Source organism: Miniopterus schreibersii (genome assembly GCF_964146895.1).
Source record: "Miniopterus schreibersii genome assembly, chromosome: 10".
Taxonomy (NCBI): domain Eukaryota; kingdom Metazoa; phylum Chordata; class Mammalia; order Chiroptera; family Miniopteridae; genus Miniopterus; species Miniopterus schreibersii.
The window spans coordinates 62913357-62984261 of NC_138110.1; the positions used below are offsets into that span (position 1 = coordinate 62913357).

A 70905-nucleotide genomic window follows, 5' to 3' on the forward strand; every position below is an offset into this window, starting at 1 on the left:
CACAGGCTTCACACCAGGTCCAAGAGTTTTGAAACGGCCCAAGTGCCCTTCTGCCAGTTCTGCAGATGACACTGAGGCCCAGGGAGGAGCAGTGATATCTCAGATCTTCTTACTGACCTGCTAACTGACCTGTGGCACGCAGCCCGAGTCCCTCAGTTTCCTTATCTACAGGGCAGGACAGTGCTGACAACCCTCCCACCCCATCTCCTCCAAGGACCCCCAGCAAGTAGAAGATAGGATAGAGGGCAGAAGAGCCTGGTGATCAGCAAGGCTATTGTCACTGTCACTCAAGGGCTCCTAGTTAATTGGTGGCAAAATTAGGCCTTTCTAGAACTCAAGAATCCCCTGATTTCTAATTGTGGCATCCTCTACAATTTATTTGGGAGGGAGGACGAGATGACAATAACAATAAGGTCTTCTGACCTAAGAGTGCTACCTTCAGTGCTTTACGAGAAGGGCAGCTTCACAGAAAAGAGCAACATTCTGCAGTCGAGCTGACCTGAAGCAAGCACATCTCTCTCTGTTTCCACGGGTGAAAAATGAGGGTGTTAATGGTGCCCTACTAATGAGCTTATTATGAGGATGGGATGAGAGTGTGTGTGCAGGAGTTTAGAATTTATCGTGGAGAGCAGATGTGCGCAAACAAGGCGCTTTCTCCAACTGTTCTCTTTGCCTCTCTGGATATTTGATCGCAGCCCACCTTGCAGTACAGTGTGGGATGTGTGTGCATGTTCTGCCTCATTGACTAGATTGTGACTCCAGCTCCAGGTGCAGTCCAAAGAATGCATTTGGAAATTTCTAGTGTGTGATGGGAGCCAGGTGATGCTGTGGTTAAAGAGCAGGTTCCAGAGGCCTTGGCAGGTTGCTCAATCCAAAGGGAGCAAGGCTGCAGCATTACAGCTGGTGGTGTCCTTAATTCCTCCAAATCCTGAAGAGCAGTCCAGGCCTATGAGGTGGCTCACTTCTGTTCCTTCCTCGGGCTCCCCACTGAGAAACCTGCCCAAGGTCTTACTATTTGTAAGTGATGGAGCCAGAATTTGAACCTAGGAAGTCTGACCTTGCATGCTTCAGTCTTCAAGACCTGGACTTCAACCCAAGTTTGTTCTTCTCCACTGTGTGACCCTGGCCAGGTTACTTAACCTCTCTGAGCTACTTAATCTTTCATGGACTAGCTAAGAAAACTGAATTAGATAATGAAAGCCAAGTGCCAGACACATGGTAAATCCTCAACAAACAAGCAGCTGCTTTTCAAGGCCTTATTATCTCAAATAATGAGCCACCACTTAGAGCCCCTGACTTGTGTCAGGGTCTATGGGAGGCACTTTAGTGGCATCATCTCCAGGAATTTTCCCAACCCCTGGGGAAATCCCATTAGAATCCCTATTTGACAATTGAAGCGATTGGACCTAAGTTGCTCAGAGGGTAAGCAAAGAGGCCGATATGTAAACCCAGGTTGGTTCACTCTAAGACCTAGACACTTTTCCCCTCTGTACATTCACTAATTGGGTTCTCTGAGGGCTGTCTCTCCTTGGAGTCAACAATGTCCAGAGCCCAAAGCAGGTATTTTCGTGCATGAAGACTGACTGCATTGAGGCCAGAGCTTGCTCTGGGCCCCCCGTCTAGAGCTCCCCTGAACCTGCTGGTAGTCAGGATAAAGGGGATATGCACCTCACTCTGCATGGCTGCCGCTGGTGGGCATTGGGTGGGCCGGAGCGCCCTCTTGTGGCTTCCCTTGTCGGCATGGACCCTCCGTGTGTCTCTGGTTGGAGGGCCTTCCATGCTTACGTCATTTCTCTGTACCCAGCCTGGACCCTTTCCTCTATTCCCAGCCTTTCTTGCCTCCAGCCCAGGCCCGAAAATCTCTCTCACCTTTTCCTGTGTAGACCTCAGAAATCAAAGCGTGGCACCTGCCAGCCCCGGTGCTGCCATCACGGCACAGCCGGGTGGCGCTGTAGCATATAGGCAGACCATCTGGTTCAAATTTTGACTGCATCACTTAGGAGCAATTGTGCAACCTGGCTGTGCCTTACATTTATTATTTTTAAAATGAGGGCCTTAATTTATTTTTGTTTCAAATCTTTAATGAAACATACTGCGAAGATGAAAGAGCAGGGGTTTTGTGCAAGCTGGTTATGGGTCTATTTCCTAAATTATTTGCTGATGAGCTATTATTCGCAATTTATATTACCTTTCTTCTGTCCTATCTTAAATCCTAGATCATAATGCATACTCAAAGTATGTTTCAAACATAGAATCTAATGTACATATTAAGCAGTTTTAACTTTGAAGAACTTAGTGAAAATAGTACACAAAATGGTTTTTTAAAATTAGCTTTTATTGGTACACACATCTATTTTAAAGAGTCAAATGGTTCTACGGAACTTCATAATAGTTTCTACCTGAAAGAGTTGTGAGAATTAAATGAGCTAATACTCACTGTCCAATTTGTCTGTTAAGACCCCAAACAGTCCCTATCTCCACCCACTCACACACACACCTTCTATGCCTCTCCCCTGTGTTGCAGGGGCCTGGAGCCTGACATTTTCCAGGATTCTGGGTTAAATTCAGCCAACAGGAGGCAGCAGAGGCACATTATTGCTTCTCCAACAGCAGTGGCAGAATCCAGTTTCAGGGTTCAGTTTTGCAGCCACGTCTGCAGGTTTTGAACTCTGCCCCTGGACAGGAGGGCAGCTGTGGTCCTTGCTGGTGCTTTCCTGAAGTCCCTGCAACTTCCAGACTCTCTGAAAGCTGCCTCCAGCCTAATCCTTACACCCCAACCCACCCAATGGTTCTGTAAGCACCAATTTTTTTCATATTAAATCCCTTCCTGCTGGTGTAGAGCAGCCAGGTCTCTCATTCATTGCTTATAGGAGTATACAATGGTACAACCACTTTGGAAATCCACTTGGCAATTTCTTATAAACACACACTACTCGCAGCCCCACTGTAAAAATTTATCCAACAAATGAAAACATACGTCCACACCAAGACCTGTACATGAATTACAGTAGCATTTATTCATAATCAGCCCAAACTGGAAATAACCCAGATATCAATCAAGAAGGGAATGGATAACTATGATACATTCATACAATGGAATATTACTCAGGAACAATAAGGAAGAAACTGCTACAAGAACATAGATGAACCTCAGACATAAAGACGAGTGACAAAAATGCAGGCGCAAAGTTGGCCGCAGAGGGATAACCACCTCTGTTCAAGAAACTGCCTCTCAGCAATATGGGGAGTGAGAGTCGCCAAGAGTCTCCAGCTGCAGCGCCTCTGGGATGATGCGGAGGAGGCCGGGCTCTTCACAGCAGCCCACCCAGCCCTGGGGCCGAGGGAGTGCAAGGGACACCTGGCCCCTCCTGCCCAACATGGGATCAATGGAGCCCTTGTTCCAGGCTCCACACTGGGCTGGCTGAGACTTTCACAGAACTTCACTGAAGCCCGAGACTCCTGCTGCCCAATTCTCACAGGTGTCAGGCCTGCATCACGGTGTGACAGTCCTTCCCACCTACTCCTGTTCTGCACACACGCCCCTTTAACAAGCCTTGTTTTCATTCTCTAGCACTACTAACTCCATTCTGACATCTGCTTCCCAGGGCCCCAAACCAACATATATAGTTTGTTTCTGAGGACTAAAGGGGCCAAATTAATGTACAGAGTTAGAGAGCAGATCGGTAGTTGTCTGCAGCAGAGGTCGGAGAGATTGGCTGCAGAGATGCAGGAGAAAATTTTTGGAGCGATGTCAGTATTCTGCATCTTGAGTGTCATGATGGTTACGCTGGTTTATCCATTTTCCAAATCTCACTGAAATGTACAATTAAGTGGGTGGGTTTACTGTATGTAAATTATACTTTGATAAAGATGATTTTTTAAAAATCTCTGCCTCCCGGAACTATCTACAGTGTCTGGTAGTTACAGGACTGTGTGCATTTGTCAAAATAGAATTGTACACACAAAAGGGGGATTTACACTATATATAAGTTATACTTTCATGAAAAAAAGAATGAATACAGGAAATAATTTTCATTGATTATTATTTTAAAGAATTTTGCCACATAAATGGGGGAATGATCCATTGGAGGACTCAGACTTCCTGATTTCAAAACTTACTGCAAAGCTACAATAATCAAAAGAATGTGGTGCTAGAATAAAGATGGGTATATAGACCAATGAAACAATAGAGAGCACCGAGGTAAACCCTTTCACTTATGGTCAAGCGATTCTTGACAAGGGTGCCAAGCCCATTCACCCTTGGGGAAAGGACAGTCTTTATAACAGGTGGTGCCAGGAAAGCTGGATATCCACATGCAGAAGAATGAAGATGAACCCCTATCACACACTACACACAAAACTCAAAATGGGTCAAAGTTCTAAATATAAAACCTAAAACTATAAAAATATTAAAGAAAGCATAGGGTAAAAGCTTCATGATGCTAGATTTGGCAATGATTTCCTGAATCCAAATCAAAAGCACAGGCAACAAGAGAAAAAATAAACACATTGAACTTCATGAAAATTATGAATTTTATACATCCAAGGACAGTATCAACAGAGTAAAAAGGCAACCCACAGAATGAGAAAATATATTTGCAAATCATATATCTGATAAGGGATTGCTATTCAGGATACATGAAGAACTCTTAAAATTCCACCAAAGAATTTCAAGATCTATATGAGGAACACTACAAAACCCTGATGAAAGAAATCAAAGAAGAATTAACTAAGAGGAGAAATATTCCACGTTCGTGAATAGTAAGACTCAATATTGTTAAGATGTCAGGTCTTCCAAACTTGATCTAGAGAGTCAATCTAATCCCAATCAAAATCTCAAAAAAATATTTTACGGAAATTGAAAAATTTATTCTAAAGTTTATGTGGAGAGGCAAAAGACCCAGAAGAGCAAACACTATATTGAAGGAGAAGAACAAAGTTGAAGGACTGACATTACCCAACTTTAAAATTTACTGTAGAGCTACAGTAATCAAGACAGTGTGGCACTGGTGATGGGTTGGACAAACAGATCAGTGGAACAGAATAGAGGCCTTAGAAATAGACCCAATAAATAGAGTCAACTGATCTTTCACAGAGGAGCAAGGCAATATAATGGGTAAATGATATTCTTTTCAACAAATGGTGCTGAAACGGGCATCCACATGAAAAAAAAGAAAAAATAATCTAGACATAGACTTTACATCCTTCACAAAAATTAACTTGAAAATGAATCATACAGGCCTAAACATAAAATTCAAAACTATAAAACTCCTAACAGATAACATAGGAGAAAATGTAGATGACCTAGGGTTTGGCAATGACTTTTCAGATACAACATCAAAGGCACAATTCATGAAAGAAAGAATCAGTAGACTTCATTAAGACTTTTAAAATTCTACTCTGCCAAAGACATTGTCAAGAAGATAAAATGACAAACCACGGTCCGGGAGAAAATATTTGCACAAGATATATCTGATATTAATCCAAAATATACAAAGAATTCTTAACAATAATAGTTGTTCAGCAATAAAGAAGACAAATAACCCAATTAAAAATTGGGCCAAAGACTAAAGAAGATATACAGATGGCAAACAAGCATATGAAAAGATGCTCCACATATACACAATCAGGGAAATGCAAATCAAGTCAGCAAGATACTGCTACACACTTATGAGAATGGCCAACATCCAGAACACTGACGACATGAAATGCTGGTGAGGACGTGGAGCACCAGGAACTCTCATTCCTTGTTGGGAGAAATGCAAAATGCCACAGCGGCTTTGGAAGAGAGTTTGGCAGTTTCTTACAAAACTAAACACACTCTTTCCATACAATCCAGCCACTGCACTCCTTGGTATTTACCCAAAGGAGTTGAAAACTTGTATCTACACAAAAACCTGAGCATGTATGTTTATAGCAGCTTTATTCATAATTGTCAAAACTTGGAACCAATCACAACGTCCTTTTGTAGATAAAAGGATAAGTAAACTGTGGTACATTCGGACAACAGAATGTAATTCAGCACTTAAAAAAAAAAAAAGCTGCCATGAAAACACAGGAAGAATCTAAAATACATATTACTATGTAAAAGAAGACAGTCTGAAAAGACTATCTGCTGTATGATTCCAACCATACGACATTTTTGAAAAAGACAAAACTATGGAGACAGTAAAAGATCAGTCACTGTTAGGAGAAGGGAGGGCGGATCAGGCAGAGCACAGAGGATTTGTAGGGCACTGAAATCACTCCGTATGAAACTATAACGGTGGAAATGTCATTATACACTTGTCCAAATCCATAGAATGTGCACCACCGAGAGTGAACCCCAATGTGAACCATGAACTGTGGTGATAGTGACATCAGCGTAGGTTCACCAGTTATAGCAAAAGTACCACCGTGTGGGGCCACGCTGATCAAAGGGAGAAGCTACTCGTGTGTGGAGACGGGGCATATGGGAAATCTCTATCTTCCACTCAGCTTTGCTGTGAATCTGCAACTGCTCTTAAAAATAATGTCTATTTAAAAAAACAACCTAATTCAAAAGTGAGCAAAGGACTTGAATAGAAATTTCTTCAAAGAAGACATACAAGTTGCCAAAGAGCACATGAACAGATGCTCGAAGTCACTGATCATTAGGGAAATGCACATCGAAGCCACGAGACACACCCATACCCATCAGGACGGCCACTATGAAAAGCACACGCCAGGAAACAGCAAGCGTGGGCAAGGGTGTGGGGGAAAGGGAGCGCTGTGCACTGCTGGGGGATGGACATGGCACCGCGGCCGAAGAAAGCAGTACTGTGAGGAGGTTCCTCAGAGTTAAAAATGGAATTACAAATGGTTCAGCTATTCTCCTTCTGGGTATATCCCCAAAAGAATTGAAATCAGGGTTCTGAACAGATATTTGTCCAGCCATGTTCATAGCAGCATTAGTCACTGTAGCCGAAAGGAGGAAGCAACCCAAAAGTCCATCAACAGATGAGTAGATACGAAAAATGTGATAGTTTTGGATATAAATAATCCATTGTGTATATATTGATGTAGATAATATAAATATAGGCAATAAATATTATTAAGGCTTAGAAAGGAAGAAATTCTGACACATGCTACAACAGAGATGAAACTTAAAAACATTAAGTGAAATAAGCCAGTCACAAAAAGACAAATCCAGTGTGATTCCACTTATATGAGGTACCTAAATACTGAACAGCATTAATCATGGAGAGCTTCCTGGAGGAGGAGAAGTGGTTGGACTGATGCTAGGCAAAAGGAACAGAAGAAGGACTCCAGTGGTGAATGATTCTACCTCAGTGCCCATCTGGGACCTGCCCCTTAGCTCACCTCTCTACAGTTTCCAGGGAGACAATTTACAGGGAACTCAGAATACTCACATTGCTGTCACTTGGCAACCAGGAACTGGTGGCTGCAGTCATCTGCCACGTTCTTCCATCATCCTGGGCCCATGGGCTCTGCGCTGCCCAGGCAGCGGGTGCCCAATCAGGGAGGCACCCTCCACCCGTTCCCCTTCTCAGCCACACACAGGCCTCACAGGAACAACTGAGGCTCTTGGTGATGCAGGTAAGTCCACAGAAAGTGCTGGATGGACTGGGGACAGACACAGACAACCTTTAACCCCACAGGACCCTCCTATTTGTTCCCATCCACAGAGACCCCTGGAGACCCTGGGGCCAGGGTAGACAAAACACAGTCCTGGCCCTCAGGACTCACAGCCAGTGCAATAGACAGAGCTAAACTTATTCCTTCAGTGGACAGATGCTAGTGCCTCCTCCGTGATGGCAGCTGGACCAGAGGCTGTCAAAGACACGGCTCACCCTTAATGAGGGGGCACAGCAGATGCCGCAGTGCCCCACTCACTCCTCAGCACTCACTGCTAAGCACCAAAGGCTGATTTCTCTAACCTCTTCAATTCTCCGCCTGAGGGCTTTTCATACCTCCAGAAGCAGCCCCCAACCTGTGGCAGACAGGGAGTGAGTGAAAGAACACCCCAGCTCCTCTGCTCTCAACTGAGACAGCGCATGTCCCACACTGCCGCCCAGAGTTACGGGCAGAACCAAGCTCCAGGTGCCCAGATGTAACACTTTGGCTTGATCACATAACACCTATGGCTGCCTTCCCTTCCCTGTCTCACTCCCCCACTCCCTTATCACTCCCAAACAAACCATTCATACCTTGTCTCACATTGGCTTCTGAGGGAACCCAAGCGGATAGGGATAGGGACGTTGCTGTGTAACAGGGAACCAAAGTTCTGTGGGATTTGAGCTATAACCAATTGTATGCAAAGCAGTGGATGAACCAAGAGGAGGTGGGGGAACTGTCTGCCCAAGTGCAGGCAACAGGGTGGGGGCATATTGTGAAATTTTTTCAAAGCAATAATAAAACTGACCAACAGCCAGTCTGCTTTTTATTATCACCATGAAGCAGGCATTCTAATCAACTTCAATGATAAAATTCTCCCCACAGAGGCTGCTAGCTCTCTCTGTCCCATGCCCAGTATTTGGCACCCCCGCTAGCCAATGGCACTAAGGAGAGAGTAATTAATTTCGGGCAGAGATGAAGGAAAGTCTCACTCGGGGCAGCATCGACCCTCTAATCACACAGTACTGGCTGCACTTCACACATCCAAGCCTTTGCATATGCTGTTCCCTATTTCTGGAACACCTTTTATTCCTCAGTTCTCTCCCTATCTTCCACTAAGGTTCAGTGCAGTTGGGCATCTATTCCTTCAAGAAGCCCTCCCTGACCCCTAGCCTGAATTAGTTGCCTCCTCTGGGCTTGCACAGACCTCCAGGTGTCCCTCTGTCATAACAGTTTTCACACTGGGTTACCTTTGTAATTTTTTTTTTTTTTTAACCACTAGCCAGTGAGCTCCATAGTGGCAGGAACTATGGCTTGTTAATCTGGGCCTGGATCACAGTAGGCACTTAGGGATCGGGCTGCTGCTGGGATGGGCATCTTTGTGCGTACACAGCCTGCACCACCATCCATGGCAACCCAGCCTATGGAGGTTTAGTGAATGGTTGAATTGGTGGAATTTTCCATAACTGGGAAAGGACATTGCAAGCAGAAGAAACAGAGCAGGCAAAATCAGGGATGCCTGAAAGTGCAGAGGTTCTTGGAAAAAGCCAATAGCTTTGTCACAGGCAGTATACCTCAGTAGTTCCACAGCCCCCAGCTATAGCATCACCCAGAGTGTGGTCAACACACCTGCTTTCCATCTCAGACCTGCTCATCTAGAATCTCTGCAGATGGGGTTTGAGAATCTGGATATCCCAGGGGAACCTCAGGAAAAAAAAATTGGAGATACTGGGCCAGCTAACAAAGTGAGTGATGGACTGCAAAGCAGTGAGTGAGACTAGCCCAACTGGGTTTAGGCTAAGCCAATAATTCATTCATTCATTCATGCAAGTATTAATTCAATAAATATATATTGAGCTGGAAGGTACTCAGGCATACCTGTACACAAAACATGGTCCCTGCTCCCTTTCACAGTCTAGTGGGAACACAGTCATTAAATAAACAAGCAAATAAATACCATCAGGTTATGATTAATGCTTTGCAGGAAAGAAAGCAGGGTAAGGGGTTAAAGGGTGGAGGAGGTTGTTTTGGATGGGTGTCAGGGATGCCCTCTGCTGAGGCTAGTAGGGGGTGAGGGAAGGAGTCACTTAAAAGGAAGGAATGAACCATGCAGATGTTTGGGGAAAGAGCACTCCAGGCAGTAACAGCAGTACATGCAAAGGCCTGGAGAACATAACATGTGAAGGAGAGAGTCTGGGTAGGAAGCTACTGCAACAGTCCAAGTATAAGATGCTAAAGGACCAGACCAGGGTGGATGGAGGCGGTCAGACTCAGGATATATTTTGAGGGTAAAGTTGACTAGCTTTGCTATTGAATCAGATGTGGGTGTGAGAGGAGATGGGAGTCAAGGTTACCGCAGCCAAGAATGTAGGTGATGAAGGGAGTTAGAGATGATGTCAGAGAGAGGTAAGGGGTGAGGGTGGGGCGGGGTGTGCAAACCATATGCAGGTTCCTGTAGACCATGAGGAGGACTATACTTTTCCTTTGAGTGTATAGGAGCCCTGGGAGTTTTGAGCAAAGGAGTGATGTGATCTGGAATGTGTTTTAACAGAATCTAAAGATGCAGAATGTAGAACAGACTTTAGGGAGGCAGAGATGGAACAGGGCAGTTCAGAGGCTGGTGTAGGCATGGAAATGAGAGATGACGATGACTTGCAGCAGAGTGCTGACTGGGGTGGGAAACTGGATTCCAAGAAAACTGTTGAACAAATAATAGGTGGTAAAAATCATGAAGCAGACCAGCAGATAAACTATTGAAATTTGGTAGTGGATCAGAAACTCCAGCTCTGCGGCGGGCAGCTATGTCTTCTCGGGCGAAAGGGCCTCAATTCTCTGAGCTGGTCTTGTCATCTGAAAAACAAGGGTGATAACGGAACATACTTCATAGAATTGTTGTTAGGGTGATGTAAAGATCTTGGCACAGGATCTAGCACAAATTAAACATTTAATAAATGCTATCCTAGGAGCCAGACAGCTAAGTTCCAATACCGTCTCTGCCACTCACTGTCTGGCTGTGTCATCTTGGTCAAATTCAACCCTCTGTGCTTCTGTTTACCCATCTGTAAAATGGGACTATCATTAATACCAACCTTATAAGGTCGGGTCATGAGGATTAAATAAATGAATACAAGTAGTAAGGCATTTCGAAGAATATAGCACGTAGCAAGAACTGGATGAGAGCCAATTATTCTTATAAATAAATTTTACCCATATTTTATAACCTCTCCCCATTCTGCGGGTGGGAGGTCTGTGGCTCAGAGTTAGGTGGCCTCTCGCAGAGGACGCCCCGCCCCGCTGCAGCCCAGCGGCGATCCGGGAAGACTTGGATCCCCGCTTAGACAGCAGAGCTCCTCCCCCTCCCCCCCGGGGCCCGCCCCGCCCCGCCCCGCCCGCGCTGCCCCGCGGAACCTTTAAGCGAGCGCTCAGGTTTCCGGCCCCGGCGCGCTCACGCCGCTGCGCAGCTATTTGGAGCTACTTCCGGCGACCGGCCCGCCCTGCCCCCCGCCCGGGGCGTCTCCATTTTAGCCGTGAGTAGAGAGGCCGCCGGGACGAGCGGTTTCTCGGTGCGGAGTCATCAGTAGTCAGAGGTCCGAGTCGGCTCACCGCACTTCCCCCCTTCCTCCCGCTGCCCGCAGAGGCCGGGGTCGCGCATGGCGGGCCTGGAGGTCCTGTTCGCGTCGGCAGCGCCCGCGATCACCTGTGCGCAGGACGCGCTGGTCTGCTTCCTGCACTGGGAGGTGGTGACGCACGGCTACTACGGCGTGGGCGCGGGCGACCAGGTACGCCGCGGCGCCGGCTGCGGGCGGGTGGGGGCTGAGGGGTCTTCTCCCCGCACCCGAGGCCCAAGCCTGACCAGGGCACCCAGCCCGCCCCTCTCCCCAGCCTGGGACCTGGAGCCCATGACACCGTCGGTGTAGTCCGCGGGTCGGGGAGGCGATCTCCCGCCACAGCTCAGCCCAGAGCCCCTCCCAACGCAGCCGGCACGTAATTAGAAACCCAAGGCCAGACGCTCGTTTGCTTTCAGCACAGCCTGGCCCTCTCCGAGGTGTCCACTGAGCCCCTTCCCACGCGGTGGGGGTGGGGAACTGTATTCGGTCTGCCCTCCTGCTGTCCCAGGTAACTGGACCCAAGCTCCGCTACAGGGCTGAGCTTTGGCCTACTCGGCCCCAGGTGAGGGCCCTTCCTTCACTCCTCAGCCTGGGCCGGGAGAACTCACACACCCCTCATCCTTTGCAGACCACACACCGCTGTCATCCCCAACTTAGGCTCTGGAAAACAAGCACCTCACGCAAGTACACACATGCACCTGGGTGTAAGGGCCAGGCAGGATTTCCTCCCCAAAGCCTCCCTACAGGACCAGCCCCTCCTGCTCTCGCATCCACAGGCTGTGCCTCTGGGGGCCTTGTTATCCCCGCAGAGCCCCAGGGCCTCGGGACCCTGCCTACCTCACTGTTCCCTTGCTGCAGCATTCTCTCATCGTCCCTGCTCCTCCCCTGTGACTCATCCTACACATCAGCCTGGCCCCCTTACTGCCCCTTTATTTTCCTTCTACCCTACCAGAGAAAATATCTTCCCTGCCATGATTCCCAAATACACTCAGAACTCCAAGCCAGCTCCTCACTGTTACCCTCTTCTCACTCTCAGAACCTAAACCAGCTCTGGGGAGCAGGGCACCTCACCCCTGCATCTAACAGTGAGATTTTTAACCCTACTCTAATTTCTTTCTTTTTTTAAATATATGTCTATTGATTTCAGGGAGAGGAAGAGAGAGAGAGAAACATCAATGATGAGAGTCATTGATCAGCTGCCTCCTACACGCCCCCTGCTGGGGATTGAGCCCGAAACCTAGGCATGTGCCCTAACAGGGAATTGAACCGGGATCTCCTGGATCCTGGGTCAATGCTCAACTGCTGAGCCACGCCATTCGGGCCCTAATCTCATTTCTAACTACTTCAGTTCTCAAGCTTATTAATCCTTTTTTAGTTTCTCAGATATACATCCAGAGTCTTAAACTTTTCCTCATCTGCACAGAGCTCTGGGGATCCTTCCTCAAAGGTGGTGTATACATCCTGAGCACTTAGAGCCAGATCTGTCCCCATGTCCCTGGCTGCCCCATTCGTCTGTCTCTTAGCACTAGTGACCAAACCACCACGCTCCTCTCACACTTTACCCTCACCAATAGGAATGAGAAGCACAAGAACTGTCATGGGTTTCTGGGTCGCCCCCCCCCCCCAATCTCAAGTTTCTCACTGAGACCCCTGATACACACTTAGCATCCTTTATCCCCACCTCTAGGCTCACACATACGTCATCCCTCAGGTGGACTCTGGGACTGGAGATAAGGCTGGAAAAGAAGGACCAGTCTTATACACACGCACACGTGCGCACACACTCACACTGTGCAGGAATCATTTCTCTCTCCCAAATGCCTCTTGCTGGCCTGTCTTTTCACCCTGCATTTCAGACCTTGAGACAAGGTAGAGACAGTCCCCACTCACAGGTGTCAGGTTTCCCCTTTCATGGTATAGTGTGCCCTACAGAAGACTGCCCCATTCTAGCTTTCTAGTCTTTAACAGTTCTTTCACTTGCCCCAATCATTTCATTTCAGCCTTTCCAGGGAAGTTCTCCCAGGAAGCTGACATGTGGGATAGGAGAGGGAAATTAAGACTTGGGCCTGACCTTGGAGCTCCTCCATCGGCCCTCAGCTCCCCCCACCCCTTGTCTTTCAGATCTAACATGTCTGCTCTGCTCTCTGCCCCTCCTCATGTACCCCACTCTTCTTATTTACTTCCAGCTAGCTACTGCTACTCTGACACACTGTCAGAACCTCTCTTCCCAGAAACAGGTTTTTGTTACCAAGGGCCTGTGTGACTCCCTTCTTTTCTCCCCATGCCAAAGATACACACCAACACTGCAGATCTGCATCCACCACTCATCCCCTCACACACCCCGTCAGGAACTCTGATTCACTTTGGCAGCTTAGGGACATTCATTCGTATTTGTTATCCCCTCCTTCCTGCCAGCATCAGACCTTTTGCCATATACTCTGAACCCCAAAATGTTCAGGTGAAATGTGCAGAAAGAATACAATCTCATTTCAATAGTGGTTTATAAAAAAAAAAAAAAAAGATTCTAATTCCCAGAGGTCCATCTAGTTCCACTCTGTTCATGGTGCCATGTGCTGAGTTCATGCAGAAAATGGTGCTGACTCCACACATAGTGGAGGATGCCAGAGAGTGGGAATGAGGGTTTTCGGAAGGCATTGCCCACTGTTCATATAGCTACCCCAGTGCTAAATCATGCATGCCCTTTGAGGGGGTGGGTTTTTGTAATGCACATTAGAGTGTATTTTTGCTGCTCTTGGCCCTTTTTTTTAGGTATCATTGGAGCTCAGGTTGCACAGGTCCTCCTCTCACTTCTGCTGAGTCTACTTTCATTCAGAGTTGAGGCATCTTTCCTATTAATTTATTTAAGAGAGAATTTAATTTTCTGGCCTGAGACCAGAAGACTCAGCAGAGATCAGTAGTGTCTGCCAAGCTTAGAAGATATGTGTGTTGCCTCTCTAGTCATCTCCTGCTCCCCACCCTTCTGGGGGTGATAAGAGAGAGAGGAAGGTCCCAAAAGTGTGTATGTGCTTGATTATATAATATATTGGCAGTTAAATAAAAAGCTAATTTATCTCCTTTTCTATTTGGTTTGGTCTCCTTTGGTACTGGGGAATTGTGTACATAAAACTTGATTAGGAGAGCAGTGCATTCACTGGCTTCAATAAAAAGCCAATATTTGAATTTTGGTTTCTTTCTTGATGTCAGCACCACGCCTCATAAAAGCTTTACAGCCATGTCAAGTGGTTTAGGTGGCAGGAGGATAGAGATGGCCATAGACTTAGAGAATTTTGTTTTCTGTTGTAAGAATCTAAGGGTTGTGATGAAAGAGAGAAAATGTCCAGAATGATCTGTTTGAGTTTCTTTGGGTGCACTTTAGCCCAGAGGCACTGGGATGAACTCAAGACCAGTAAAGACTGTGTTCAGCCTAAGAGGACAACTATATTTACTTTCTTGGGGCCAATCTGGTGGTCCTCGCTGGGAAAAATCTCCAGCCATAGCCTGGGCAACCAGAATCTCTGACTGCCAAATCCAGCTCTGTGCCTGACTTACGATGACTTTGGGCAATTCTCAGGCCCTGTCAGCCCTTACTTAGATTTTTCATCCAAGGAAATTAAACTGTACAACTGCACTTGGGCTGCTTTCCAGTTGTAGCTTTCTGGGAGGCCTGATATTGATTTCAGGGCCTAGAGGGCAGTTGAATGCCATGTTTGGACTGATATCACTGGGGCCAGTCCCTTTCTGTCCCACCTGTTTTCCCCATATCAAGGCAGCCCTTGGGCTGGGAAGCATTGGTTCCACTGCAGTCAGGGGCATCAGCCTCATTTGGCCTCAGGATTCTCTCTTGTTCTGGAAGCCAGAGGTTATGGGATAGTGAGCAGACTGAGTTGTCTATATTCTGAGAAAAAATTCTGATAGGTTGTTGTCGATGGAGAACATAAATTCAAAGGCACTTAACAGAACAAAGACAGGTATATTATCAAATTCTTGGCTTCCAAAGTAAACCTTAAGTCCACAATGCTAAACACGTTACAGGAAATTTACCCATTTGGGATGAAGGGAGAGTTTCTCTTTCTCAGCAGAATGGTTTGGTTAGTTTCACTTTTGTTTTTTGGTCACTCATTTCTCTGCTTCAAGTGGGTGAGTTTCCTTGTCGTCCAACCAGGTTTTAAGCCATGCCAACTGCAGCATCTTGACTTATTTGGGACCTCTTTCCCCGCTGAATTCCTGAATACCAGGGGTAACAAAAAAGGAGAGCCCCCCAATTTTTCATTCTTGGTCTCTGGCTCTCCTTGGCATGTGTAAGGCCTGCGTTGCTTGACCTTTGTCTTTTGCCCTTGTTCATTTTCCAAGCATTTCTTTTTATTTGTAGCCATGGCAAGTATCTCATCCTAGCCTGTCGCTGCCTGTTAACTTTGTAGTGTCTGTTGTTGAAGAGAAGCTTTAAATTATGAATAGTCTAAAGACAGCACTTTTTTTCTTTTGTCAATCTTATTTAAGATATTTTCCCCACCTGGAAATCACTGTATTAGTTCTTATTATAGAAATAGTGTGAGAACTATTTTTCAGACATTAGTGTCCAAAAGGAAAGTCCTAGAATTGCTGAAAAAGAAAGGAAGACATCACAACTCAATGATGCATTTTTACGCCCACCAAGTTGGCAAAAACTTAAAAATTGGACAATAGCAGTGTTGCAGACCACACAGAACAACAGGAACTCTTATACATTGCCAGTGGGAGTGTAAATCAGTAATTCTTTGGAAAACAAGTACACTTTATCTTAAAAATTTAAAGTCCTCCCAGACATACTATATGGAAATTTATCCACATGTGTACTAGGAGATGTGTACAGGAATGTTCATAACAGTCTTTATAATACCTAAACAGATGTATCAAGTTTCACTCCAAAGTGAAAGTGTAGCTTGTGTCATCTTCATACAATGGTATACTCTATAGCTGTGAACCTTAGAGCAATGGAATGCTGTGTAGTGAATCAGCTAGAGTTAAATGCATTGACATGGATGAATCTCAAAAAACTAAGGAATGAAAAAGGCAAGTGATAAACTGGTGCGATTTACATACAATTCAAAAACACTTGATGCTATTTTTAGGGTTGTGGGCATAGTGATACAACTATGAGGAAAAGTAAAGAAATTTTTAGAAATCAGAGTAGTAATTACCTGTGATGGGGAGGGAGGGAGCTTCATTGTGGGTACTCGACTCAACACATTAGCAGTATCGGTGATATTCCATTTCCTTAGCAGGTGGGAGATACATAGGTGTCCATTTTATAATTCTTTTTTATCTTATACATATGCTACATTTCATATGTGTATGAAAATTGTTCATAATTTTTGTTAAACCACTACAGTAGTCTGGAGAGGGATGCATTAGAATCTGTATGTTTAGTCAACACTTTGGTGATCCTATTGTAGATGGCACAAGTTCCAAACTTGGAAAAACACTACCTTAGATTTCACACTACCTTGAGATGATTGGCCTTATTCTTGGCAGGGGGGTGGCAAGGAGATTATTATTGAAGCAAGGCTGCAGATTCTTGACCGGTTCCAGTGCTGTGTGACAAAGGCAGAGATGAGAGGAGCAGGAGTGGGAGTCCAGAGACCTGGGTCCCAGACCTCTAACTTGCTGTAGGGCCTTGGACATTTTATCTCACCTCTGTGCCCTTGTCTGTGGAGCGACGAGATCAGATTGCCTGTAAGGTCCTTCCTTCTGTGTTCTGAACTCATGACCTTCCTCCTCTCAACCCTGGTGTCTTCTCAGCCGGGTCCCAGTGATAAAAAATCAGAACTGCTGCCTGCTGAGTGGAACAACAATAAAGATCTGTATGTTCTCCGGTATGAGTCGAAGGATGGGTCCCGAAAGCTCCTTGTGAAGGCTGTCAGCGTGGAGAGGAGCATGATCATCAATGTGCTGGTGAGTCTCTCAGACATGGAGGGGTCTACTGATGGGAGAGGATGTTGGGAACACCTTTTTGAAACCCATTTAACTGTATGGATAAAGAGCCCTAAATGTTTGTGAAGTCTTTACCCAGTGAAACTATTTCTGGTACTTTATCCTGATGGAAGAACCCTAAATATAGAACAGCTTTATGCACAAAGATTTTCATCACCTGGTACTGTGGGGACGGGGGAGGAGGACACTTTCCATCACAGGGGGTTAAGCAAGTTAAGATAAATCCATTCAATGACATGGGAGGAAAAAAACCATAGCTCCTGGGGGATACTTTTAGTTCTTTCACTAAGCTTAGCTCTCTGCTGCCTTGGAGTCTTTACACTTCTTGTTTCCTGTGCTGGGACGCTCTTCCCTCCACTGCGGGTGCCTCGCATGCATGCACACCTTTCATCCTTTCTTTAGCCAGGCCTACTCCCTCTCATTTTTCAGTTCCCTAAGAAGCTCAGTCCTGACTACATACTCTCACCTGTCAGGCAAGTCTAAACTGTGCCTCTACTTTGTCATTTCATTTTCCTGCCTGGTACCACAGTGTGTGCTTGTGTACTTATTTACACTTTGAGTTAATGTTTGTGTTCTGTCACTGGTCAGTGAGCACCATTAGGGCAGTGATTTTCTCTTTGTTAAGTTTTGCCCTGGTTATCTGTGGATGTTCATAGAAAAGTACTGTATGGTCTGTATTGTACTGCACCTGGCTTTTCGTGCAGTGTGGTTTGGAGGTCTTTACTGTGCAGTGTTCCATAAGACTGTGATTTATGTACCCCTTTCCCTTTTGATGAACATTTAGGTCTTGTATGAGACAAGGTTCTTAATTACAAACAACAAAGTCCCCTTAGTTTAAGCAGATAGGGTTATTAAAGAGTTGGGATAACGCATTGAATTATTAGGAGGGCTAGAGAACAGGTTCAAGTCTGGGCTACAGGATAGCGTCCCAAACCATGCCATGGAGACCTCTGCTCCTGCTACCACACTGGGGTGTTAGGTGCTGGCCGATACTGCCAGCCCCTTGCTCCTTCTCATGAATCCCTGATGCTGTGACCCCTCCTTAGCAAGATGTCAGTCTCTTGCTCAGCCTGCCTCCCCTTGTTGCCCATCTCCAAGTTGAAGTTGTGCATCCATTTGGCACCTCAGTACATGCCTGTGCCCAAGCTGCAAAGGAGCCTAGGAAGTAGGTTTTCTGGGCCGTGCCTCAGAAAAACACTATTCCAAAATCAGAGAAGCCCCCAAGCATTGGAAGGGTATTTCCTGTATTTCAAACCGTCCTTGTCTGTGTCTCTTTGTACACATACATATTTCTTTAGCTCGGAACTATTCCCAGTGTCTCACTTTTTACTTTTATTTTTCTAGGAACATGGCTCACAGCAAGTGTCAGACTTGACCCTCAACTTGGATGATTACATCGATTCAGAACACCTGCTTGACTTCCACAGGTACTTCTTAGTGTAGCTTTCCCTGGGAAACAGAGAGAACGGTGGCCAGACAGAGGAATGGGGTTGGAGGAATCCAGAGAATTAAGGAAGATTAACAGAATGACCTTTCATTCCTGGGCACAGTCACTTCTCAGTTCTCTTATTTTTAATTTGCTTGAAGAGAAGACTCATATGGGAAATGCCCTGTGAAACAAAATCATGCACTCGAGCCCACAAGCGCTGTAGTGGTGAGGAGAAGAGCTGGGGCAGGGCCAGGGGGTGAGCCAGAGGCTCCTGGGAAAGTTCCTAGTCATTCTGCCCCCAACTTTTTTTGTAATCCTCACCCGAGGATACGCTTTTTCATTATTCGTGAGAGGGAGGGAGGAGGAGGGGGAGAGAGAAACACTGATGTAAGAGAAACATTGATAGGCTGCAGTCACCGTGAGCGGGGACTGAGTCCGAGGCCCAGCAGTGCATGGGACAGTGTTCTAACCACTGAGAACACTGCCAGGGCCCAACTCTTATTTAACAGGCTACTTTTAGAGCAGTTTCAGGTTCACAGCAAAATTGAGCAGCAAGTGCAGAGTTCCTATGTGCCTCCTGCCCCCCCAAACATACACACACGCACAGCCTCCTTCCCTGTCAGCATCCCTCACTAAAATGGTGCATTTTTTAAAATGGATGAACCCATACTGATGCATGTTATCACCCAAATTCCATAGTTCACTTTGGAGTTCACTCTTGGTGGTGTTGGAGTATGTTTAAGTTTGTAAGAAATGGCCAAATCGTCTTCCAAAGTGGCTGTACCATTTTGCATTCCACCAGCAATGAATGAGAGTGCCTATTGTTTCACATCGTGGTCAGCATTTGTTGGTATTAGTGGTTCAGATTTTGGCCATTTTAATAGATGTGTAGTGGTATCCTGTTGTTATTTTAATTTGCAGTTCCCTAATAACGTATGATGTTGAGCGTCTTTTCATATGCTTATTTGCCATCTGTATATCCTTTTTGGTGAGGCTGCTGTTGTAGTCTTCATTACTTAATTGTTTTCTTACTTAATTGTTTTCTTACTGGGTTTTAGGAGTTCTTTGTAACGATGACACATTAGTATCATTTAATACACAGTTCATGTTCAGATTTCTGCAGTCATCACAGCAGTGTCCCTTTTAGCTAGCTAGTCTTCTGGGTTTTGGTTTAAGGGGTTTTTTTCTTCTTAATCCAATCAGGATCACACATTGCATTTATTTTCATGTCTCTTTAATTACCTTTAACCTAGAGCAGTTTCTTAGACTTTTTTTGCGTGCGGCATCAGTATTTTTGAAGACTTGAGGTCAGTTGTATAGAGTGTTCAGATCGTTTTCCTTCAGATTGGATTTATCAATTGTTTCCTCATCATTTGATGTAGGTTGAACTTTTCAACAAGAGCACTACATAGGTGAGGCTGTGTTCTCAGTGTTTCATATCAGGCATGTGACGTCTGTCTCACAGTTGGTTTTGTTCAGTTGGATGGCTTGGTTATGACAGTATCTTCCAGCTTTCTCTGTAGTAAAGGCATCTGTTGTCCCTTGTGTTTAATAAGCGATCTGTGGGATTATACTAGCAGACCATGAATAATCTGCTTCGCAGTGGTCTTTCACCCAGTGGTTTAGCGTCTACTGATGACTCCTGCCTGAATCAGTTATCGTGATGTTTATAAAACAGTAATTTGTTTATTATTTCTACATTTATTAGCACTTTTTAAAAAAGGTTTTCTATTTTTCTTGTCCTCTTTATTTTTAATTTTTAAAATATCAGCGTAGACTTATGGATTCTTTCTTATTCGGAGTTGTAGTCCAATTCTGCCATTCTCTTAATGCTCAAGTTGTTCCGGAGTTGACCAGTAGGACCCTTCCAGCTGCTCCCTTTGCCCTCTTGACATGTCCTCACCCTTCCCTGAGCGTTTTCATACTTTCTGGCACAATAAGGTGTTCTAGTCTCATCTTGCACTTTCCTTGCCTCTGTTTTGAAATTAGCAGTTTTTCTAAGGAACCATGATTTCTGTTCATGGAGAATATTACTTAAAAACCAAAATCTGCACCTTGAGCATGTTTATTAAGACTAAGGATATCATTGCTTCCAGGCCTTGTCAGAGAACAGAGCTCGGAAGCTTTTCCTTAAAATTTGTTTTTCTTAAATTTCAAACTGATACTTTTAGTTTTTATCTACACATGCCCAGGTTGCGGGTTCAGTCCCAGTTGGGGCACATATGGGAGGCAACCAATCAACGTTTCTCTCTCACATCAGTGTTCCTCTCTCTCTCCCTCTCCCTTCCTCCCTCCCTCTCTAAAATCAGTAAAAGCATATCCTTGGGTAAGGATTAAAAAAGAATGACAGCAGCCAACACAATAGCCATTTGGTGTGGATCAATCACAATTACACCTATTTTTTAAAAATATGTTTTTATTGATTTCAGAGAAAGGAAGGGAGAGAGAGCGATATAAACATCAATGATGAGAGACAGTCATTGATCAGCTGCCTTCTACATACCTCCTACGGGGGACCAAGGTGGCAACCCAGGCATGTGCCTTGACCGGGAATCGAACTGCGATCGCCTGGTTCATGGGTCAACACTCAACCACTGAGACACATCAGCCAGGCTACACCTGTTTTCTTGTCAGTTCAGCAAAAAATATATTTTTGGTGTGCCGCAGAATTTTAGTAATTAGTTTATGTGTGCCATGAGACAAAAAGGGTTGAAAATCACTGTAGTGGACAAAGGAACCAAGAAGTAAAGTGAGGCCAGGCTTGGCCTTGGCAGAGCTGCCCACACCATGACCCCACCATACCCTTAAGAAGATAAGGGAAGGATATTTGGAGTGTGGTCTCTCTTGTCATCTTCATTCTGGAATTCCACTGGGAGAGAAATTGACAGAACTTGTGGAAGAACCCAGCCTGTATTAAGCTGTTCATGCACATTAGAGCATTTAGTTGCCTCAGCAATACTGAGAGAGAAACAGTGGATAATGTTTCTATTTATTTTTTTAAATACACTTGTTGCTAGGTTTTATGTGTGTGGGTGTTTTGTTTTGTTGATTACTGTGAAATGAGGGGCACAATAGTACTATTTCAGCTGTTGTTCTGAGAATGAAATAAGATGTCAGCACAGAGTGCTTAGTGCTGGGCCCAAGCTCTTAGTAAATAGCAAAGGGGGAAATCTGATCACTAGGAATCATCTCCATGGAAACTGAGGCTTTGAAAGCTAGGGTGTGGCCTCCTAATCATAAGGCCTCCCTCTGCCTTACTGCCAGCACCGGGGCTGCCTACTTCTAGGCCCCTTCCCCCATGGGGACCTCCCTTTCAGGTCATCATGGCATGTCTTGTCTGTTTTAATTAGTTATTTCATTTTGGCTGAGTTGTTACACTGTGTGGTTTTTGAAGAGCTGGTCTAAGTTGTTAAGTTGTCTCTTATTATCCTTTCATTGGCAACAGAGCTGTTGTAAAATCCCATTTCATTCTTTTTTTTTAATCTTCACCCGAGGATAGGTTTTTCCCCCCATTGCTTTCCAGTGAGAGTGGAAAGGAGAGAGAGAGAGCAACATCAGCATGAGAGAGACACGTTTGGTTGCCTCCCACATGCACCCCAACCAGGGCCAGAGATCTAGCCCGCAACCAAGGTACGAGCCCTTGACTAGAATCGAACCCGAGACTCTTCAGGCTAAGGGCCAACACTCTCACCACTGAGCCAAACTGGCTAGGCCCATTTCATTCTTGATACAGGTGATCTGTGTCTTCTCTTTTTATGTGTTCCAGTCTTGCTGTAAGTTTATCAATTTTATTCATTTTTTTTTGGAAGAACCAGCTTTTTAATTAATTTTTCTGTTATTTTCCTGTTTTATTGATTTCTCTTTTTTATTATTTTCTTCTGCTTGCTTTGGGTTTATTTGCTCTTCTTTTTCTAGTTTCTTAAGTCAGAATTTTGATTATGATTCCCCCCCCTCTTTTCCAGTATAAGCATTTAATGCCATGAAGTTTCCTCTCAACACTGCTTTAGCTATATCCCACATACTTTAATATACTTTAATATATTATATTTTAATTTTTATTCAGTGCTTTGTATTTTTCAAGACTTCCTCTTTGACTCATGGATTATCTAGACTTATGTTGCTTCATTTCCATGTATTTAAAGACTTCTTTCTGTGTTGATGTTTAATATGATTCCATGTGGTCTGAGAACATAATATGATTTCAGTTTTTACATTTGTGAGGTTTGCTTTTTGACCCAGGATATGGCTCATTTTAAAACACCTGATTTTTAGGAACTCTAGAGCCCTGCCTACTTCCTGTTACCTCAGTCTGCCTCAGTACCTCATCTGTAGCTCACATTGTTTCTCTCTCACAGGCAGAGAAAAGAGGCCCAGAGGAGCCTTCCAAGGGCCCCCAAGTTAGTGACAGAACTAGCCCTGAGCCCCCAGAGCCCTGCCTACCTGGACCAGGAACCTAGTTCATCCTCCCCACAGAGCCTTGGCCTTCCCTGACCCCTGTGACACATGATGAACACACAATTGAGGGTGGGGGGGATGGGGTGTGCACGGAGTAGCAGCCTGTCCAGACCCTATGCCCCTACACTCTCACCTCTTTCTAATGGGGTGGTAAATGAGGAGGGGCAACTCAGATGCCTAAGAAGCTTAGGCCCAAGTCTCGGAGACAACCTCGGGCTCTTGCCCCCCTCACTGAGGCCCGCTGGGCGGCCCATTCCCACCCTTACAAACAGTCTAAGCGGAACGTCAAGAGCCGTCGAAGCCGCGGTAGCCACCAAAATACTGTATGCAGGGTTGCCAGCCAGCGACAAGCAGTTGACACCTCATCTGCTTCCTGCAGGACCTTCAAGAACAGTGAGGAGCTTCGGTCTCGTATTGTGTCTGGAATCATCACACCTATCCATGAACAGTGGGACAAAGCTAGTGTAAGCAGTCCCCAACGGGAGTTTCCCCCTGCCACTGCCAGAGAGGTGGACCCGCTCCGGATTCACCCACAGCACCCACACACTAGCCAGCAGCCTCCTTGGTGAGTACAGAGCCCCCAGTGGGCAGCCCATGCTTCTGCAGGAGGGTTCCACTCATGACCATCCTCCCACTTGACCTCCTCACTGGCCCCTGTGTGTCTTTAACAGAACTGTCAGAGTCTTAGTGTATGGAGATAGAAGACATTAAACAGAGCAGTGGCTTCTTGTGCTGCTACCAATCACCCTAACCACCCAGCATCTACAGCTGCCCGCCCCTTCCTAGAGTCCAGGGGCCTCTGAGTCAGCCCACGGGTCAAAGCCCATGGGCTTGCGTGCAGTCTCCTGGGTGGCTGCCCGGGTGATACAGTTATTCATTCCAGAGCTCTGTGTACAGGGCCCTGGACAGGCTTTTTGAGGAAATGCAGAGATGCTGAAGTGCTTTCCTGGAGAGGTGGTAGTCCCGGTGTCTTGCCTGTTTCATTTTATTGTAGCCCCCTGACCTCTTCTGATACAGCTTCAGAACTTTTCCCCTTAGGGCGGAGACTTCTGCTCTAAGGGAAGAGAGAAGGACCAGGGAGACCGTGGTCCCTGACTGGGCCAGCGCTTTCCAGTTCGAAGCCCACAGGTGCTGGTAGCGGTGGGACTGGCAGGCAGGGAGGGTTCACTTTGGGGCCATAATATGCACAGTAAATGTTAATGCCATTGTTGTCTTACTCTGTTTGGCAGTTATTTACCTTTGGTTAGTTTTTTTAAAATAGGAAATTGATTTAATTATTACAATAAGTAATAATTTTCAGTCTCTGGCAATATTCAGAAATATCGGGTCCTGTGGGAGAGTAGAAATTAACAAAAAGTGGTTGAAAGGCTGGGACAGCTTGTCTGGCCTAACATTCTCATTTTACAGACAGGTATAGAGGTAAGATGACCCTCCCAAAGTCATGAGCCACTAAGAAAGAGCCAGGGCTGGGGTGCAGGTGTCCTCACACCTAGCACAGTGCTCTGGCTATGAAGTAACCAGAATATGGTGGCAAGATTTAAGAGTAAGGCCTGGACAGCTGTCAAACTGGAGAAGATTTTTAGACCTTAAGTAGATAGTAATTCTCAGTTCTCTCAGACTTAGTGCCCATTTCAAAGTAAATAGTCTGTGAAATCTCCTTTACTCCCTCAAAATAGAATTCATTGATACACTTACCGGATGTACAGTTTCAAAAGGAATTGGTATAAAGTCCTAACTATAATATAAATGAGAAATAAAAAGAGTAATTAATAATAAGATAATGTGTATTTTGTTGTGTAGATGCCTGAGCAAGATTTCACTGGAAAGCATAGTCAGATATTTATAATTGTATATTAAATTATCTTGAATTTGACAGCAACAAAAGCTGGTACACACAGATGAGTCTTATCAGCAACTTGAGAATATAAACTATGTTGCTATTACTAACGTGACTTTTCTGAAATGGTGAGTAGCCCTTAGAATGATAAACAAAATAGTGGATAGACAGTGTTTCTTAATTATATCAGTTATATTCCTGGAAAAAATTGTATTAGAATGGTATGAAAAATGCTTTTTGTTCATATATAAAATAGTCTTAGACTCAGATATTTATGTAGGCTTTACATCTCCATTAATTTCTAATAACACTTTCAAAAGCTGTGTGGGATGCAGGGCATTCTTTGTTATGTGGAATTCTACTGTGAATTGTAGAGCAGGCAGCACCTGGTCTCTGCCTGTTAATGCCACGAGGTCTCTTCAGGCACCGCGACAAGCAAAAACACCCCCAGAGCTTCCACAATGGCACCTGGAGGCTGTGCCATCCTAAGTTTGGAATCATAGACCTGGAGTCTAGAATTGTGAAGGTAAAAAAAATCCTGGCCTTGGAGGAAGTGAAAGAATTAGAAAATCACCGTGTTGTAAACTTCTAGGCACAAATTGTCAATGGTTGCCAAAACCATTAGGTTGATGGGGAACTTTATAATAGATGGATCAGACTGATAGCACTGGAAACCATAATCAGTCTTAACACTGAAAGTAGGACAGCCGGACGTTGCAACTTTTTTAAGTAAGTTCACAGCAACCTGAATTTCAGTCGAACTCCCAGTTTAAAAGAAGCATGAGGACTAGGAACAAGTTACAGACACGAGGACACGTGTTCCAGCCAAGCATGGAACACGAAAATTTTAACACAATAAATTGACCTTGTGATTTCATCAAATGAATGGCATGGGGAGAAAAGGGAGAGAAAAGGACTGTTACTAATAAAAGTCATATCAACAAAATACAGTGTTGGACTTGTTTGGATCTTGATTCATACTAATTCTAAATATCATTTTTGAAACATTCGGAGGAATTTGAACATGGACCAGGTATTAGGGGTTACTGCTAATTTTGTTAAGTGAAACAATTAAATTTTGGTTATACATATATAAAAAGAAGTCTTTGTTTTTTATATATATATATATAAATTATATATATATATAATTAAGTCTTTTTCTTTAAAGTAACTTTAACCCCCCAAAGAATCAGACATTAGGAAGCAAGTATAGGTGAAATAAGAATGGTAGAATATTGATAATTATTGAAACTGAGTGGAAGGATGCATGGGGGTTCATAAATTATACTGTTTGTACTGTTTTGGTCCACTTGAAAATTTCCTTAATACTGATTTTTTACTAATACCAATCCACAAATGCCTTCAAAAAAAATAGAAGAGGAAGGGAGACTTCCCAACTCATTTTTTGAGGCCAGTATTACCCTGATACCAAACCAATGACATCACAGTACTACAAACCAGTATCCCTTATGAATATAGATGCAAAAATCCTCAACAAAATACTAGCAAAACAAATCCAGCAACATATAAAAAGGATTATACACCATGATCCAGTGAAATTTATTCCAGAATTGGTTAGCTTGACAGCTGAAAATAAATCAATGTAATACACCATGTTAATAGTACAAAGGACAAAAGAAACCACACGTTCATCTCAAATAGAGAAAAAGCATTTGCGAAGTTCAACACCCTTTCATGGCAAAAGCAGTCAGCAATAGAAGGAAACTCTCAGCCTAGTGAAGAGCATCTGCAAAAAGCCCACAGCTAACATCCAGCTTAATGGAGAAAGACTGAACGCTTTCTCCTAAGATCAGGAACAAGCAAAGGTATCTGCTCTGGCTACTTTTATACAACATAGTACTTGTTGTATAACAAGTACCAGGGCGATCACTCAAGAAATCAAAGGTATCCAGATTAGAGAGTAAGTAAGCAATCTCTATTTGCCAATGACATGGGATCTTGTAAATAGAATATCCTAAGGAAATTTAAAAAAAACAAAAAAACCTTTTTAGAACTAATATACAAATTCAGCAGTGTGGCAGGATACAAGGTCAATAAACAAAAATCACTTGTATTTCTATACAGTAGCAGGGAACAATCCAGAAATGAAATTAAGGAAATGATCACATTTACCATAACCCCAAAAAGAATAAAATAATAAATATAACAAAAAAAGTGCAGAATTTGTATATTGAGAACTACAAAAGATTGGCGAAAGAAATTAGGGAAAATCTAAATAATGGAAAGATATCCCGTTCATGGATAAAAAGACAATATTGTCAGTACTCCCCAAATTGATCTACATATACAGTATAATTCCAGTCAGAATCCTGGAGTGTTTGTGTTTGTTGGTAGGGTTTTGTTTTGGTTTGTTTTTTTAAGAAATTGGCAACCTGATTCACAAATTCATATGGAAATGCAAGGAAACCAGAATAGCTAAAACAATCTTGGGGGTGGAAATTGGAATACTTACACTTCTCAATTTCAAAACTTACTACAAAGCTACAGTAATCAAGACTGTGGAACTGACATAAGGATAGACATATAAAGCAAGGGAATACAATTGAGGGTCCAGAAATAATCCATACATTCATGGGTAATTATTTTAAAATAAAAATTATATTAAAATTTAGATGCTAAGGAGCCACTTAGGTTCTTAAGTCTACGGTATTTATGGAGCTCACTATGTGTGGGACACTAGATCTAACCCTGGGTACTTCACTAAGGCCAGTGACACTATGTGGGCTTCTGTTGTCATCTCATCGGGGAACAGCAGGGTACTTGGGAACACATAGGAAGAGGAACCTGAACCACAGTTGGTATTCAGGGAAGGCTTCCCCAAGAAGGGACTGACCTCTAAACAGGAGATACTTAGCCAGGCAAAGAGATGGGCAGGAAGGGTGCTTCAGCCTGAAGGACTGACCTTTCCAGAGCCCTGGAAGGACAGGCCACAGTGTGGTTTTACAGCTGGTTGCAGGTGGAGTAGAGTGGTGGTGGTGGTGGTGGTGGTGGTGAGTCAGTCGCAGCGCCCAGGGCAGGCTTCCCCACTCAGGGAAGGGACAGGATACAATGCTCCCTATCAAGATGGTACGTTGTTCCATAATGAGGGAACAGTAGGCCAGATGCACCGGACTGTCCCTGAAGTTTGGCTATAGGGGAAGAATTCATGTCCGGAGTCCTAGGATATAACAGCTGTGGAGGATGGGGCTGGATTTTGGAAGGCCCTGATGTGAAGTGCATGAATCTTCCCATGGACAGTTGGAAACCACTGAAGGATTCTGATGATGGCAGTAGTGCCTTTGGCTAAAGAGCCTGGTGGGTTGGAGGGCATAAGGCAGAAGGCTGAGCCTCACCACACCTGCATACCACTCTTGCCACCCACCCAACTCCCATGTCAAGGAGAGAGTATTATATGGCAGTTAGGAACACAGCTTTGGAGGCTGACCTTGTAGCTTTACCTGCCAGCACATTAAGCCTTTCGGAGCCTTGGTTTTTTTATCTGCACTTTGGGATCATTATTTCTGTTTCAGAGGTTTCTTAGGATTGAATTTGGTGAATGTCACACATGGAGCTCATTGCTCAGAATATAATAAATACTCATTAAATACTCAGCGGGTTCCTTTCAGGTAGCAGCAGAGATTAGAACAAAACGGAAAGTGTAATGAATAGAGGGTGTCCCCAGAGAGAACCTTGTTTTGTTTTTAAAAACCTAGTGTCATCCCCCCGGAAAAGGATTTGATGCAGTGGAGCCACATTGCTGTGAGAGGATTGACTGAGCAGAGGGCGTGTTGGGAGACTGCGTTTAGACCCAGGCCTTTTATGGACATTGCTTCCTTATCAACATTGGCAGCCATTTATCGAGGATAGGCGTGACTATCATTTCTTGGCTTTCATTTGTGGTTGGTCATCTTCCAGGCAGCACTGCAAGATCAGTGGCAACGCTACTGCACCATGGAGGGAGACAGTGGCAGGGAGTAGTGTAACTTCCCAGAATTATCTAACTGGGGGGGTGAAGGCTGAGGTTTACCCCTGCGGGGGTCTGACTCAGCTTATGCTTTCCCCACTGCACCCTTCAATTTTAGTTCTCGTAATCAGTTTGTGTTCAAGCTCAGCATCGTGAACGTATAGAGAAAAATCCATCTCCTTCCTTTCAGCCCGTTAGGTTTTTTTCAAGAAGCCCGTCTCCCAGGACTCGGACACTGAACTGGGTGAGATGGCTGGAAGAGGCGGCTTTTATCAGCCACTAATGACTTGAGCCTGTCAGATCTTCCTTCTCCCTCCACCCCCACTCTTTGCCAGCCCCCTTTCTTTGTAGCACAGATGTCTGTAATGACATCAATTCCTTTATTATAGCCCCCCCACCATGTTGCTGGGCAACCAAGCACTCACACTTTCACCTTTCTGATTTTTCTTCAAATGCCTGATCTGGGGGTGGGATTTTAGGGCTGGAGAAGGGAAAGAGCAACTCAGCGGCAGGCCCATCTGGTACTGCAGGGTGTTAATTACCCCATCCCTGAAAAGCTTGGCATATGCTCCCAGAAGGAAACAGCAGCCTCTGTCTCTACCCACGGGGCACAGTCCTGTGTCTCACCCCTCACCTTCCACACCCTCATCTTGCGTATCTCACATGTCCAAATGCAAACTGAAGTTGGGATGTCTGCCATTGGGCTTAACGAGAATTGCTTCTCTGTGTGATGCGGTGTGCCCGGAGCTTGTTAAAGGAGACTGGATCTGCTGGTTTGGTGCTGGTATAGATGGAGAGGACATTCCATTGTGATGAAGAATTGAGGGTGAAAAGTAGATCTCTCCTACTCCTAAGATCTCTAGGAAAGAAATACTGAAAACAGTACATCTGTAAGGGAAGATTTTTTGGGTTTTGGTAGGGTTCTTGTTTTGTTTTTTCATATAAGCCTAACTTTTTTGTTGTTATTACTTACAGTTCTAACCCATTTCCCTTTGCTCCATCTGTCCTCAGACTCTGCCCCAAATCCTGTTCCCCATTTTGAAAAAACAATTTTTCCTATGCTTAACCAGCTTTGCTAAAAATAAATCCTTAGATATAAAGCTCTTGTCATTCAAAATTCATTTTTAATCCCAATCTGTATCTTACATGTTTTTTAATGTTCCCAATATTTTGTTTTCTACATTTTCTTTTTAGAATTTCATAATTCATCAACTAAAGTACTAAATATATGTTTTTTAGTATCTGATACTATATAATACAGCTATGTTGTCATATGCCTAACCTCTGGGGTATTTTAAACATATCATTTTTCACTTTAAATTACACACTATGAACATCTATATATAATTGTTTTTTAACTTCATTGAGCTATATTTCCTATGCTGGCAGATTTCAAACATTTTGGTCTGAGGAACCCTCTTACACTCTCAAAAAGTATTGAGGACCCCCAAGGAGCTCTTGTTTGAGTTATATCTTATCAGTGTTTACCATATTAGAAATTACAGCCAAAAATTTTAAAATACACATTTATTCATTAATTTAAAAATAACAATAATAAACCCATTATATGTTAACAGAAATAAGAAATTTTATGAAAATAACTATATTTTCCAAAACAGAAAAAAAATTAGTGAGAAGAATAACATTGTTTTACACTGTTGCAAATCGCTTTAATATCTGGCATATCAGACAACTGGATTCTCATTTCTGCTTCTGTTTAGTCTGTAAGTGGTAATATTGTTTTTGTTAAAGGTTTTTGGAAAAGAGAGGAATAGTGTAATAAGCTTTTCAAGTAATTGTGCATATTCTTTGCATTTCACCAGAACTTGACATGTGATCGTTTCTTTAAGGGTTAGTTGTAAGTGGAATCTGAATCCATATCAGTGAATTCTTTATACATTATTACATTGAAACCCACTGGCCTGCCATGCCTTTTGAATGGATCTTTTACACATGCATGATACTAGAAGAGCATGTATCAGTTGTTTGGAAAATATTGGTTCACTGATATGTGCAGATCTGCTAAATGACACAATTTATTACACAATATCAAAAAATCACTCTCATTAATATTACTGCTCTGTCAGCATCAGTATTGGGAAGCCATCAAGCTACTAGTATAAATACCTAATTGCTAATTTTCACTTGAAAGCTTGAATTTTATCATTGACAACATATACTGTCAGTTGTTTTTCTGAACTAACAAGTTCACATACTCAGAGGGCTGCTGCAAAGATGAAATAAGATAATGTACAAGGGAGCTAGGTAATTTATCTGTTTAAAAGGTAAGGAGATACATATTTGCTCATATAGGGAGAGTATTTTGGAAGGACATACAAGAAACTGAAGACCTGGTAGGCTGGTGGGGGGCGAAGGGTGAGAAGGAGTTTTTTTACTTTTACGAGTCCATAATCTTCTAACTATAATTCTGAAATCAGACCCGAAAACCAAGGTGTTTTGTTTGTGTGTTTGCTTGTTTGTTTTCCTTAAAAATAAGGTTGGTCCCAAACCTTGTTTGGTAGCAAAACCTGACCTAAAGGAGCCTGAAACTCCTTATATTTTCATTTATCCCACTTGTGACTACTCATTCATTCTGCAGAAATATTAGGGTATTGGGTGCAGGGTACTGCTTCGGAGTGTTACACAATACATATTAGATGTACTCGTCTGACCTTTATAAAACATGAAAAGCTCTGAATTCCAAAACACAGCCTGCCTAAGATTATGGATCCTTTTTTATTCTGGGATTTTGAAATTGGTGAATGCATTACCTATTCAGAAAATTAAATTTAAAAATTTAATCTTATAAAAACTAAATTTAACAATGCCTGACACAAAGCAAGCTCACAGTAAATAGTGGTGGCTGCTGTTAATCCGTCCTTCCAGGCCTTTCTGAACTGCCAACAAGTCTCTTCATGGCCATACTGTGTTTCACCATTGCAGCAGCCCCTGTGAGTGTTACCACTTAGGTTTACATCTTAAAAGACTGAGATGCAGAGGTTTGGTGACAGATCCCTGCCAACCAGCTAGATAATTTCCCACCCAGAGTCCAGAGCCCATCTCTTCAGTCCTGAGGCCTTTCCAGTTCACCAGAGCACCTCAGCTGTTAGAATAGCACCAACCAGAGTTGTGTGTCCAGGAGAGGAGTGTTGTTTTTATGTGAAAGGAGAGGGGAGCATAAAAGGAGGATGTGTGGCCAGGCTCACTTCAGATCTCTTAGAGGGGCCCCTTTTGGAGCTGGGACATACTGTGGGCCAGCCAAGAAGTTGGGCCCACAGGTTAATGGACAGCACAGTTTCCTTCAGTTGATTACCAGATGAAGTAGTAGGGGCTTGATTTCAGAGACCATGTGCAAAAATTACCATCTTGTTGTAAACCCTAGTGCCTCAGCACATCCAGAACAGAGACTATTTTAAAGTAAGTCCTGCACATGTACATCATGAGCTCTCTGAAGTGCGCGTGTGTTACAGCGAGGCTGGGTTGAGCGCAGGCACAAAGGATGTGTAGTAACAGCTTCAAGCACACACATTACTGGGGCTGGCCTTGCAGCCGCCTTTCTAGGCACCATTGTTCTCCACTTCTCCCTCCCCCGCTGTGCCCAGGAGAGGAAACAGAGATGGCTGCATGTTTCAGGCGCCATTAAGGCTCTGCTCTCCCAGGCAGTTTTATAGCCACTAGAAGCCCCTTCTGCTTGCTGCTCTGAAGGCAGTTTGTGAAGACAGGCAAAATGCTTGCTGCCCTCTGGCACCGCCTGGTCTGTCCAGTGAGGCAGGATGTTGGGAGGCACCAGAGACTGACTGCCCACTCCATGAGCCATAGCTTGGGAGCAGTAACCTTCCCTTGGAAACCTAGTCCACCTAGATCCACTGTCTTTTCCAGCCCATTAGGTAGGACTGACTGGAGAAGCACCTACTTTTGGATTTATCCCAGTTCTTTAATTAATGGTTTCTTACCTGTAAGCTTAGGGGCTCTTTCTGAGGCTTTCCTGAGGTCTGGCGAGAACCTGCCGTGCCCCACAACTGTCAGGTTCGGATTGCTGGCTGGGGCTCCACGCAGATTCCAAAGACCATTTTTTAAAATACCAAATCTTTTTTACTTTATTACATTCTTACCCATATCCTTTATAGAAAAAAATAGGAAATAGAAGAAACTCCCCACTGCTTATATTTTCAGTATGCTTCTTTCTAGTTTTATTTATCCACACACCCCCACACTTTTCACGGTTGATTTCCTAGGCTATTGATAATCCCCTTTCCTCCCACAGTTAACACTTGAGCATAAACATTTTTACACATCATTTTAAAACATTCTAGGAACATTGTTTCCTTGGCTGCATTTAGGGATATGCCATAATGTACCTAACTGGTCCCCATTTAGGCCAGCTGGTTCCCTTGATTAGTTTTTATGGTGATATTTTAATTTGAATTAAGTGTTCTTTCTTTAAGGTTGATACCTAGATATAAAATTGTTGGATCAAAGAATATAAAGATATATATATATATAAAGTTTTTGAAAGAGAGCTATTTTGTGAGTATATATATTATATAATACAATCTCCATCTATGCTCCTAGCTCATGCATTGTCCATGAGGGCAATGGGGGTGTGTGTGAAAAAATTTTAGTGGTTACAGGTTTGTGGCCCTCCAGTGGGCTTCAGCGCATAAACAGATACTTGGTACTCATGCTATGAAGATCTCACACAGGGACCGTAATGGAAAAAAGGTTGAGGAGCACTGTGCTCACTGAATGTGAGTGCCCATCTCACTCTACCCTTGGAAGCTTTTAAACCTGAGCTTTTGGTTTTAGAATAATTTTCTGGTCTAAAAGATCTTGGTTCTTTATCCAAAGCTTAGGAGTTTGAGAAAGGTGTGACTCGAATAAAACTTATGTGAAGGTTGCCACTGTTAGTAGTTTTCTGCGTATAGAATTGGGGTCCTCCGCGTCTTGTAGCTTCCTGTTCAGCCACTGTAATGTTGTCAGTGTTGGTCTGTGCCAAGAACCACTCTGCAATACCCCTTGTGCTAGGGTCTCATGCAGGGGTTTCCCTTGTCCCCAAGCCTGGGATTGCATTTGTGACCCCCCCACCCCCACCCCGGTGTCCAGTTCAGTCCTCTGGGAGCCCAGGTGCCTGGCTGCTCTGGGAATTACGGTAATTGTCCCTTGTTTGTTTCAGGTGTGATCCCCTGGGCCCATTTGCTGTCGGGGGAGAGGACCTAGACCCCTTTGGGTGAGTACCCCTGGGGAGGTGGCAGCACCACAACTTTCTCTCCTGGCTTTTCAGCCCTAGCTCATCTTCTAATTTTAGAGCTTTTCATCAGTCTTCCTTTGGGGTGAAGGAGACAGTTTGTTGCCGAGCAGCTAAGAAGTTATTGCTACTTGCTCAGCTCTGCCATGCCTGGAGCAGTGCAGGAGAGCTCTGAATGTTGAGGAGGGGCCAAGCAAGCTTAGTGGGCAGCTCCTGTGTCATTTCTGTCCCCTTTTGCCCTGTGGATGACAGCAGCCCTCCCTTGGATGGCAGGATCCCACGTGGGTTTATCAGGTCTGGACTGAAGAGTACACGGTGGGCTACAGACCTTAGGACATCTCAAGGCTATTCACATGTCACCTCACTTGATAAGAGGAGTCTCTAATCCCCATTAAGCTCTGAATGGTTCTTGTAACACACCTAGTAAAGTCATTACAGCCTGAGCTATGCACTGTCTTCCCTGAATGACTCACACTAGATTTTAACCTCTGCTGCAAAGTGACTCAGCTTGACCATCTGATTTTCAGATAGTGATGAAGTCACATAAGTACGAAGTTAAGCTTGAACAGTGACCTCAAAGTTTAGGGGAATGTCAGCTCATGTGTCCTAGTTTGAGCACATGAGGTGTCGAGTCCATGGAACTCTATGAGAGAGAGGCTGTCAGGAGCCAGACAGGAGACCGCAAGTGGACCATAGATTGCCCTGAGGTTCTTTAAGTGAACAGCAGAAAAGCTGGCAGCATGAAATGTCTCAATGCTATTGTTACGCCTTAGACCTAAAGTAGTGCCCTGCAGAACCTTGTGATGGTTCTGCATTGACCTTGGAAAGTTCTGGCACCTGTGCTTGACCAGATTGTCCCCCTTGGGCATAGGACATAGTGGGAATCTCAATTTTGTGGGCTCAGAGCCTGGAGAGCGAAAAGTCCAGACTGTGCTTGCCAGGGAAGGTGTGCTCTCTGTGTTCTGCCCACTTCCTGCTGGTGCTCAGGCAGCCATCCCCACGTGTCTGCTTGAGCCACCACCAGCCAGAAGGATTATCCCAGGCATTCTTAGTCTGTTCTCGCCTCCTTCACCTCTTCTCCAATAGTCCCCTGCCACACCTGTGGACCCATTTTTCCTTCTTGCCTCAGGTATCGGAGAGGTGGCATGATTGTGGATCCCCTGAGATCGGGCTTCCCAAGAGCACGTATTGACCCATCCTCAGGCCTCCCAAACCGGCTTCCTCCCGGCGCTGTGCCTCCAGGAGCGCGCTTTGACCCCTTTGGACCCATTGGGACCAGCCCAGCTGGGTAGGTATACACTCAGGTATGCTGAGAAGTAGGACCTGATGACAGCTCAGCTCAGCGCTGCGGGAAGGAGGTATCTGACGCAGCGCAGATGCCAGTAGCTCCATCTTCCACGGCCAAGAGAGTGGAGCCTCGTCCAGGCCCTGCTTGGTGCCCCTGAGCTTCCAGGAGCTCCCCGTTCCTCAGTGCTACCCTTCCCCCGGCTCCCCTCGGGGAGGACCCAGAGGAGGAGCTACTCACTCACTGGAAGTTTTTCAGGTGTAGGAGCTCACTGGATCCTTATCAACACTCATGGGTAGATATTACTGTCCACATTTTGTAGATACAGAAATCGATGCCTTGAATGATAAAGCAACTTACCCAAGGTAGAAGTCAGGACTCAGTCCCAGCTTGTCTGACTCTAGAGTGCACGCTCTTAAACTCCACGAAGCACCACATCATTCCGGAGTGCAGGCTCCCTCAGCTCAGGGCCTGTCCGCCTGTGTGCCCCTCACCCTCCATCGCTGCAACTCACCAGCCCCTCTTTCCATTCCAGACCTAACCCAGACCATCTCCCCCCACCGGGCTACGATGACATGTACCTGTGAAAGCCTCAAGAATGTGACATCCCAGCCTTCTCTCCACTCTCCTGGAGCTGCCAGCTCTGGCCCCGTCAGCAACCGAGTTCTTGCGGGCTGGAGGCAAGGGACACTGCCCACGTGTTTGCAGGCTGGCTGGGATCGCCTCCCTACCCCTTGTCAGAGCCAAGGCACCTGCTGCAGCTCTCTGCTTGGCTTCATATAGGTCCCAAAGAGAAATCAGTGTTTCTCTCCCCACCAGCTCTTCCCCACTTTCCAAGGGAGACTCTGGCAACATATACCCTCGACCCAATGCAGCGCTAAAAGAACAACGCATTTTGGATGTTATTATTAAGAACCAAATGTCAATACAAAAGTCATGTTGCCGTGTCCCACTTTTCTTTGCTGCACAGTTCCTTCCAATTATGAGACTTCTGAGTTTGAATCTTTGTGGGGCTAAATGACTCCTTTCTTGCCCAGGGCCCATCCTTACTTCTCAGGCACCTTCCCTTCATAAATTGCTGTTGGCTCCTGACATCACCAGGATGGGTCCCAGTGTGCCTGCATGGATGAAAATGAGTGACTGGAAATGCCATAGGCCACAAGGATGGTTTCGCACAGGCAGACACAGAAAGACTGCATGCTTCTATGGAGGGCAGAATCCTCCAGGTCGCCTATCTGACCCAGTCCTGAGTCCGTCTGTGCCTGGGCAAAGGCAGCCTATAAAAAGAACAGACCTGAGAGCTAATCTCTCTTACCACTAAATTACTAAGTGCCCTAAGTCCCTCCCCCTCTCTGGCCTTTGTGCCCACCTGTGGAATCAGGTGCCTTTCCTACTCTAAAATCTTCAGATGCCTGCTTCTGTGTGTGGTGACCCCTGGGAACTGGGGCAGAAGGAAAATGAAGGTCCAAGGCTTCGTGTGGTACCTACAGAGTCTGTAACTCTGTGCTTCTCACCCCCTGTGGGGGCAGATGAGCGCAGGAGCACGGGCTCCACCTGAGCATGGTGTTGAACCCTGGGAGGAGCAGGGAGGCCAGCCTGGAAGCCACTGGCTGAGGTGGATGGAAGAACTAGTCAAGCACGAAACAACCCAGAAAGGCATTTCACCCCCTGGGAGCCCTCCTCTGGAAGCCTCTGTCCAGGCCCGCCTGACTGGTGTTCTCCGGATCCTTTTCAGCCCGAGGCCTGACAGACGTCAGTGATGGACCACGTGCTGGTCCAACCTTGTGCTGGAGTGAAAAGAGCACCATAGAGTACCAGGCTCAGAGGCCAGAGGTCAAAGGACTAGACACTTTGGCTCTACAGCTAGCATTTCAACCATGTTGAGTCCTTTCACTTCTCAGCTCCTTGGGTTCCTTCCCCTTCCCCTAAATTAGGACATATTTGCCTATGGGCAGAGGGCTACCAGAGCCCTTCTGAGGACTCTGTGAATGTGCTATAGCCTGGAACTGCCTGTCTGCCCTGCCTGCAAGTGGGTTAGGGGCAAAACAAACCTGCACATAGGCTCAGGGTCAGCCTAAGATGGAGGCTGGGCCTGGGTGGGAGGCTAGCCTGAGTGGGCTCACTGGGCATTTCTGGCAGACCCCATCTCAAGCACTGATCTAGTAAAAGACCACCTGAGTCCTTTAGAACGTGCGCTCTGCAGAAGGACCCAGAGGTCAGGCAGAGGTACAAATGCAGTCACTCCAAGTTTTCCTCGAGGGTCAGCAAATGGGTGGAATGTTTCTGTTTTGAAATTGGGTTATATCTGCTACCCAAAGGACTTGGGGAAATTTGCTCATAAAAATATCCTTTACTGTAAAAGGAAGCATTTTTAAAGGAATATCAGACCAGAGAACATCTGACAAGCAGGGAAGGGGTAGATCACTCTTAGGACCCTGGTTCAAAGAGAAGACAAGGTTGAAACAATAAATTTGCCACCTAGATTTACTGGTAGCAGAAGTCGAAAGGATAGTCTGATACAGAATTCTGTTCTCTGAAAACAGAAACTTTAGTGATTCATCTGCAGAGTCAGCCATTTTTTGTATGTGGGTCTCCTTGCATCAAGGACATTGAGTAACACTGGTGAAGTCTTAATTCTGTGGGCGCTTTTAGGAACTTCAGATCAGTCGGGCCACATCCCTCCTTTCAGCCACGAGTAATCACCAAGTTGCAAATGGGAATGGTTCAGGTGTATGTTTTTTGGAACCCAAAAGGTTGGAGCCTTAATAAATGTTAGCACTTACTAACCTAGTTCTTTTTTCATAACTTTATTGATATATAATTCACATACTCATGAAGTTCACCCTTTTAAAGGTGTGCATTTAAGTGGTTTTTAGTGTATGCACAGTGTGCATCCATCACTGTACCTAGTTCCTGAGCACTTTCAGCACTCCAGAAAGAAACCGCGTATCCATTAACAGTCACTCTCCATTCCCAGCCCCAGGCAACCATGAGTCTATTTTCTGGCCTTAAAGATTTGCCTATTCTGGATAGTTCTCATAAGTGGAATCATAATATGTGGTCTTTTGCATCTGGCTTCTTTCGCTTAATGTTTTTACGGTGCATCCACGTTGTAGCATATATCAGTACATCATTCCTGTTCAGAGCTGAAGAATATTCCATTGTCTGTACCACTCTTTAACCGTTTATCAGCTGATGGGCATTTGGATTGCTTTCACTTTTGGGCTGTTATGAATACCGTTGCTATGAACATTTGTATACAAGTTTTTGTATGGAAATGTGGATATGTACCTAGGAATGGATTTGCTAGATCATATGGTAACTTGATGTTTAACTTTTTGAGGAGCTGCCAGACTGTTTTCCAAGGCGGCTGTGCCATTCTACATTCCCAGCAGCAGGATATGAGGGGTCCAGTTTCTCCTCAACCTGCCAATACTTGTTAGTCAGTGTATAGCCCGCCTAGTCGGTGTGAAGTGGTAGCTCATTGTGGTTTGGTCATCTTTTTAAAAATAATTTCGACCTTGGACAAACAAGGCAGAGACCAGAGCCAGTCCCCCTGGGGAACCAACTCTGGCTTTGGTAATAACCACTTTGGGATGGCCATGGCTGGTGAGCCACAGAGGAGTTGGGTTTGACTTTGGGACTAGAGGTGATAACAGGTGCTGTCTGCAGGAAAGTTCCCATGACCTTTCCAGGTCTAGTGACATTCATGGCATCACTTTTGCTTGGTTTGAAATTTCTTTGCTTATCTGGTGGCTTACAAGTAAAATAAAGGTCATATTTCAAATCCTGTCTTTTGGTGAAGTGTCATAGGCCACTTGTACAACCATCCATGGCAGCCCCACATCCCCACCTTCTCTTTGCCTTATCTCCCTCCCAGTTTTTGAGCTGGCTGTTTCTCATTGCATGTACCCAGTCATGAGCTGCTGTCAGCCTCCATTATGAAGTCATGAGTCTCCTGAGACCTCAACTCCAAGAATGTATTATGTTCAAAAAGGAGGCTTTATATTCCTGTGCTAGATGGTCAGTACCTGTTGACACGTAGCTTGAAAACGGGTAGCAAGTTCCACACAACCTCATTCTGGAACTCAGCTTCCTTCACGGATTCCCCTTTTGTCGTAATGACATTGTTACTGATCCATGCCTCTCCTCACAGAAGGAACATTAGAATGTGTGGGACAGTTAATATCCTCTGTCACCTTTGGTGCAGTTCCAGTAAGACAGGTCCCACCACCAAGGAGAGGAAAGATCCCCCACATGCATATCCTCAGCTTTCTGTCATAAAACGTGTGCTTGTGGGCCACTACCGACTTTGCACCATGGGAGAGATTCAAAGGCAGGCAGCCAAGTCCCCAACTCTTGTTTGTCCTTGGGGTACCACAAGGCACACCTGAGTCACCCCAACTGTGCTTGGCCCTGAATCTGACCTGGAAGGTGGGTCAAAAGGCAGGAGTAGCAGGCAGTGAGGATGGGGGTCGAGTCCCAGGTGACTTACAGACAGGCCCTAGGATGCAAAGAGCAGCAATGATAATGAGGCCTGAGTATTCCACGTGTGGCAGGGCTGGGTGGGAGGTACCACGTGGAAGGCCCAGTCTCCGCTGAGGCGATCTAAGGAGACTGGGGGACCGACCGCGTGAAAGGCCCTGTTCCATGCGAGCCGCATAAGGTAAGTATTGTGAGAGTGACAGTGTGATGGGGGTTCAGAGGGAGGAGAGTGGCGGGGGGTCCTGCTGAATTGTTAGTCCTGGGGTTCAGCTGCAGTAAACAGAAATGACTAGCATTTTTTTAAACAAAAATGTTTGGGTATAGAGATCAGGAGGTTACACCACCTCTCCATTCAGGAAGGTGCATTGGGACAGAGGTCTGGTGAGCTGGTCTGTGTCTGTGCACCACAGCCATGCTTCCCCAGCTCACCCGAGCCAAGCTGTCTCCTGCAGTGCTTGCTCAAAGTACACTACACCCTGGGCCAACCCAGACCAAGATCCAGGTCTCAGGGAAGGGCCTTTAAAGCCAGTTTTATGAGTTCCTCAGGTGGTTTACATTATCAGGCAAGTGTGAGAACTGAGAAGGGAAGGGAATACTTTCTACATTCTTGCTACTCAAACCAGCAGCAGCACTTGGGAACTTGTTAGAAATACAGAATCTCAGGCTACACCCGAGGTTTATTAAATGAGAGAGTGCATTTTAACAAGCTCCCTGGGTGGCTCGTGTGTATATTAAAGTTTAAGATGCTCTAGTGTACAAACTACAACGTTTTCTTTCACCTGGATATCAGGTGCAAAGAATGAAGTCTTCTGGGTTCGTGGCACACCATGACTTTAGTGCATGCAAGGGCCCCCTCATTTTAAGTTACTCTGCTTCCCCCCCAACAGCTCTATTCCCTTGCCTCTGTGAGTCAAATGTGTTTCATGTTTTAAATATGCATAGACCCTTGAGCAATATCATACATTATATCTTCAAATAATAACCATAATGAGATACTATCCTCATTTTCTAGACCAGAAAAAGAGACTTTGGAAAGGTCCAGTAATTTGCTCAAAGCCAAGCAGATGTCTCAGAATCAGGCAGGCATGAGTGTGACTCCCAGCCCCTACCTTTGCTGGCGTGTGGCCTTATTTTCAAAGTGAGCATCACCTCTGCCTTCGGGATTGTTGCAGGGTCCAGCCAGATAATGTGTCTTATGAACAGTTGGAGCTCAGTGGCTACCAGCTATTATTACTGAGGCCACATGGGTAGATAAGGCTGGGGGCTCATGGGCGAGACGAAGGGGACCTTAAGCTGCCTCCAGTGCTGGAAAGAAGCATTTGTCTGGTACTCAGAGTGCTGCTTTTCCTAGTCTTGGGTAGTTTCTTAGCCACCCCTGACACAATGCTGAGCAGCATTGGTTGAGGCGCTGGACTTGCCCTCTAGGGATGGTAGAAGCGTGATGGGAACCTGGCTCGGCCTGTCTCTAAGCCAGTACTCTTTCTGTAAAACTGCTGTACCCTGTGCAGGTGAGGAGCATGGATCCCTGGGCAAAGCCCATTCCTGAAGCTGGAAAACAAGTCAGGACTTGTGTGAGACAGGAGCATAACTCCAGGATGGTCTAAGACTCCTAACTCAGTCCTGTTTGTAAAGTGTGTCTCATATATCTGAGGACTTCCACATACAGCCACAGTGCCCAGGGCACCCAGGTTAGGGCATCTACAACCACCCAGCACAGGACCCATTACACAGAGGAAAAAACAGGCCCACAAAGTCCCTCTGTTATGGTGAGCTCCTGAGCACCTTCCCTGGGCCCCAGAGATGGATTTGGGCTCTGTGCAGGGCTCTCACCTGGCACTGTCCCCAAATGATGCTCACCTCTGCCTCCCGAGTTTAGTAGGATGGGAGCTACTCTCCTCATCAAACAGATGAAAAAGGCCCACTGCAGTTACATGACCTCCCCAAGGCCATGCAGACCACAGAATTCCTAGCTCCAAGGCTTTCCCACTAAAAACTGCCCCAAACAGGTTGGTCCCCAAGTAATCAAAGTCGTCTTCCCTTCCACCTCCCTCTCTCCCTTCAGGTAGTCAGAGCGCTAAGAGGAAGGCCCCATACAGGTTCAGCACTCTGGTCAGCGCCCAGCCTCTTCGCAGCTGCCAGAGACAGCGCTAGGCCAGGTTAGGTCAGTGTCTCCTGCCTAACCCACTCCTGGGTCAGACAGGCATCCCCAAGAGAAGGGGGCCCTGGCCCTGGGTGTCCTCCCTCTCCTTCAGATTAGAACCACAAGAGCACAGTTTCATCCTGTAGACTTCTTGGTTCCCGGGATATAAATTCAAGCAAGAAGCCTATGAAGAAGAGAGGGATGCTCAGGGGCCCCGGGCCATGGTGACCTTGGGCAAGTCCTGTCCTCCCTTTGGTTTTCCATCTGTAAAATGGGATAAAGATCCTGCCCATCTGTGAGATTCCATGATTCTAAGTGGGCCATGGGCCTGGACAATTTCAGTACTGCTCCCCCGCCCCCCTGCCCTCCTCTCCCCCACAGAACTTTCCAGCTCATATTTAAACCACGGGCCTCAAAGGGGAAGCCCACAGCCCAGATCTGTCCACAAACATGCTCTGACTGGCCTGCATGTTATTAAATTTGATAAGATGCAGCATGGCATACTGTCAAATTTGAGTCTTGACTATTTACCAGCTCTCACCTTGTGATCTTGGGCAAGTCACTTGACCTGCCTGTTCCTCAGCTTCCTCATCTGTAAAATGGAAATGATGATAGCATCCACTCTCCAAGGTCACTTTGAGGTTTAAATAAGCTAGTAGATGCAAAGACTTAACAGTGCCTGGCACACAGAGGACACTGTATGTCCTTTAAAATTTTGATGATCTAATGTGTAGTGCATGACTGGTTCACTGAAATGTAGAATCATGAAGACTTTTTATCCAACCAACCTCTGTCAAATCCCCCTTTCTCATCTCAGCAGCGAGGGTCCAACCAGTAACTAACTGGTCAATTTGATTTCAAACTCAGTCCAATTTAAAACTTTCCTACTCAATCCAGTTCTAAGAGTTTCCTCTGACCTCTTGAACCCTTGCTCCACTACAGTGGGGGGGAAGACGATGGAAGAAAGATAAACCACCTCTTCACTGGCCATGATGAGGGGGATGGTGGGGGTGGGGTGCTCGTATTCTAACTCATACCTGGTTTGGTGTGTGTGGTGGGGGTTGATTGGTTGGTGGTTTTTTTTTAATGCTGGGGTCTCTAGTACACAACATGCATAATTTGGGGAATAGTTAGAGCTTCATCCTAGACTCTCAGAGAAGAGTCAGGGTAGGCAGGGTCTCTGTCCAGTACCCACAGTCCATCTGCTTCTAGAGGAAATATGCTGGGCTTCATAGCCACCTGGGCCACCCCCCAGCTCTAGTCTTCTTTCACTTCCCTTCATCAACACTTGGAGCCCAGGAACACTGGGGTCCTTCACCTACCTCCAAGGGCCTCAGAACACTGGGAGGGCATACAGGACTGACGTCCTTCCTCCCTGATCATCAACAGCACCATCCCTTCAAGCTAGCATGGGCTGTACCCATGGACCTCCCACATCAGAAAGTCTGCGGGTCACAAACAGACCTCATCTCCATGTTCACAATCGCCCCTAAGCTCCAGAAGACACCTTTCAAGAACTCTTGAGAATACCTTCCTTATGTCTTTCATCTGTTCGTTGCTATACCTCCAAAGCCAGAGTTGGCACTCGTCTTTGTTGACAGAATGAAGGATCTCAGATGAGCAGTGCTCAAGTGGCCTGCAGACCATGCAGCTCAGCAAGCCTCCAGCTGGGAGGCAGAGGCTAGTCCACTTCCTGAGGTCACCCCCATCTCTATGAGTGATTTAGTAAGCCCTGGGCAGGAGAGGGGAATGGATGTCTGGGCCCAGCAGGTAACATCTCATTGGACACTCCCTGGTCCTCAGTTTTGGCCTGTCACAATTCTCAGGCAGTGGGATAACCCTTTTCTCCATCCTTTTACCCACACAAAGGTCCAGATGTCCAGCTGCTTTAAAACAAAAATCAGGAGCTCTGGCAACCCTGAGCCCATCCATCATAGAGCAGCAGCCAGCCAGGCACCCCTTTAATCCTGCCACTGCTGTGCACAGCCACCTGCTTCATTCGTGAATGTCACCTACAGGCATTTGCTCTTGGGCCCGTGCTTTTGTTTTTTTGGGGGGAGACTCTCAGGATGTGAGTCAGATGGCTGTCAGCGAGTCAGCCCCTAGCAGTGGCTTCAGCAAAAGAAAATGTGGACACAGAGAGGAATTAAAAAGATAGGGAGAGATTGGAGGACGAGAAGAACTGGGAGAGGGAGAGGGCGGCCTTTTCTGAATGCCGTTGACCCTACCTCCGTATGGGCTCAGATGCCCCACCACGCTTGCTCCCCTGGGGCCAGCTTTCCTGCCAGAAGATCCTTCTACTCACCTTCCCCCAGGTCCAGGACAGCAGCAGCTGCCACCTCAACCTTGGCAGCTCAGTTGCTGAGAAGGGACAGGCTGTAGAGACAGAGTCCTGGAATTTGAGGTCAGTCCTCTGGCTGCAGCTGAAGACCACAGTCCCATGGACTGGCCTCTCTAGTGCCAGTGTCACCCCTTCAATACATTTGGCTTCAGAAGGTTCTTCCTGCCACACACAATGCAAGCGATCATAACGGCGGACAGTGAGCCTCAGCACGTACCAGGCCCTGCACTCTATGTTGTACCAGCATGAACTTGAGTCCTCATAACCACCCTATGAGTTGAGGACCAGTTGCCCCCACTCTATAGATGATGAAATGCAAACTCCCATGATGATGCCCCTCCTTTCAGCAAGCCTCATCTCGACACTCCAGCACAGAACCTGCCGCCTCCCTCCCCGCCTGCTTCTCCCCAGCACACTCCAGGCTGTTCCATGCCTCTGAGCCTCTGTGTATGCTGTTCCTCTGCCTGGAATACCTTTCCTGCTCCCCACTTCCCCACATTGGAGACTGCCTCACTGTTTTAAGATTCCTATTAAAATCATCCCTTCCACTAAAGCCTTTTCTGACCCGCAACTCAATCAGGTGATCCTGTACCTCCTCTGTACCCCCCAACTCACACACACAGCCTGCCGGGCACTGTCCTTTTTCCTTAGATGGTCTGTGACCAACTCAAGGGCAGGGGCCATTTGTCCCACAGTGTCTCACCCAGGGAAGAATGCAGATTAGGTGTGAATGAATGGAAGAATGAATGTAAATAGCTAAGATTATTGAGCGATTATGAAATGCCAGGCACTGTGCTAAGTGCTTTGCAGGCATCATCTCATTTCCTGCGCACCGTGCCTTACAAGGAAGGCATTGTTCTTAACATCCCCATTTCACAGATGAGGGAACAGGCCCAGGTGCACTCAGCATCCACCAGGCATCCAGGCAATCAGATCCCGGAGCCAGCGCCTTTGCGCTCTTATCCGATGGGTGATTCTCAGTGGACCCCCCGTAACGCGCCCTGCGCCAGGTCACTCAGATTTGAGTAGGGAGAAAGCTCAGAAGTGCCCGGCCTCCTGGGAGGAGGAAGGCGGTCATCCTGCCCTCTGTACCTCCCATCTGCTCATGGACGACCCGATCCTGGAAGAGGGTGTCTGGGCTAAAGACAAGAAGACACAGCATGCCCAGGGGTGCTACTGTCTCTAGCCAGGTTCTGGCCGTGGGGGCACTGGGTTTTCTCAGAGGAGGGGAGTTGGAAGCTAGGGAGCCTCTTAACTAAATCCTGCCCAACTCCACTGCACTGTATCCCTGAAGATACCCAACACTTGACCAGTAAATGCTAACATACCTCTACTGAGAAGGAGCTCCCTACCACTCCAACCCAGGCAAGATCTCAGCAAGCTTCTCTTTCCCTTAGCTGAAATTTACCTCCTTGGGGACATCAAGGGGAGCCCACTCTCTCCCAGAGAAACAACAGGCTCAGCTGGAGGTTGTCTCCTTGACTTTGTCAGTACCACTGACACCCCACTTTCCTCCCAGACAGAACCTATAGACAGAAATCCACCTCCTGTGGTTTCTTCATAATGCCTGCCTTCCTCCCCCTCTTCATGCCCCTCCAAAGCTCTCTAGACACAGGGTAACAAGCTCTTAACTTTGAAAAGCCCTCTGCTTGGGTTTCCTGGTCCCCTTAGTCCCCAGAGGAGGCAGAGTGGGAAGGTTTGCAACTATTTCAGAGGATCAGAGAGGTGCAATGATTTGCCCAAAGGCCCACAGGGAAGGGGTGGCCTGCAGGACCTCACTTACTGGGTTTTCAGCCCAGAGCCCCACAGAATTCCAGGAGGAAAATGCTCCCTGGGTATCTTTCCACTTCCACCCAAGTTGGGGAGCAGGAAGGATAATACCAGCTTAGCATGGAGAAGGGAAACTGTTGCTGTGAGGTTAGTGTCCTGGGAACTGCAAGGTCTGTGGTTTCTGGAGAGAGAGAAAACGTTATCAATAACCCAGAGGTTGGCCTGACCTGGAGCTGCTTCGAGTGTGTGTCCTTGGCTTCTGAGCTAGGTCAGGCAAGACAGAGCTGTGTGTGTGCGCGCGCGTGCGTGTTTGTGCACAAGGTTTGTGCATGTGTGTATGCATGCACAGGTGCGTGCTTCTGCATGTATGCATGTGTGTGCGTGTGTAGGTGTATACATGGAAGGAAGAGGACATTTTACAGAGAATCCCCGAGAAGGTAATGCTTATTCCCAGGGAAAGGAGCAATAGCAGATGCAATGATGGATACCGGGTCCCAAAGAGCCAGGCCTGGGCACTCCCGTGAGGTAGAATCAGGCTGGTGTACCTCACAGGCTCCTAAACACCCAGCAAATGTCCCCCAGGACTAGCTGGGACCTGGCTGTCTCCTGACAAGGCTGGGGAAGAGGGATCTTCTGCCATCAGGGAGACCCCTCTACCTCTCCCACATAAAGTGGCGCCAAGGCCCTGAAAGAGGAAGGAGGGGAGTGTAGCTGCCCTGGAATCAGCCAAAGACAAGGGGTGGGAAATAAGGTCAGGGAGGCCCAGAGGCCATATTGCTTAGGGTTTTATAGGCAACTGTGAAGGATGGACCCAGAAGTGGGGGGACCTGAAATTTATGCAATTTAGAAGGCCATCCTTTTTAAAAAAAATCAAAATTAGAAATAAGAATTTGACTCAGGGCCTTGGAGCCTATGCAAGTGAGAGGCCTGCACGGTAAACCCTCCTGTGGCCAGGGCAAGAACTTTTGCTTTTGTCTGCAATAAGAGGGAGCCATTGGAGGGTTTTGAGCAGAAGAGTAACCTGCCTCAATTAACCTTTTAACAGGATTCATCTGGTTGCAGAGTGGAGGCTGAACCAGGAACAGAGGGCAGGCAGTGGTCAGATTGCGAAGACAGGACCAAGACCCGCTGACAGGCAGGACGAGAGGTGTGAGAGAAGGCGGACAGTGGCCCTGAGGTGCTAGGCCCAATCCAGTTATCTCCAACTGAGGTGGGCAAGGAGAGCGGTGATTGTGGCGGACTTCATTCCATGCCGGTCTCTACATATCTCTTACCACCCCCCTGAACCCGAGCCTTCATTCCTCTCACTTCCCAAATGAAGAAAACCATATACTCAGAGGTGGAGTAACTCCCAGATCGGTATCTACTCTGAGACACTGGGAAAAGCAAGACTTGAGACCCTACCAGCATGTCTGGTGGGAGAGGCAGTTCCTGGAGGTGAGGCACGTTCCAGTGACCACAGGGTCCTGTGGGACCACTCCACACCTGCCCCCAAAATACCTGCAAAGAAAGTCCTCGGTACCCTACGCCATTCTCCTTCCCGACTCCTTCCTAGCCTGGCTCATCTACCGACTGGGAGATTTCAGCTGCAATCTTAGAGAAATGTTTTTGGCATCTCTCAGGTTTTCTTAATTCACTGACAAGGTAATGACTGCCTCAATCCATTACACACATTTTCTAAAGGAGTTTCTGCATTAGGATGCAAAGCAGGCTTCTTTGGCTTAGAGAAAACCTGAGATTCCTGGGATTTAATCTTCTAACTGATTTAGCCCCTAAATACAATTTATTGCATTTAAACTATAGGAATTGATGGTCCCAGATGCATCCACTCAACAGGTTTAGTCTCCAGATGAGTCGCCCACCATCACAGTAATCCATATGGCTTGGATTTGTATTTTTATTATCATTATGAATTTGAAGGGCCTTAGCTCACCATTTGGGATGTTCAATTCTACTGTGGTTCACCTAGATCGGCACATGCCACCTTCTGCATCCACTCCTTGCTTGGAGCCCAGGGGAAATGTACACAGCAGTGGAAACCCTGACTTGTGAATCTTTCACCATGAAGCCTGTGAAGCTTTGTTCTTTTCAAATCACATCCCTTTAACACCAGGAACAGCACCTGAAGGCCAAGCTGAACAGCCCTTGTCTCCTCCAGCCCTCTCCCAGCCCTCTGCTTCTGGCAAAACCTGCCAGCAGGAGCAGATATTTGATCTCCCATAGAAGCTGTGATGTTACACTGCCCAGATGTTCCACTCACCAGACTGAAGGCTCAGGTTACAGCTCTAATCAGGGCTGCTCTAGCCTACAGACCCCATGCCCACTCCACCTTCCCATCCCCAAGAAACAGTCAGGATCCATGGCCAGCGGAGATGGAGTAAGTAGGACCTGCATGGAGTCAGGGGGCTCGCTGAAATAACCCTTTTAGAGTCTTCTCACCAGTGGCCTAGAAGGCATGTCCTCTCAAAGCCTTCAAGGGCCATTCAGACTGGACAGTGCCTCCCCCAGTCCTCAAGCACCTGTATCTCCTTGCCCCCTGTATTTCCTTGTCAGTAGTTTAAAAAGAGTCCAGACAGAGCTTGAAAACACTCCACAAGAGAAACAGAACAAACCATGATGAACGTGGCTGGAGTTTCCAGGCCCCCCGAATGTGCCTGACTTCTCCCCAAATATTTTGGGATTGTACTAGCACTAAAAAAAAATTTTTCTATCAGACTAAAGTCAGGCCCAAGAGACATACTATGGAGGAGGGGGAGGTGATGCAGGCCAACATTGTGTCCACAGAAACACAACAAAGCCCTCACCCTTTCTTGTATAAAAGACCCCTCTTCTTTAGGAGTTGGTGAAAACTGTGCACTTGACTTTGTGAAATGTGTGCTAAGATCTAGTCACTGCAGGAAATTCAATCCCAAAACCAAAATCAGGCTGTAGCAAATTTTGGATTTAACCTGGCATCACTGGGATACTTGGGGAACTCTAGCAGGACCATGCGAGCTCCTGGAGTGTCCCAGAAAACGGCATGGAGAACGGTCAGCACCTGCGAACACCCTTCTCCCCTGAAGGAGTGGCCAGAGGCAGATACTGGGCACTCATTCCTAGGGCAGAGCTGGAGGGGCCCGAGGGATTGTCTAGTCTGACCCTCACTTTACAGTCAGGGGGACTGAGGACTGGAGGCGGGAGGGTCACCCCAGTGCCGACTTATCCCCTCATTGTGAAGCCACCTCCCACGTTACATGGTCAGGGCTGAAAGGAGTCCCTCCAAAGTCACCCAACACCCACACTTTGCTGATGAGGACTACAGAGATTCTGGAATTTCCCAAGGCATGAACGGGCAGCCTTTCAAACTGCTCTCAATTGTCAGAAATGCCAAGAAACCTCATCTTCCAAGGGCAGCAGTTTCCAAACTTCTGTATTTTTAGCAGCAGAAGCCATCCTCCAAACAAAACCTTATGCAAAACCTCAAGCTACAAAATAGATCAGGGGACCACCCTCCTCAGTGGAGCCTGAGACAGGCCCTAAGCTCCCCTTCCAGCACCCAAGACTCCTTTCCCAGGGCCCTGTGTGGAGCTCAGACTAAAACCCAAGACCTTGGGGGGGCTTGTAGCCCTGGAGCTGAAGCAGCCAGATCAGGCGGGCTCTTACTTAAGACCCCTGGAGGGTGTGGCTGGTCTCTGGGACATGGACAACTTCGTTTTCCACCAGGCTCTGGCCTCCATCCCCATTGAGCTGTCTCATGCGCAGGTTAATGGAGCCATACGTCTTCCTGGAGCCCCTTCCAGGGACGAAGGTTGGCCTCCGGTAGAGCTCGCCCTTGCACAGGGAGATCATGAGCAGCACTGACAAGAGCATGCCGCCCACTGTGAGCAGTCCCAGGCCCGCAATGATGCACTTGTCCAGGTGGGAGCCCAGGCGGGCGTAGTACATCTCTAGTCGCTCCATCTCCCGTGCTGTCACTGAGTCCGGGTTGACGCGTGCCTCACGGGGAATGGCGTATGCTGTCACCACCAGGAGGATCCCACTCACCAGGAAAACCAGAGCGGAAACAAAGCCATAATCCACCGGGCGGCTCACGGGCTCCAGGCCTGGCCCCTCTTCTGAATGCAGGGACAGATCATCCCGCTGGGATCGGGGCCTTGAGGGGACACCCCCGGGGGGGCTGGGGGAGCTGCCCAGTCTGATGTCCCCAGGGTTCTGGAAATGGGTCTCATGCTCCTCCGAGGAGAAGCAGGCATTCTCCACACCCGCCCTGGATGGGGCCACCAGGCCTAGAGGAGCTGGTCTCCTTGGGGTCTGGGGACCACTGCTCAGTGTCTTCAGTTCCAGACCAGGGGGAGATGCCATTGGGAAGGAGGGCCCAGCTCATCCCTTGGCCCCTTGGCAGCTGGAAGAGAAAACAGAAAGTCAGTCGAATTTAGCAAACCTCTACCAATATCCTGCTGGTGCTGGACAGCACACCGGGCCCCAAGCAACGTGCAGGTGAGCCAGGCAGTTCCCACCTGGGGGAGCCTGCCAGAGGGCGGGGCGGTGCGGAATGAGACGGACAGCAGTGCGACCCAGTCCATGCTAGGGTCCTTCACCACTGGCACGTGGCCCTGGGCAATTCACTTAGCCTCTCTGGGCCTCAGTTTCCCCATCTATTAAATGACAGCACTACTACCACTCCCTATTTAACGGGGCTGAGGTAGAGACTGAGATAATCCATACAAAGCTCAGCAATGAGTTATCAGGGACTCAGACACAGTGGGTACCAGGTTCAAATCCCAGCGTCACCACCTGAGCTGGGGCAAGCGATGTGACCTCTCCACACTCAATTTTGTTGTCTGTTAAATGGGAATAAGCAAAATGCCTCCCTCATAGGGTCAATTTGAGGATTTCATGACATAATGCATGTAAGGCCCCAGCCAGTTCAATTACCGGGCACCGTAGTGATGACGTGAGGATGACTGGGAGTGGGGGAGGGGCAGAGATGATACAGGTGGTGTAGGAACAAAGGGGAGAGAGTCAGGGGAGATTCTGGGAGTGGGTGGCACTGAGCCAGGTCTGAGAGGATGAGTGGGACCCCGGCAGTAGGAGCGGATGTGGGCATTCTGGACAGGGGGACGGGGTGCCTCAGAGGTCAGCTGGGAGTCAACTCTCAAAGGACTCTGAAAGCCAGGCCAAGGAGCCAGGGGGGTGAGGCGGCGGGGCCGGGAGTGCTGACATCTGCTCAGGTTCCAGAAAGCCCCCTCCAGCTGCTGTGTAGAGGCCGGGGGCCCAGGGGAGTCTGGTGTGGTCAGGGGCGGCACGAATGGGGGCTGGGAGGAAGGAGCACACCTGAGAGCCATGACGGAGGTCAAAGCCAAAGGCCCTTATGTAAGTAGAAGATGGGGGGCTGGGGAGGACTACAGAGGGGAGGGGAGCGGAAAAGGGGGCACTCTGCTCAAAGGGGGGACATCCCACCCAAACCTGACACACGCCTGCACACAGGCAGGCAGGCAGGCAGCACATGTGCACTCCTGACAGAGGATACCACTTTACAGCCCGTGGGCCACCTCTGGCTCACGGAAGATTTGTGGGGTTTTTTGGTTTCTATTCATTTGTTTTTGGTAAAGTATTTGCCAATATATAGAAAGCAAAATATTTTACACTTTAAGTTTTGGATTCCTGGCTTCTCTTATAAAATGGAGGAATCTCACCACCCTAGGCCCTCCTGCCCTCTCAACACCTCAGCTGGAGTTGATGATGGAGTCCTCCCATTGGCAGTCCCCGCGCTGTCCCCCACAGGTCCCACCGAAGCCCCCTTCCCCACCTGGCCTGCACAATTCCTGGTCCCACAGCAGAACTTCTCTGTTCCCCGTACACATCAATGTCCTGGGAGTACACACACCCAAGCCCCAGGCACAAAGAACCAAGTCCCCACCCTGTACAGAGACACCCCTCCCGTTGCAGAGTGGCTCACATGCTCTTGTGTGCCTACAAACACACATACACATGATTCTAGATGTTTCTCTGCACTGCCATGCCTGAGTTTATTTTCCAGTGCATTGTTCTGTGTGTGTGTGTGTGGGGGGGGGGGGTATGAGTAAATTAATGAGAAAAAAAGAAAAATGAATGGAATGAATGAATGAATGAAACTCAAAGAGCCTCAGTGCAGCAAGACACGTTTTTCGATCTTTCTGATCTTTTTTCCAACATGGACTTGGATTGGACACCTTGTAGCACACACAGGGCCTTTCATCTGAGTACAAAGCCATGGGTTTCCACTTACAACCCATTTCTATCACCACATGCCTCTTTCTTGAGTTCCAATTTAATAAATGTTTACTGAGCACCTACACTCCCTGTTGGGTCCTATAGTGGGCACTGCCCTCAGGAACCCTCACCCGCCCCGAGAACGGGAATTACTCTCTCTCTTTGACAACACGTGGCCGAGATCCTCTGGCTTGCACAGGTTCCCTAAGAATTGTTATCACCCACAAACTTGCAAACCCACACACTCCTGCACCGGTGGCATCGTTCCACCCTCCCTCCTTGGCTCTCCCAGCCCTCTCTCTAGACTCTCTACTTTATCCCACTGTTCAAGTCACTATGAGCAGCTTGAGTGCAGGGATATGTGTGAATTCCGCCCGGGTCCCCAGGCCCTGCACAGGGCTTAGAACACAGGCAGCCAGCCCCCAGGAATGGCTTGGCAACCTGCCCTGCGAGACAGTCTGTCCCACACAGGGGTGAGGGAGGCTGACTCAAGGCCAGGTTCTGCCCAGACTGCTCCCACTCCCAGGAAAATGAAAGAAGAGGTATACTGTTAGCTTTTTCTACTCTTTGCACCGAAAGCATTTTCCTGAGTGCCCAGACCGGTACAGGGACTGGCAATGACGGCTGCTGCCCAATGGGTGCCAGGTGTGCTCACCCCACCCCAAGTTTTCAGCACTCTCCGGAGAACTGAGCTCCTGGAGCGGCCCAGGAACCACCTTCCCTTCCCATCCACACTGATGCCTCCATTTGCCAGCGGAAATCCAGGGCACCCAAATCCTGGCAGCAGGGCGCTTTCACCAGCAGGAACCCAAAACTTTTTCCTTAGGATGCCAGAGTTAAGAAGGGGGAAGAGAAAAAGGAGACTCCCTCTCACACCCAGGTCCAGAGCTACCCACATGCCCAACCAATTACTCAAAACATGAGGAGAAACAAACTGACAAAGGCGCTGGGGTCCACTGCTCGCACCCCGCAACCGCACCGGCGACACTCCAGCTTCACCCCCGGTCCAGCCGCACCTGAAAGGCACAGCCCACTTCCACACCACGCAGCGCCCACAGGCACGGGAAGCCGCACCCGCGTGACCCACGGGAACCCACACCCCAAGGGATAAGGCCGTTCACACACGTGGGCGGGAGGGGGAGGGGGAGGGAGGACGGGGAGAGTTAGCCCCCGGGGCTGCCACTGCCAGGATCTAAGCCAGACTCACCACGACCCGCCTGGGCCCAGCACCCCACCCACGCGCGAGCACGAACGCGCGGAAAGACAGACGTGCAGCGGACGCGGGCGAAGCAGCACGAAACCCAGTCGACAGATACACGCGCGAGTTGTACACAAAGCCCTGGGGCGCGCACAGACGCGCGCGCAGGTCCACGCCGCTGCCCCCGAAGTTCCGCGCAGGAAGCGCCGACACCCGCGGCCCGCCCGCGGCGCACACCCCGGCTGCTGCCCTTGACCGCAGACGCGGCCGGGCCGGGCCCGACCGAACCGGGCCGGGAGGCGCCGGGGCAGGGTGGCCGGCGGCCCGCGAGGCCAGGCTCCGCGAGGCTCCGCGTGCGCCCGGGTCGCCCGCGCACGTCCTTCGGCGGCCGCGAGGTCAGCCGGCTCCCCGCCGCCGCCCCGCCCGCCTCGGCCCCAGCCTCCGCCTCCCCGCAGTCCTCTCGGCGCGTACCTGTGCCGGGCCTCCCGCCCCGTGCCTCCCGCGCGGGCGGCCCCGAGCCGGGGGGCGAGGGCGAGGCGGGGGCGAGGCGGGGGCGAGGCGGGGGCGAGGCGGGGGCGAGGCGGGGGCGAGGCGAGGGCGCGTCCTCCCCGCCGCCCGCCCGCCCGCCTCCCCGCCGGCGCCCGCCCGCCCGCCGGCGTCTCCGCTGCGGCGCAGCCCGAGAGGGCGCGGGCCCGGCCGCCAACGCCCGCCCCGGCTCCCGCCCCCTTCCCGGCCCCGCGCGGAGCCGCCGCCGAGGCGCACGTACCTGCTCGCGCCGCGCGGGGCTGCACGGCGGCGGCCGGGGCGCGGGAGAGGAGGGACGGGGAAGGGGCGGGAGCCGGGGATCGCGGGGCGCGGAGGATCGGCTCCGCCTGCGGCCGCGAGGGCGCCCGGAGAGTTAGCGTGGGGAGGGGAAGGGAGGCCGGCTACAGGCGCGGGGAAGGACGCGGGGACGTGGCGCCGACCTTCTCCCCCTTCCCCTGGGGCTCATTTGCAGGCTGGGGGAACCGAAGCGCCGAGCGCGAGCGGCCGGGCGCAGGGGCGGGGCGTGCGGGGCTGCGGAGGGAGACCCCTCCCCCGCGTAGCCGTCTCCGCGCGGGGAGCCCGACTGCGCCCCGCTGGGACGCGGCCTCCCCCCGGCCCTCGCCTCTTGCCCGGCGCACAACGCCCCAGGTAGGACCCGAGTCCGTTGGTCCGAACGGTCTTCACAGATTCGTGCAGCCCAGAGGCTCAAGGGCGCCGCCTGAAGACTGGAAGAAAGCCACTGACGACCCCCCCCCCCCCCCCCCGCTTTTTCAGTGGGGTGCACAGCCCAAGAGAGGTGCTCTGTGTTTCGTGTACTCACTACGGTAAACCTAGTTTTGCCCCACCCTGTATAATGTCATCTGCAAATAGTGAGTTTCACTTCTTTCCAGTTGGGATGCTTTTGGTTGCCTGGTGGCGCTGGCCAGGACTCCAGGACCACGTCGAGTAAGAGTGGGTGTCCTGGTCCTGGCCCTGGCCCTGGCCCTGGCCCTGGCCCTGGCCCTGGCCCTGGTCCTGGCGCTGGTCCTGGTCCTGGTCCTGGTCCTGGCCCTGGCCCTGGCCCTGGCCCTGGCCCTGGCCCTGGCCCTGGCGCTGGCGCTGGTCCTGGTCCTGGTCCTGGTCCTGGTCCTGGTGCTGGTCCTGGTCCTGGTCCTGGTCCTGGCCCTGGCCCTGGCCCTGGTCCTGGTCCTGGTCCTGGTCCTGGTCTCAGGAAATGCTTTTGGCTTTTCACCGCCGAGTGTGATGTTCGCTGTGGGCTGTCGTATATGGCTTTTATTATGTTGAGACACGTTCTCTCTATACCCACGTTGTTGAGATTTTTTTTTTTAATCATTAATAGATGTTGAATTTGGTAAAAAAAAATTTCTGCATCTATTGAGATGATCAGATGATTTTTATCATTCATTGGGTTAATGTGGTGGATCATGTTGACTGATTGTGGGTGTTGAACCATCCTTGCATCCCTGGAATAAATCCCATTTGATCATGGTGCATGATTCTTTTAATGTTGTGTTGAATTTGGTTTGCTAATTATTTTTTGAGGATTTTTTCATCTATGTTCATCAGGGGTATTGGCCTGTAATTTTCTTTTCTTGTGGACTACTTGTCTGATTTTGGTATCAGGGTAAGGCTGGTATCTAGATTAAAATGAGTTAGGAAGAGTTCCCACCTGTTCTATTAAATGGGAGAGTGTGAGAAGGATTGGTATTAATTCTTTGAATTATTAGTAGAATCACCAGTGGAGCCGTTGGGTCCTAGGTTTTAGTTTGTTGAGAGATTTTTGATTACTGATTTAATCTCCTTACTACTGATTAGTCTGTTCAGATCTGTTTCCTTGTGATTCTGTCTTGGTAGGTTGTATGTTTCTAGGAAGTTACCTATTTCTTCTAGGTCGTCTAATTTGTTGGCAGGTAGTTGTTCATAGTAGACTCTTATGATCCTTTGTATTTCTGTGGTATCAGTTGTATCTCCTCCCTCCTTTCTGATTTTATTTTTTTAGGTCCTCTCTCTTTTTTCTTTCTTGGTGAGTCTAGCTCTTAGTTTTATTGATCTCTCCTACCATCTTTTTAGTCTTTATTTCAATTATTCCTGCTCTCATCTTTGTTACTTCCTTCCTTCTGCTAACTTTGGCCTTTGTTCTTTTTCTAATTCCTGGAAGTGTAAAGTTAGGTTGTGGGTTTTTTTTCAGGTTTTTCTTGTTTTTGAGATGGGCATTATTGCTCCGAACTTCCCTCTTAGAACTGCTTTTGCTGCATTCTGTAAATTTTGGTGCATTATATTTCCATTTTTATTTATCTCCAGGTATTTTTTATTTTTCTTGCTTTCTTCTTTGGCTGTTCAGCAGCATGTTGTTTAATCTGCATATATTTGTGAATTTTCTGGTTTTCTTCGTGTAATTATTTTCTAGTTTCATACCACTGTGGTCAGAAAAGATGAGTGATATGATTTCAGTCCTCTTAAATTTATTAAGACTTGTTCTGTGGCCGTACCTATCATCTGTCTTAAAAGTGTGCGCTTGAGGAGAACATGTATTATGTCACTTTTGGACCAAATGTTCTGTAAATATCTGTTAAGTCCACCTAGTCTAAGGTGTCATGTAAGGCCAGTGTTTCCATATTGATTTTTCTGTCTGGATTCATTGATGTAAATGAGGCATTAAAGCCCCCTACTATATGCTATATTTCTCCCTTTAGGTCTGTTAATATTTACTTTATATATCTAGGGGCTTCTATGTTGCGTGCATAAACATTTACAAATGTTGTATCTTCTTATTGGATTGACCCCTTTGTCATTATGTAATGCCCTTCTTTATCTCTTATTACAGTCTTTGCTTTAAAATCTGTTTTATCTGATACAAGTATAGCTACTCCAGCTTTCTTTTGGTTTCCATGTGCATGAAATATCTTTTTCCATCCCTTCACTTTCAGCCTGTGTGTCCTTACGTCTAAAGTGAGTCCCTTATAGGCAGCATGTAGGTGAGCCTTATTTTTTTTTAATCCATCCAGCCACTTTTTCTTTTGATTGGAGGATGTAGTTCATTTACATTTAAAGTAATTACCGAGAGGCATGTTCCTACTGCCATTTTGTTCATTGTTTTCTGGCTGTTTGTAGTTCCCCGCTGCCCCTTCCTCTTGCTTTTGCTCCTCCTTTGTGGTTTAATGACTTCCTTTAGTGGCATGCTTTTATTCCTTCCTCTTTCTCTTTTGTTTATTTACTATAGGATTTGTTTTGTATTTACCATGAGGATTACATAATAACAACTTATATCTATAACAGTCTGTTTTAAGTTGATAACAACTTACGTTTGATCCCGTTGTAGAACTCAACGTTGTTACTCTCCCTCACACATTTTGGTTTTGATGTCACATTTTACATCTTTTTATCTTGCGTATCCCTTAAATAATTATGTGAATCATAGTTAATTTTACTCCTTTTGTCTTTTAACCTTCATACTAGCTTTATAAGTGATTCATTCACTACTTTTCCTATATATTTACCTTTCCAGTGAGATTTATTCTTTCACGTATGTTCTCGTTACTAACATGTGCCCTTTCATTTTATCATAAAGAAGTTCCTTTAACATTTCTTGTAAGGCCGTTTTAGCGGTGATGAACTCTTTTAGCTTTTGCCATTCTGGAAAATTCTCGATCTCTCCTTCACTTCTGAATAACTTTGGATAGAATAGTCTTAGTTGGAAGTTTCATTCTTTCAGCACTTTGAATATATCATGCCATCTCGTCTGGCCTGTGAAGTTTCTGCCGAAAGGTCTGCTTATAGTCTGATGGGGGTTCCCTTGTACAGAAGTTGTTTTTCTCTTGCTGCTTTTAATATTCTCTCCTTATCTTTAAATTTTGACATTTTAATTATAATGTGTCTTGGTGTGGGTCTCTTTGGGTTCCTCTTATTTGGAACTCTCTGGGATTCCTGCGTCTGGATGCGTTTCCTTCCCCAGGTTAGGGAAGTTTTCAGCCACTGTTTCCTCAAATAATATGTCTGCCCCTTTCTCTTTCTCTTTCCTTCTGGGAGCCCTGTGATTAGAATCTTAGGCTGTTTGACAGTGTCCTATAAGTCTCTTAAGCAACCTTCACTTTTTTTTTTTAATTCTTTTTTTTTTGCTGCTCTAATTGGGTGAGTTCCACTGCCTTGTCTTCAAGTTGACTGATCCTATCTTCTGCTTTCTGTAGGAGAGACTGGGAAACAATTCACCACAAACCCACCCCTGGTGAGGCAATTCACCATGAGTGGAACTCAAAACCCAGAGCTTCTTCCTTAGAAGCAAAGGGTTTGAACCTCACATTGGGCATTCCAACTTTTAAGACATACACTTGAAAGGTGAACCCCCCAAATATCTAACTTTGAAAACCAATGAGCCTTACTTCCTGAGACCCACAAGACTGAAACAGTTTGAGAAGTTGCTTTTAAAGGTCTCACATGCTCAGACTTGCTCATCCCAGGGCCCGGCTCAGAGGCAGTCGATCATGCCCAGAGTTAAAGCGAAGGAGGCTCACCTGTGTGAGCCTGAGGGACAGGCATGTAATTTAACACACATATCTGGCAGCCTTCTCTATGGAGAAGACTCTACATAGAGACTGGCAGGTGCCATCTTCACACTCTCCCTTTGCCATGCTCCAGAGCACCAGTATCTCCAAGAATGGAGCTTTTACATGTGTCTGATGTCTCGATTTTTGTGGCTACTGCCTAGGGGACACCTCTTTGTTGCTGGGCTCTGGAGGCCAGAGGAGCCATTGACTATAATATTTGGTGTCACCCAGAAAGAAGCTTATACCCTTCTCTGGCACCCCAATTTTTATGACTACTGCCAAGGGACACCTCTATCCTGCCTTGGCTCTGGTGGCCAGTGGGGCTTATGCTCCTGGGCCCCACAGGACTAAGCACTAGAGAAAGAGTTTTTAAACAGCTGCCCTAGCTCAGAGCAAGAGGCAACAGACCCGGGAGCTCAGTCTTTCTGTGAAGGACACTATTAGCTAATCATCATGACTGAAGCCTGAGGGACAGGCTTCTAATTAAGTCCACGTCTAGGGGCTGATTGTAATCCTTTCTAGAGAGCAGGAGGGCAGGTTCCACCTTTACACTCACCTTCTGACATGCTCAGGAGCACCAGTGTCACCTGACAGGAGCTTTAGGTGAGTCTGATACACTGGCTTTTGCAGCTGCTGCCCAGAGGAACCCCTTGATTGCTTGGATCTGGTGGCCAAGGGGGCTTGCATTCTGGGACCATGGCAATTGGAAAGACAGTTCTTGTCAAGCTGCTGCCCCCAGAGTATTGCACAAACAGTGGACTAAGGCAGAGCCCCCAGTCTTTCTCTGCGGAAGGTCTTTTTGCTTATCCTGGATCCTTGGTCTGAGGGGGCAGGCTTCAGGTCAGGCGCACATTTAGTGGCCTAGAGAGTTGCTCTCAAGGAATGTTTGCTGTGGATGCCATCTGGGCACTCTCCCTCCGCCTTGCTACAGCTCATCAGTATCACCCAGAAAAGAGCTTATACAGTCTTCTGGAGCCCTGATTTTTGCCCAAGGATCTGGCTTCCAGTTGCCTATATCTAGGTGCTGAGGACCCCCACCCCCCCTTAGGCCACTGACAGGTCTTCGCACATCCTCAACTACTGGGAGCTATTAAGAATATAATCGGCTGCTCGGACAAGTACAGAGGTTTGAGAGATAACTAAGAGCTGAGGCAGGGCTGACTAACAAAGTTCATCTCTTACGCAGGGCGACCCCTTTAAGGCTGAGAGAGGTGATTGTTTCATCTACTGTATGGAAACCAACTCAGAGAATCAAGCAACAGGAAGAAACATAGGAATATGTTCCAAATGAAAGAACAAGATAAAAACCTCAGAAAAAAACTTCAATGAAATAGAGATAAGTACTTGACCTGACAGAGGCTTCAAAGTAATAGTCATAAAGATGCTCACTGACCTGGGGGAAGAATGGATGAACACAGCGAGAACTGGTTAACTAGGCAGACGTCATCCCTACCCGCAAGAAGCTTGTGTTCTAGTGGGAGGAGAGGGAAAGGAAATGTAGCGCTGCTACTGTAGTAAGTGCTACGGATCAAGGGTGCATGGGCTGTGTGAGCCTGGAAGGAAGTGCTGGCCTAGCCTGGGAGATGGGTGCCTCCCCAGCAGGAGGACTGAGCTGAGGTCGGAGAGATGAGTAGGAGGCAGCCAGGTAAAGGGGGCAAGGAAGGGAGGCCCAGCAGAGAGACTGGCGCGAGCAAACGCCCTAGGAGAGGAGGGAGTATGGTGAGTGTGAGGCTTGATGAGACTAAAGGGGTTGCCATGGAAGCTCAGAAAGGAATGTGGGAGGAGAAAAGGCTGGACTGCCAGCCCGCCAGGTCACTGCCCAGCCTTGTGGGGCAAAGTGTTAGTTCTTCATCCTTCAAGCAGTGAGTAGCCACTGATCAGTGAGAGTAAAGGGTTAAAACCTTTTCCTCTTTTGCATGAGAATTATACCTTTAGTTAACTGTCTAGCACCGTTTCCTTGGAAACAGATAAACATATGTCCACTATGTTACTAGGCAACATTGCTGTGATAAAAATGACCCCTGAGGAGGAGGCTGGAATGATCCATGTGGGAGTGGATTAGAAATGGAGATATCAGTATGAACTTGTGCTTGGTTTAATATAGATGCAGATGATTCCATATAAAAATATTTACAGATATGTATATTCACCCAGGTTAGAATACATGCATAGCTTTCATTTCTCTGTCAGCCAAAAGGTCCTAGAAGCAATGATACTGCATAACCATGAGCACACCTAGTGCCCAGATCTTGGTTTCTAATACCATTCGCCAATAAAAGGAACCAAGGAGAAATGGCTGATTCTAGGACCGGGACAGCAAATATGCAAGATGAGCCTGGAGCATCATATAGTTCCAGAAAGTAAGGAAGTGCTTAAATAAAAAGCAAAACACACACACACACATGCACACACAAAGGTTGGGGTATTTCAAAGGACATAGGGGCCAACTGGAATACCTCCCAATGGCAAAACCTGGAAAAATTGTATCAACAAAATTAATAAAGGAATATTGGATTATAACCTAAAGTGTGATAAATGAAACAATGGGGAGAAAAGATAAATCTCCCATGCAGAATTCCAAATATGTAGGTATTCCATCCTCAAGGAGAGGGAATATAACTCCTCAGTTTTTTAAGTGTGGGCTGAGCCTAGTGTCTTTCAGAGAGTCCAGTATGAAAGGGAGTTGAGGTAGAGCAGAATAACTTTACAGGGGAGAAACATCGGATTACCTCCGGCAGGTGATCAGGGTCAACATCAACACTCAAATCATGTTGACAGCGTATACCCTCGATATGATGTGATGAGAACGGCACTTTACCCCTGTGGTCTTCCTCCCCAAACCCATAACCCTAGTCTAACCATGAGCTAAACATGATAAATCCCAACTGAGGGACATTTTTCAAAATACCTCAACAGTTTTCCTTAAAACTATTAAGGTCATCAAAAACAAGGAAAGTCTGAGCAACTGTCAGCCAAGTGGAGCCTAAAGACATGATGACTAAATGTAGCATGTTATCCTCAGTGTGATCCTGGTGCACTGGAGGCACTGGTTTAACTGGATCTAAAACCATTCCCTTGGGAGAACGTGAGCCCAGGAAGAGAGGAGGCGGGGCCTTGATGGAGCACCTCCTGTGGTCGGGTCCCTTGCTGGGCTTGATGTGCATTATCTCACCTGGTCCCCCCACCAGACTCCGATAGCCGGCTGACTTGGAGTTCACCTGGGGAGGGAATTGTGACTCAAATCAATTGGGCAACTTGCCAAGGGACATTCTTCCCACCGTCCCGTTCAGCTTCACCAGTCTCCACCACCTCGTTAGGGTCAGAGGCTCTGCTTCCCTGACTTAGGACATAGGACTATGTACTGGATGCTTGGGCATGGGACAGGTGTATGTGGGACACATGTACACAGGGCATCTGTGTATGGAACAGAAGGGCTGGAATACCCGTGTACAGGACACTCATGTCCAGCACAGGTGTGCTCTTAAAGAGGTGCATCAGACTCGTGTGCACAGGGCACACGTGGATAGGATGCGTCATAGATTAAGTTGCCCCAGAATTAGATCTGAGACAAGAATTTGAGGGCAAGTGGTTTGTTTAGGAGGTGGTCCCAGGATGCACAGTAGAGGACTGGGGAAGTGAGACAGGAAGGGGAAGGTTCCCACGCACTGCAGGTGTGTTGATGAGCACGTGCCCGCAGGGGGCAGCTGGAGCTTAACCCTGCCAGACTGAGTATTGTCCTACCTAGGAGCTGAGGGAAGGGAGGCATTTATCCACCAACACCTGACTGTCGCTATTAGGGCTGTTCCCAGCATTTCCAGCCTGTCCTCTGCACAGTTCCATCACATTCCTTAAGCAGAGTCAGGTGTGCTTTGCAGTGGGAAGCCTTGGGCACATACAGAGAAGGTTGGTGTTGAGGGCTAAGGATGGGGCCCTGGCAGCATTTCTAGAGAGTGCAGGAGCACAGAGCATGTGCTCAGTAGCCATGAGTAAACTGGTACAGGACGGGCAGAAAACACATGGCTGGCCCCCGGCCTTGCTTGTCTAGGCTAAAGGGAGACCCGCTAGAAGGGGATAAACAGCCACAGAAGGACAGGCAGTGTGAGGAACCCCAAGCCAACTGCACTGCACCCCCACACTCCTCTGGCTGGCATGATGGCATGTGCTCATGTGGGGAGGAAGAGAGGGTGGGAAGGTTTGAGGGCCCTAACATGTAGAAGCTTCTCTCTGCTAAATGTCTACCTCATTGGCATTTTACTAAGTGGGAGAGAGGGCTGAGGTGCCTAGGATAGGAGAGGAGACAGCCCCAAGGGTGGGTAGGGCCCTAGACTGGGAGTCAGAAGTAGAGGCAGAGCTAAATACATCGCTGAGTCCACTTGCCCCATCCAGGAGATGGGAGACCTCTGCCCATGTGCCTCAGGGCAGGTCACCTACAACTCTCACATCTCTGGTTCCTGTCTTCCCTTGAGCATCACGGAAGGCTGCTTTCTGCTGTGAAGTTCACAGAGCTGTTGTGAGGAGCAGGTCAGGTCATGAACAAGAAAACACTGGGAAGAAAATAACATAGGTGGGAGGATTATAGAAAGAGTCTGAGTGGGGAAATCAAGGGACCTGACTTCTGCTGCTAGCTCTGCTGCTATATTTTTAGGACATTGGTTTGACTCTTGTATTGAAGGGAATGAAAAAAAATAGTGTTTTTAATAAAACAGAACTTAATTCTGTCTCATGTAAAAGTATACTTGGCAGTTAAGTCTGGCATGGTGGCTTTACCAGTCCCAAGAGACCTGGGTTTCTTCCATCTTGTTGCTCTGCCATCCTCCCCTTTGTGGTCCAGGATGGCTACGCCACTTCCAGCCCTTATGGCTGCATTCCAGTCAGCAGGAGGACAGGCGAGACTTTCCACACAGGGGGAAGAGGCAGGAACCCTCTCTCCTTTTAAGGTCACGATCCAGAAATTGCACAAATCACTCCTGTTCGTATCCCGTTGGCCAGGGTTTAATCACATGGCCACAGATACCTGCAAGGGATACAGGGAATGTAGTCTTTTGCCATGAGTGACTAAGAGAAGGGATATTGAGGGACGGCCTATTTTTGTCCCAGCTGCTGAATTGCTTGGGCAACTCATTTCTCCACCTGAGCCATAGTTTCTTCTCTTGCAAATTCATTCATTCTTTCATTCGTGTATTTGCTCTGCGTATATATGTGCCAGGCTTGTGGTATAGGGTACAATTTTTGAACCACTTGACTGCTAATGAATTCTCTTACTGGCTGGACCATGAGCCCCCTGAGGTCAGGGGTAAGGTCTTTCTTGCTCACCTCCGTACCCCCAGTGTCCAGGGCAGGGCCTGACACATGGGAGCCATATGTTAGCTGCCCATAGATGGCAAATGGATGGTGGTTCTGACTTTGTATTTGGTGAAGACATTTCCTTACTCAGAGTCTAAGTTCCTTCCTTTCCCAGGCCTCCTGGTTCCACTGTCCCTTATCCCCACATGCCACGCCCTTCTGAGCCTATGAAGTAAAGTGAGCCAGAATCCTAAGAGGGATTAAAAGTAAATGAAAGTGCATCAAAACAACCACGAGAAAAGGTTTTCCAGGGTAATTAGGTGTCAGCGCTGGAGGCCAAGGACAGAGCTCTAGACTCTAACTGCCATACACTCCTATCTGCCCACTACTATGTTGGGCAGAGAACCCACTAGACCTGCCCAGGTGGTCAGCAGATGGCCTGGCTTGAGCCCCTGCTTGGCTCTCCATCACTTTAAGACAACAGGCAAGACTTTCCACACAGGTCAGGGAGAACCAGTTCTAATTCCAGACCTGTTGCTTACCTGCAGGGGTGATCCTAGGAATATCCGTGCATCTTTGGGTGTCAGTTTCCTCATCTGTAAAAAAGGGCTAATAATAGGATCTATCTGTAATCGACTAAATGCAGATAACAATGGTAGCTCCCTCATAGCCAGAGGTTCCTAAACTTCCTCACTTCACACTACCCTTAGCATTTCAGTAATTTTTTCACAGTGTGCCAGCCCCAAAGAAATACCTAACAGTTATTTATTAAGCAATTAGTTTTATACAACTTAATAATGGTAGTTCGCACAGTACCCAACAGATGTTATTGTGTTTCCCTTGAAATTTTAAAATATTTTGCGGTGCCTCTGTGAGATTTCTGCCATGCCTCAGGGTCCCATGGCACATGGTTTGGGAATTGGAGCCTAAAGATTTTGAAGATGAAATGAAGTTATGTATGGCAGGGACTTAGCATGATTCCTGGTCTAGAGTAGATCCATAAATTTTGGTTGTCCTACATTATCTTTCAAGTCTCTAGCTCTTTCTTGGTCTCCTGCCACAGCCACCCAGCCATACCTCCTGTCTCCAGCTCCTGCCACCTGCTGATTTCTGCCTGCCCCTTCCCTTGGTCACCACCTGGAACTCAGTTCCTTTCGCACCGGTCACCCACAAGCGGAGGATCTCCTTCCCGTCCAGCCTGTCGGTGACTGCCTTGGGCACAGGCAGCCGCCTCTCATCCAGACAGTTCCGTAGTCCCAGGGCCATGCGACATGAAACCTGGTAGCCTGCTGAGAGGAAATCATTTCTGTCCCCTGTGTTCAGAAGCGGTGTGACTGTGGCAGGCAAGAGTTTCTCAGACCCTCTTTGGTTCTAGAGAGTGGCAGCTGGAGAAGGAGAAACCGATATGAAATGTTCTCTGCATCTCAGCTGTAGGCCCCAGCGTACAAGAAATGTGACATTTCTTGCAACTCAACTTAGTAACTGTTCTGAGCCTCATTAAGCCAAAGACAGAAAGGATAAGTCTAAGTTCACACAGGAAGCTTGGTAGAGCTGGTTTAGAAGCCAGGTGTCCTGGCTTCCTACCCGACACCCCTTTTCGTGCCCCGTCCATCTCACACTCGGAAGGAGGCCCAGGCCCCACCGCTGAGCAGAGCAGCCCCTTCCGCAGCCTCCCTGACCACCCGGGCTGGGCTTCCACACTCCGTGGACTGCCTACTGCTTGGAAGAATCCCAAGCAGCACTTTCCTCCTGCCGAGTCCCAGCCTGCCTCCCTATGTCCTGTACCCACTGCCCTAGCTCTGTATTCCAGAGCTGCACTAAATGTACTCTTTTTTTTCTCTTTAACTTACAAGCATTTGCTATAATTTTTACTTCTATAAATTCTATTTATTTCTTTTTCAAATCTGCCTCTTTATGGAGGTATAGTTGATATACAACACTATTAGTTTCAGGTGTACAACACAATGATTCGATATTTGTGTGTATTGCAAAATGATCAATAAGTCTAGTTAACATCCATCACCGTACATGTTACAGAATATTTTTTCCTTGTGAGGAGAACGTTTAAGGTTTACTCTCTTAGCAACTTCAGATATGCAATACAGTGTTGCTAACGAGTCACCGTGCAATGTAATGGACATCACATCCTGTGGCTTATTTATTTTATAACTGGAAGTTTGTACCTTTTGACTCCCTCCATTTTGCCCACCTCCTCATCACCCACCTCTGGCAACCACCTCTCTCAAATCTGCCTTTTTATTTTTTTTAATTAATTATTATTATTATTTTTGAAACATAACTTTATTGATTTCAGAGAGGAAAGGAGGAGGAGAGAGAGAGAGAGAAACATCAGTGATGGGAGAGTCATTGATCGGCTGCCTAGCCTGCAACCCGGGCATGTGCCCTGACCAGGAATCGAACCCCGATCGCCTGGATCCTAGGTCGATGCTCAACCCCTGAGCCACACCCGGCTGGGCTCAAATCTGCTTTTTTAAAGCCGTGTCTTTTTTCATACTTTTAAAAATCCTTCTTGTATGACTTTAATTCTTTTTGAAATACTTTTTTGTTGTCTTCGTCTGAAGTTCTTAAGGGCAGAGGGGTCTGATCCTGCTGTTGAAGGTGTCTGCTGACTATCACTTATGGTGCATTGTTTCCCTGTGTGTTTTGTAATTTTGGATTATGAGTCCATCTTCAGGGGAGTTTTATCTGTGGACAGCTTGTGTGTAGTCTGGGTTAAGGAAGGTCCCTCCAGAGTTGGTTGAGTTTGTTTGGGGAGTCACCTCAGCTCTTTAGCTGGCATCACTATGTTAATTCTTAGTCTGGGGTTCCTAGCTCATGTAGATAGAATAAAAATATGTTAAAAACCTACATGAGAATAGGCCCTATCATTTTCATCATAATATTAATTTAATATTGTTTCTTTTTATCCACTCTGATGTCAGCTCCAGGAAAGCAGGACCTCAGTCTCCCTAATTTTGAGCAATATCCCCAGTGTCTACAGTAGAACTTGGCACACAGTAGGCACTCAATAAGTGTTTGTTAAAAAAAAGAATTAGAGGATGTCCACTTCATAATGCACTGTGAAGAATAAATGGTGTGTCAGTTAGGACTATATTTGCCCAATTAAAAATGGGGTTCATTGTCTCACAAAAGAGGCAGATGCTGTTGCTGATTCTGTGATTCAGTGATTTCAAAGCCTATGCAGCCCTGGCCAGTGTGGCCCAGTGGTTAGAGAGTCAGTCTGCGTACAGAAGGGTCACAGGTTTGATTCCCAGCCCAAGTTGTGGCATGTGCAGAAGGCAACTGATCAATGTGTCTCTCTCACATCTCTCTCTCTCTCTCTCTCTCTCTCTCCCTTTTCCCCCTCCATCTTTCCCTTCTACTCTCTCTGAAAAGAAATGGAAAAAATATCCTCTGAGTGAGGGTTTCAATATATATATATATATATATACACACACACACACACCCTCAGGTGAGGATTAACAACAACAAAGAGCCTATGCCGTTATCTTGACCTTTGTCTTAGGGCTGTAAGATGGTTACTGTTGCTCTAGTCATCACACCCACATTCCAGGCAGAAAGATGGGAAGGATGAAGGAATAGAAGGGGAGCATCACTGACATCTTTTTTTATCAGCTAGGTAAAAGTTTTCCTAGAACTCTAACAGCTAATTTCTGTTTTGATCTCATTGGCTAGAAATGGGATGCCTGGGCATCCCAGAAGCAAGGGCACTTGGAGAGCGAGCATTTATTTCCCTTTATCTAGACTCTATGGATCGGTGAGGGAGGGAGGGGTATTTGCTCCAATGAGTGTGTGTGTGTATCTATATATACATATAAAATATTTATATATGTATCTATAAATATTACATATAATATATATAATATATAACAAATGAGGTTTTATATATAAATAATATAAATATATATTTTATAGAGAGAGGTTATAGATATACACGTCACTTAGAGCCCTCAGAAGAGGACATCTATTCTCATAATAATTATTGTTTTCATCATGTAAAGCTTTGCAGTCTCTGCGATCCTATGGGCATCAAGTCTTGGATTCTGGAACTCACAGGCACTGAAGCACCGTTATCCCAATGATCCCCCTCCCGCTCTCCCTCCTTTTTCTCTTCAAGCACTGAAGCCCTTTAAAAAAAAAAAAACGACCACATTTTCCAACGTGAGCCACTTCCTGGTCTCATTTACTTCATCCTCGGTGACTTGGCCAGACCCAGCTTCCAGCCCGAAGCAGGCAGGAGACTGTGTAAGTCAAAGGCCTGTCAGGCCCATCGCCAGGTCAGCGTCAAGGTCTGTCCCAAGGACACTGAGATGAAAACAGCAGAAGAGCCAACCCCGAATCTTGGGCAGACCCTGGAGTGGCTGAGGAAGGAGCTGGTAAGGCTTTGCATTTCTTTTTACCTGACGCCTCCACCCCACATATGCCAAGGCTTACTGGTCCCCCTCCCAGGTTGCCCACTGCTGGGACAGAGGCAGCAGGCTGGGGTGTAAGCCCCGCAGGCACCCCTCTGGGACCAGCCGCGCAGTGCACAATCGCCATCTCAGGTACAGGGATAAGTAGGTCATGGCCTACATAGGAGGCTCTGGGTGCACTGCGTGCCAGACTGGTTTTAGAAATTACAGAGTCCTGGGTATGTGCCCAGCTCTGCTGCTATGTGGCTTCTAGCAAGTGACTCTACCTCTTTGAGCCTCAGTTTCCTTATCAGAAGACAGGATAACAGTTGTACCCACACTGCAGGGGTTACTGTAAGAACTTGGTGAGGGGACGGTAGAAGCCACCCAGTGTCTGCGTGGTACATCTGCGTTGGCTATTACAATCCTGACACACTGTCTTAGCCTGGGTGAACTCTATGTCCACCTGGGTCAGGATCGTAATAAAGCAGAGGCTCACACAAAGATTGGGGTACTCACGATTTATTTGGAGGTGCAAGCCCAGAGCAGTGAGAGTGAAGAAAATGGGGAGTGGAGGCAAAGCCAATGCAATGCTGTGCAAGGCGAGGCAATGCATGGTGTTACCAAGCTGACTGCTACTTCAGAAGGAGTCTTAAGGAGGCCCAGTGGCTCTCTCAACACCTGGTTAATCTGGCTGCAGGATTTCTCTGCAGGGGTTGAAGGAGGGTCTGCATCCTGGGGGAGAAAGAAGGAAGAGAAAATGTATCTGCTCAGCTCACTCCTGTCTCCCATGGCCTGTGGGTTAAGGTCCACCCAGGGGACACTAACTCTCCTGAGCTGAACTAACTCTCCTGAGTTATGGTTCTTGGTCTCTCGGTGGCTGCTCAGGATGCTAGGCCTTATGCCTCCCCCTGTGGTATTTTCTCCAAGTTCAGAAATAGAGGGGTGCCCCAAAGTGTGTGAAGATATCAGCTAAGAGCAAGAAAGGGGTGGTTCAGGGAAACTCAGAAGGCACCCAAAGTTTATCCCAATAGGCCAGATTCTCCTTCTGGGGAAGGACAGATAGGATTGTCCCAAAATGACCTTTCGGGGTTGCTAGGCAACAGATTGGCTGGGATCCAACCCCATCCTCACCCCGGTGGGAGGGGCTGACCCAGTAGGGCTTCTCTTGGGACCAGGTGCTGGAGTTTGTTACAGTCCTCGGGCCCTCAGAGGCTGGCCAGCAGGCCTTCCCCAACCTCCCCTAAACACTGGGCGCCCATGCTGAGACTGGTGCCTGAACCCAAAGTGCCACTTTCCAGCTGATAAACTATCTCTCTTACCCCATAGGGACGGGGAACAAGGCAGGTGGGGGGAGGCTTTCTAGGGCACAGCCTCCCAGGCCCAGGCACCTCCCTGCACATGATGCCAAAAGATGGGAGCCTTCAGTCTCCTCTTGTTAATTCCTGACATGTGAATTCCCCAGTGGAGCCTGTGCTTTACCTCCATCACATGCAATCTACATAACTCCATAAGGTCCCTCCGGAGCCCAGCCAAGAAGCCCCAATGGCTGTCAGGGAAGGACCAGCACTGGACAGTCACTTCATGCAGCAGAAGGAAAAAATCAGTAACACCAATGACTACCATGGACCAAAGTCCAGTGCTTGCCCTCCTTCCCAGGGATCGTGTGAGCCCCCAAGTCCTGATGGGATGTAAACGAGGGGAGAGAGCAAACCAGCCGGATGACTAAGTGGCATGCATCAGCAGGACAGAGCTACACACTGCGAAGCTTGAGCAAACTGAGCCCAGAGCCGGCCTCGGCCCGGTGCCTCCCGCCTTGGGAGACAGGCCACTTCCCTAGGGGTGAAGCCAGTTTAGCCTGGGTTTCGGCCCCCGAGGCCAAAGGCATGGAGTCCACCACCTCCCTTAGCACTGCTTCCACGCCTCAGGGTGTCGTCACGACCACCACCCGGAGCTGGTGCTAAAGGCTGGATGAAAACAAATTAAAGCCGTGTGGGAGGAAAACCTTAAGACCGAAAACACAGACAAGGTTTCCCCAGGAATTAGGAAGGGATGGCTGCGTGTGCTTGGGGTGGTCACCTTCACGGTTCCCCTTCTAAGCCACCTGCTCTCTCGGTGGCGTCACTACTGCGGGGGCGGGGGAAACAGGCTTCACCCTTCTGGTTTGGGAGTCATTAGTTTGTCATGGAGAGAAAAATAGAGCCCTGGCCTGGTGGCTCAGTTGCTTGGAGCATCGCGCCACACACCAAAAAAGTTGCGGTTTTGATCCCCAGTTGAGGTGCCTATGGGGGCAGCCCATTGATGTCCCTCTCTCTCCCCCTCCCTCTAGAGTCAATAGAACATATCCTAGGGTAAGGATTAAAAAGTAATAATAATAAAAATACTATTTTTAATGGAGACATAATGTTAGTAATGATCTTTTTGAGAGATTGGAGACAGAGGGAGAAGGGGGCAGAGACAGAGAGACAGAAAGAGAGAGACCGGCTGAGAATGTATGTGCCTGGCCGGCTGTGCCCCAGGCAGCTTCGAAGGGAAACCTGTTCCCAGTGGCCGCCTCTGGGGGAGGAGACAGTTGTCACATAGAGTGGGA

The 70905-nt window shown here is 47.3% G+C and overlaps 3 protein-coding genes and 1 long non-coding RNA gene across 5 annotated transcripts in view; 2 read left to right on the top strand and 2 right to left on the bottom strand.

Annotated features, from left to right (window-relative positions):
• Positions 1-2323: 2323 nt before the first annotated feature.
• Positions 2324-11325, bottom strand: LOC308562724. Its single transcript, XR_013999671.1, has 4 exons — positions 11005-11325; positions 10336-10446; positions 7392-7605; positions 2324-3813 (listed from the first exon to the last, which is right to left on the bottom strand). It is a non-coding gene; the product is annotated as an uncharacterized lncRNA (long non-coding RNA).
• PSMF1 (proteasome inhibitor subunit 1) lies at positions 10988-36395 on the top strand. The gene is made up of 7 exons (XM_081149194.1): positions 10988-11375; positions 16983-17135; positions 18519-18601; positions 23438-23623; positions 34033-34086; positions 35234-35392; positions 35925-36395. Exons 1-7 carry the CDS (start codon positions 11247-11249, stop codon positions 35974-35976), a joined length of 816 nt encoding a protein of 271 aa, XP_081005320.1. The 5' UTR covers positions 10988-11246; the 3' UTR covers positions 35977-36395.
• Positions 36396-49508: 13113 nt separating this feature from the next.
• On the bottom strand, positions 49509-54367 carry TMEM74B (transmembrane protein 74B). 2 transcript variants are annotated; one of them, XM_081149874.1, is made up of 2 exons: positions 54321-54367; positions 49509-50506 (listed from the first exon to the last, which is right to left on the bottom strand). In XM_081149874.1, the coding sequence occupies exon 2, from the start codon at positions 50464-50466 to the stop codon at positions 49768-49770; it is 699 nt and encodes a 232-aa protein (XP_081006000.1). In that variant the 5' UTR covers positions 50467-50506; positions 54321-54367; the 3' UTR covers positions 49509-49767. The 2 variants fall into 2 exon arrangements, with proteins under 2 accessions (XP_081006000.1, XP_081006001.1); XM_081149875.1 differs by lacking the exon at positions 54321-54367 and adding an exon at positions 54026-54065 and having other exon boundaries at positions 49517-50506.
• A 13861-nt stretch (positions 54368-68228) lies between these two features.
• The window catches only part of LOC308562820 (uncharacterized protein C20orf202), a gene marked incomplete at its 3' end in the record, with an annotated part of 4785 nt that continues 2108 nt past the window's right edge, over positions 68229-70905 (top strand). The window contains exon 1 of the mRNA XM_081149254.1: positions 68229-68300. Coding sequence (XP_081005380.1) covers positions 68235-68300 — 66 coding nt within the window. The 5' untranslated portion in view covers positions 68229-68234. The remainder of the gene's footprint in view (positions 68301-70905) is intronic.

Excerpts from the sequence above, each read along its gene's own strand:
- PSMF1 (XM_081149194.1), top strand. The coding sequence starts at position 11,247 with ATGGCGGGCCTGGAGGTCCTGTTCGCGTCGGCAGCGCCCGCGATCACC. Across the intron at positions 17,136-18,518 it reads GCATGATCATCAATGTGCTG|GAACATGGCTCACAGCAAGT; the intron begins GTGAGTCTCTCA and ends TTATTTTTCTAG. Across the intron at positions 35,393-35,924 it reads ATTGGGACCAGCCCAGCTGG|ACCTAACCCAGACCATCTCC; the intron begins GTAGGTATACAC and ends TTTCCATTCCAG.
- TMEM74B (XM_081149874.1), bottom strand. The coding sequence starts at position 50,466 with ATGGCATCTCCCCCTGGTCTGGAACTGAAGACACTGAGCAGTGGTCCC.